Raw genomic sequence first — 72,089 nt, forward strand, 5'->3', positions numbered from 1 at the left:
GACCGTGGCGCAAACGGCATCATTTATAATGCTACCTCGCTTGAATGCTACAGCACAGATACCGCAACATCCACCCCAGACTAATTTACACTCCACGTGGATTGTTGGAGTGGTATTGGCAGGAGAAAAACACTTTCTCTGAATATCCATGCGTACGACGACTTTGGGGATCGAACCCCGGACACGTGGAAGGCCGGCATGTGAACCACTCGACCAGTCCATCCATATTATAACTCTTTCAAATCCAAGTTAGTTTTAAGATATGATATATTGTTCAGAACGACTTTAATAAAAATGGGCCGACATTGCATCTCTCCCAATATGGGGACATAAATTTTGAAATAAAATCAGGCGAGCAGTGTTTAAGGGAGGGACAGGGGATCAGGGATCAGGGCTGGTTTTTATCCAAGAAACGTCTATATTCATTTAGGTAAGTCATTGAAAAGCAAAACAAAGTATATACACGGAGGCACGGTAGTCAAGTAGTAGGACGCCGGGCTCGTGACTTTTCATAAAAAACTCCGCAAGGTATGTTTTCATTTTGAAAATGATTAATCAAAGTTATTGTCGTGTCTCAAAAACAGATCCTTGATATCACAGGTGAAAAACTCCATGTGTAAAAATGTCCTGCAGGTATACAGCAGAAAGGAAAAGATGTCTAAAATCAATTTACCAGCAACAGTATAATAAAGCATATTCTGCTTGGTCAAGAAATTCAGTTTTAAGACCCGAATAGTAAATCCAACAAAAGATGATCTTATGGTACTTCAGTCATAAAATTATCCAAGGAAAATGGAATCACGTGTTCAAAGTTCCATCTTGACTCTTCGACAATGTCGACTATTATAAAATACGAAAGGAATAATGACATTTTAACGTTGTTTGTACTTGAAATAGAAGAAAACAAATCAAATTTAATTTTATGAGATTTGTTTTATAAGTGCTCCTTTTTCGACAAGCTGTTAATCTGTGAAGCATTGTGATGATCGGTAAGGTATTTGGTTCACACTATTGAATCCTGCGTTAGTCTAGATATAATGTTCGTTTTATTACCAGGGTCTGGGGGGTAGACTAAATATATTGACCGCTGTGTGCACTACCTTTGAGAGGGTGAACTAAAAATAGTGTCCGTTATACAAGAGGCTTTTAGAAGGTTTGACTCGTACATATCTGTAGTTCAGTATGTGCCCTAGTTTTGATAGGCAAGACTAAAAATTGTCCGTAATGCCCCTAGACGTTTGACCATGTCACCCTGTCCGTGTTCACTCCGATGTTGATGTATACGTTATTTACTGCAGTGATATAAACCATTTACCAAGTGACTGTAGGCGACATGTACGCAAACCGGGTCAGCAGTAAAAGTTGGCAATTTACATTCCATTGTTGTTCGACTGACCGATAAATCCAAAGAGATATTAACAGCGTAGATTTAGAAAATGGACATTTTATTACCTCTACATACCCGAATTAACTCTCCATAAATACGTAAAATGTTATTGGTCGATTTCAATTTCTATTTTCGTGGAGTTTTAAATTTCTTGTGTAACCTTCATCCATGAATTCAGAGGTCCACGAAGTAATTACATATGTACATGTTTGATATAAATGCTGTTTTACCATGTAAAAATAATATGTACAGTTTGTATTTACTATGTATGGATTGTATTAAGGCTGCCTGTTGTCAGAACTAATTATGTACCACTATGGTAACCATAATACAAATATTGTGAATGCATGTAGCACCAGGACAACTCCGTCTTTGCGTATTGTAGAGTTATCTTCCCTTGTGAGCAGGTATTGATTGTTACGACATTGGTTTGTGTGAGAAAATTACGTCGTTTTCTCAAAAATTGATGATTCAACGAATCCATGTACCGATGGAAAGGTGTTTTGTCGGAAAACACAGAATTGGGGCCACATGGAAAGTATAACGCTATTGTGTTTTTGCTATATGTATGAGGTCTAGAGCTTGTGAAAGCATCATAACCCTTATGTAATGGTAGGGGTGAGTTCAACGTCCGCAAAACCGAAAGTCGAGCCCAGACCTACCAGTGTTCGACATTTGAAGAGAGCACTTTTTCAGGTTAACTTACTTTGGTTGATAACACACTTTGCCGTGTTACAATCAGCTTCATTTGTAGCATACATGTTCATTTTAAATCTTATGACATTTGCGACACATTTTTTTTATATTAAATCTATTGAAATTGATGGCAGACGTTTTTTTATGTTTAATCAGATTACATTTGCAGGAATCTTGTTTATGTTAAATCTGAAACAATGTGTCGCATACTTGTTCATATTTAATTGTAGATTAGATGTTTTCGGCATATTTGTTTTGTTAATCTAACGACAATTGTTGCTTATTTCTGTTAATTCAGTTTATGTCAAATAAAAATGTGCAGCCTACCTGTGTATGTTCAATCTAGTGACGTTTGCTTCATATGAGTAAAAACTCATATTACCGACTTTGTAAGTCTCAACATGTTATAACAATAGGCCGAAAACCAGTTAATGATGAGTTCATACTATCGTACGATATACAATCTCATGACACATGCTGGCTTTATGGCGCAAGGCCAACCTTTATTGATTGGATAATAGTCGTAGTGAAGTAAGTGGTAAACCCGTTCTTAGTAAACACATGCGCTGTATGTATAATAGTCCGATATAAACCAGTTCATCGTCATTACCAGTGTGGTGACAATTGAATGATTTAGTGGACCGACCTTCGTTGTTTTAATAGGGACTTAACAAGCTTTACGATTTAAACAAAAATAGTCCCATATTCTGTATTATATGATAGACAAATTAATATATATATATTCATTTTGACAATGAATGCCAACGGAAAGCAATTAAATGCATACATTTTCCATCCTTTGTATATAATTGTTTCCTAATGAAAATCAAACAAATTTATAACAAAATCTGCTGGTTCAAAGAACTGTTTTATCGTGTGTTTGTACAATGAAGAGTTCAGACATCTTTACAGGAAGGTCAGTGGCATCAAACTTAACAGCTATGACGTCATAATGATGGTGACATTATATAATTAATACATGTACGTAATTAGGTCTGCCATTTATAGCGAATGTTCTTACATTTGTCCTGTATCCTCCTTTCACAATGCACACACAATCCATCACGTATTGTGAGATTATAACATAATTTGGACAGGTGACCACTATTTTGACGTCAGCGATCTGGCTGTAATTAACGAACGCTAACTTTGCTTTCCATGACTTTCTCAAACTGATGATACAACTATGGTCTAACTCAACAAGATATCACTATTTAATTAAAATGTAAATATAAGTCATGAAAATTTTGACAAATGGTGTTATGATCCTTAATATATAATTTAAATTTTTACTTATGATTCTAATTCACTATATTCCACCCAACATAAAGCATTTAACATATAAAACTCAACACCTATGTATGGGAGTGGCCTTCGACGGTAACCATTTTCTTAAAGGAAGTACATGAAATATAAGGGCACGTGCCCGATCCTTCCTCCCTTCTCCCTTCTTTCGTCCTGAATCCGGATCCTGGCCGACGCTAGGAATTCCCTTTCCGGAATCATCCCTGGAGTTCGTGCCTGTCTCAAGGAAAACGGGGAAATATCATAATTCGATGATTTAACAAAAAGAAATATAATTTCTTGAAGTGCATAGATAAACCGTCAAGTATCGAATGACTATGTTACCCTCAAACTACCTTTCTAACTCGATCGACACCCGTGTCGCCCCTGCAACACGTGCAGCTACACGTTACCCGTCCCGCCTCACGCGGCTACCTGTGTCACCTTGGTCTCATATCCGGACACTAGTACACCTGTACTACTAGTCTCGTTCAACCAGACTCTTGTTGCTGCGCAAGCTACGCCGAATAGAGAGTCTGGTCAAACGCAGCGCTTCCGTTTTGTGACATCATAACGAGGCTTTCCGAGATTCTGGTAAAAAAAATCATTGGTCAAAGGTTGACACACCCTTTTAACTTTTGAAGTCAGAATTTGAGTGGCCCAAAATCATATTAAATATTTTAATTCATTAAAAAAATACCTGTATATGCATTCCTGACGTATCCATGTTTTCACTATTAACGAGAAAAATGTAAGGAAATGCTTCAAAAAGAATGATTTCATGTATTTTCATTGGATATTTTACAATAATTCGATAAAAGTGAATACACGGGTACTTCAGGAATGCATGTATAGGTAACCTTTTTCATTAATTTCATTATTCATTGAAATGTTTAATGGCGTTGACATAACGTCCGGAAACAAAAGTAGAAATACTGCGTTCTGGTGGTGATAATGTTAATGCACTGTGTTTGACCAGACTCTTGAATTACAAGTGATCAAGCGTCTGGTTGAACGAGACTACTGTACTACCTGCACTACATACGTTCAGTATACCATGACTATAATAAATACATTTATGATTCTAATTCACTATGTGCAACCGAACATAAAGCATTTATCATATAAAACTCAACACCTATGTATGGGAGTGGCCTTCGACTGTCAACCATTTTCGAAACATAAAGATGAGGGTGCGATATATTAATATTACCTGTTATATTCCAAGGCTCTGGCTGACAGTGGCTCTATCGAGAATGTCCTTCTTTACATACCCATCCTTTGCCTTGTCCGTCCGCCAACGTCCGTGCTTTTTGAAGAGTCGGTCAGGCACTCCGGCCTTCGCTGCCGCCGTCGCTCCTCCTGCCCTGAGAATATATGTAATCCGTATTTTTTAGAGTCCAATCCTAGTTTCCCGAACATTTCTAACACTACTTCCCGGGCCCTTGTGTACGACAGAGGTGTACTACCTCTCAATTTGAATGAATTATTTGATTTACAAAATGTCAGGCTCCGAAATATGAAATCCTCAGAATTATCAATAATCCCTACCTTTACAATATATCTCTTGAAGATACACACCGGACAAGTACATTTATTCGTTTTTGCGACTATGACATCTGCTCTTTCCCTATACAAATCCGTCTTCCCCTCACGAACGCGAATCTTCACGTATTATATGTATCACAAAAATCTACATCGGACCTCCTTATTTTACTTATCTCACTATATTTAAAAAAAACGTAAGTCTGCCAAACTAGCTTCAGGCCCTCCGAACTCGTTTACCAAAGACGCTAATACCTCTGGCGTCACAGGCTCCTTCTTAACGGTATGACTACCTATGATTCTATGTGAGCCTTCCTGTACGTTCTTAACCAACGTAGATTTACACGAATTGATATAGCCCGAAATATCGTGCACCCACCCTATAGAGTCAACAGCCTCGTCTATAATCGACACAGAACACTGTTTTTTTCAACAGCGAATTAAGATACAATGATACATACGAATCATCTGCTGGTAACGGACAAATGCTGTATAATTTACACCAATTACAAAACATGTTAAATCCCGAGCTGTATTTTTTACTTGCGTTGGATGCACGATATTTCATTACGACCTCGGCCGGTAACGACTTTGCTAGCTCTGCCAATGTACGGTTCACAATATTTCTCATTTCCTTCCAACATCCGGCCATAAACGCATCTGAAAATCGTAAACACGAAAACAAAAACCCAATTAAACATTCTAATTTTCTAAATTAAAATTCGTGTACATAATGACTCATTGAGCCCCAATTCAAATTCGTCTCATATTCGCTTCATCAGGGGAAGACATTCCATCAAAGGGAGCCAACACATAGTGTTCTGTCCTTAAAGTGGACCGATACCGCTTCATCAGGGGAAGCTACTCCATCAAGGGGAGCCAACACATGTAGTGTTCTGTCATTAACGCTTCATCAGAGGAAGCCACTCCATCAATCGGAGCCAACAACACATTCATGCTATTGTATACGTATACATCAACAATCGCCGTTTAGTTTTACGGCCAAAACGTATCCTGTCAAATCATTAGAACCAAATAACGAGTTCTTGTTATTACCGTGTATAAAAATACGGTCCATCTCCGAGAACTCCAACACGTCCTCTACACATGGCTTATACTCAAGATTTCCCCCAAAAATCATTGTCCAAAAGGGGGAAGACGGCCATTTTGGTACTCGCCACAACGTGCTTAATAACAGTCATTACTAAATATATGGGGGGTACTAACCAATTATTTTCTCCTCTCCAACTATGTGCCAAAGCATCCACAGACTCACATCCGGGATTCAAATACCTGGAATTAATTCTCTCCAACTTTTTATTGTTACAATCTGCAAACCTATCGATAGTATGTGGTCCCCGCATAGTATCTACGAACTCAAAAAACTTAGGACCGACACCCCAGTCATCAAAATCAACCATCTTACTTATGTAATCTGCCTGTTGATTTTTACCCCTCGGTACCCACTGTACCTCCAGTGAAATGTTACCGCTGGCACAAATATTAAAGATTCTATATGCCATATTATGTAATTACACATTCATGCTACCATTCCCTGCAATCAATGCACAACTCTGTCTATCCCCGAACCACTTTACCGTCTTCCCTTCCAATGCTATTTTATAACATTCCAGAGCTAACTCAATGGCTTTAAGCTCCCTCCACGTAGAACTTTTAGCTCGTTCTACCTGTGTAAATGTTTTATGGAAATTCAAACTACTACCCTCGATTTCGACCATAAAAGCCCCACAAGCTGAGCCACTAGCATCCGAATATACGATCGTACGAGGCACCTCATAATGTGCTAACTTCTTACAGTTTAATTCAGCTACGTGTTTTTTCCAACAGAATAGCTCTACGATGCACCTGTCGTCTGAATCAATCCGTTTAATACCGTCCCAACTCTGTCTATTAAGAACAAACCTTTACAAAAACCTCGTCATAAGTCTACAAACCGAGAACTACCCGGGAAAGGGAAATGACTCTACCAGTCACCTGGGCTATTTTCCTAACTCACCGTTAACTCACCGTTGTGGACGTAATACCATTAGTCTACGAGTACTAGTACTACTGACGCTTCTGGTACGGACTCCCGGTCTGCACCTCCCGCTCTGTAGCATGCGTTGCTGAATAAACTGCTAATCTAGGCAATTTCCCCGAGTACCGTCTCTATAGATTCGGATAAATCTCGCAACCTTCTGTCCGATACACTAACGGTAAAATCCACGGACGACCAGCATAATCCCCGACATTCAAGACTCTGCACAGGACTCCATACCGATTATTGAGCATTAACAAAAAACCAAGCTTTAGAAAGCCGAACTTCTCTCACACCTAACTAAAGTATCGCTACAAACCCACCCATCAGCAAGGTACACCACTATGTCTACGGCTTGTAATCTCCAATATTTTACTAAAGGTCTTAAACATTTTGTAAAAAATATATGGAGCAGAACTCAAACCGAATGGTTTAACAGTAAAACAATAGTACTTTTGTTCCCAACAAAAACCTAAGTAAGTCTGGTGAGCGGCTGCAATATCTACATGATGATACCCCGATTTGAGGTCAAATTTAAACATATAACCCCCGTCCGTAAACAATTGTAAAGCAACCTTCCAATCTTCAAATTTAATTTTCTCATGTAACACTACTTCATTGACTTTCCATAGGTCTAATATAAGCCGTTTCTTACCAGATTTATTTACCGACACGGTCAATGGATTCACTTTTACGGGGCAGAACGGTACTTGTATCACACACTGTTTTTTTTTTTACTAGATTTACTAGATCACCTACATCCTCCGTAACAAATTCTGCGTGATCCAGGGCAGACTTATTGTTACGTGTAAATGACCTGGAAGGTTCGCTCAAAAACGGGATCACGTTCCCATATTCAACGATACTCAAAATATGCTTATTAGCTTCAATTTCACGCCAAAAATCAATGTGACTTTTTAATCGTCCTTTTACAGACATTTCTGAACAACAAGTACGCTTTTCTTCTAGCTCAAAACATTGTTTTTGAAATATCAGGTCATTTACTGAACGGAGGTCCCTACCAAAATATGTAAAAAAAAAGTACTCATCACTGATATCGTGTCCCTGCTCATTTACTGCCTTTAATGTCTCCTGTTGTGTCCGACCTTGTCTTGCCACACTGCCACCTCCAGTGACCGAACTCTCCACACCGGTAACACATTTATCTGGAGTGATCCCTGAATCCTGGACAATTGGGATAATAAAACCAATTTATAAGAAAAAGGGTGACCCCAAAGACCCAGATAATTACCGGGGTATCACACTGATAAGTTGTATCGGGAAACTGTTTACACATATTTTGAACAACAGGCTTAATGACTACTCAGATAAACATAATATAATCTCTCCTAATCAAGCAGGTTTCCGTAAAGGTCACTCCACGGTTGACAATATTTTTGTATTGCACACGCTGTTATCTTTATATTTGGCCAGTAACAAAAAACTGTATACGACTTTTATCGATTTTAGAAAAGCGTTTGATACGGTTTGGAGAGAAGGACTTTTCAGAAAACTATATAAAAGCAAAATAAGAGGCAAATGCTTTACTATTATCAAAAACATGTATGAAAATATAAAACCATGTGTAGAATTAAAAACACCAAGTCTGAGTTATTTCCTTGTCTAGTTGGTGTAAGGCAGGGCGAAAATCTTTCCCCTTTTTAGTTTCTATCTACCTTAATGACATTGAAGACTTTTTTAGAGCAAAAAGTTCACTTCCCTTAGAACAATTGAAAGATAAATTTCAGACTGAGCTGAATATGTTTGTGGATCTTTTTGTCCTGTTATACGCTGACGATACAATTCTTCTTTCTGATTCTGCTGAAGGTTTGCAGAATGCTCTTAACGTTTTTTCAGAAATACTGTGATATATGGAAATTAGAAGTTGATGTGAAGAAAACAAAAATACTTATATTCTGTAAACGCAAATCTAATAATAACAATGTATTTAGAATTAACGGTAAAGTTTGCAGAAGTGGACAATTTCAGCTATCTGGGTGTGACATTTAATTACAATGGTAGCTTTTTGAAATGTAAACGAAAGCTTTGTGAGCAAGCACAAAATTCCATTATTTCTGTGTATCGTAATATAAAAAATCAACATCTTCCAATGGACTTGCAACTTAAATGGTTTCATACCCTAGTTAGTCCTATATTGTTATAAGGATCTGAAATATGGGGTTACGAAAATATCAAAATAGTAGAACAAACTCATTTGAAATTTTGCAGACGAATTTTGGGCCTGAGAACTTCGACTCCAAACTTTATGATAGAGTGTGAATTAGGTGAAATTTTGCTTGAGATAGCTGTTAAGTTGAGAATGATGACTTTTTATAACTCACTCTTAACGAATACCTCTAAACTTAGTTGCCATATGTATAGGTTAATGTTCAAACTTCAAGCCAATAATTTGTGTAAGCTTAAATGGTTAGAATATATAAAAATGTGTTTTGATGAAGTCGGACAAAGTTCTATTTTTATAAAACAGGAACCTATTAGTAAACATTATATTAAAAACACTGTCAAACAAATTTTTATTGATCAATTTTTATAAAGATGGCATGCAAACATTCAAAATTCATCACGAGGTGAACTCTATGGTAATTGTAAGAAGAAACATGTTCTTGAGCCTTATTTGACTCGCCTTTCTGAAAAAAACCCAGATCAATATAATGCAAATTTAGATGTTCTAATATGAAATTTCCCATTGAAACGGGTAGGAGGCATAATATCCAAAAACAAGACCGAAAATGCACTCTATGTAAAAATGAGATAGGCGACGAATTTCACTATTTATTCAAATGTACAAATTTAATAATTGTAGAGCTTAGAGAAAAATATATTCCTCTGTATTATAGAAAAAATCCGGCTCAAATTAAAATGAATGGTCTGTTGTCATTTTGTAACACGACAGTATTAAATGGAATTTGCCTTTTGTTGGAAAAAAATAACAAACCGCTGTAATATGTATCATGATTACTGTTTTGTGAACTTGCCATCCGTTTTGTCATCACATGTGTATTATTATACTCTGATACCTCATGTCAGGGATGTGTAGTACACATCCCTGCTCATGTTGTACATTTTAATGTATATGAGGAAAGCCAATAAACTTGTAAACATGAAGACACTGGTCTCCCGGTGTTGACACGAAAGGGCGCGTTCGATCCCCTCCCTTGAAAGGCGTTGTTTGTCGACGTCTGATTACTGCCGTTCCCGTTGATATGAAGTAATAATTACCTTCTGTCTTGGTCAATGCAAGCCGCCACGTGGTTGACCATATCACAGTGTCGCTGGACAGGTCAGGTCAAGTAATATAGCTCATAATACTAGTAAATATGTATCTGGCACGGTACCCAACAATATGCGAGGTCACCGAAAAACTGTCACTACTATAAGTAGAGCAAACTGTATGACTAATGGATTACAATGTCTACAATATGCAAAGCAGAGATAAGCCGTCCGTACAGTCTGGAATCCTGGAAGGAAGAGAGTTGGGATCAAGGAATATTTACTCAAGCAACACGGGGTCCTTGTCGTATTACTTCCGGTGGAAGCCCTGATGACGTAATGTAAACAGACCCTTGACACAACATATATATGACGTTCTCTCGCCGTCTCTCCCAGCCTGAGGACCAGTAACAGTACTGGTAGCAAAATTACGGCAACGTGCCGCACCATCATTTTTTCTCGTTTTCATGTTCTTTAAAGCGCGGAACTCTGCTTTCCTAATGCGCTTCTCATCGTCGAAGTCCGAGGCTAGCTCGTCAGACTCGTACTCCTTCACGATCTCCCACCCGGCAGGCGATTTATCGGCCAGACGAATAAGTTTATTACGTTTCTTAACAGTACAAGTAATATCCGAAACAATATCTCTGGCCCTGTCAGTATCCTTCTTGTGAATAGCCTTGTCCACAGCCTCCAGTGATTCCTGAGTTCCTTTGTTGAATTCAAATTGAACTTTGTTCCCGGCTTTCTAGAATTTCACTGTAGAATCTTCTTTAAGCTTTTTTGTAGCTTTCTCTGACGATATCTCATTAGCCTGAGTAATATCGCGTTTGAAATTCACCAACTGTGTACTGAGGTAATTATTGAATAAATCAAAAGTTTCTTTAACTGTATCGTGTGTATCGCCGCCTACAGCTTCGTAAGCTTCGAATGCATTACCGTCACCGGCTGGGACGTCGCTCTCGCTCGTTATCTGTGATATAATTTCTTTTGTTATATATACCTTCTGTTAAAATCTCGTAATATGATTGGTTGAGAAAGATGTGAACATTTTCTCTGTTACTTGCTCGTTTTACAAAGATAAAGAAGACAGGGTGACATTCCAAAAAATATCACATGCGCCAAACGTATGCGTGCACGGTTCGTCCCAGTGCCAGGGTGTTATTCCAAAAATTGTTACATGCGCCGAATGTATGCGCCCTTGGTTCATCCCAGTGAAAACCTTTCTGAAACATTTGTCGACTACTGGCGATGCGTTTGTTAAAGCGTCTTTTTAACTTTGATTGTTTATTTGTACCAGACGACAAATGGACGGGATGGCAACAGGAAGGTTTGCCGCTGTTAACGAGCAGGATCTGCAGCCACGCATATTTTCACCCCTCGGAAAGCATTGTTGACCTCGGCTTCGTCTCGGTGTTGTGTACACACAGGTATACTGGTCAGGTAGCTCTAATTTATCACTGTAATTCCGGAATACTGGTACGGAATCCGGCTTTGTTTTTAATTCCGGATCTCCTGTCCGGAGACCGGCTTCTTTTGTCAATTTTATTAGTTGCGAGGTTGTTGTTTCCGGTGAATAAAGTGGAGGGAAACACATGTTCTTGTCAGCGTACTCTTTGTATTATAAGCGTACGGATCAACGCCTCATTATCACTGCAGGCGAGTTCCCCAAACTCAAAACGTTGACCCAACATGGTGGAGAATCCTCAGCTGTATTTGGTATGATTATCCTGCATATAATTGATATTTTATGAACGACTCTCCCGAACTTACTAACACGAGTGAACATGAGTGCCAAAATTGCCCACCACGTGTTATATGGGAATCTGCGCATACTATATATAATTGTTATATCTTAACTCATGGATGACTTTTGGACATAATGTAGAGTGATATAACTTTGAGTGTGGTTTTGGGCCCGGCACTTGCCGGTTGAGTTGTATTTTTGTTTAATTAACGTGCGTCAGATGTCAGGCAGATATTTACCACGTTTTGTTTCTTGAATGACTTTCTGTCCCGTGTTGCATGTTTGGATCCGTGATGACTGATGTGACTTATTTATAAATTGATCAACTCACCACTATGATTCCGGATAAAGTGTTGCATATTTTGAAAACTTACGATTTGGAGCTCGCTAATTTAGACTGTTCTTTTGTTTTGAGTGAGAACACGGACAGTGTTTCCCTTACATTAAAATGGACAAAAGCAAGCATGCCATATCGTAAACTAAATGTCATTACTTCAAAAGCGAGTGACAGTGTGCAGGCACCTCCTGTTCAAGTTATCAGGAAGCACAAGTCGCCGTCCCAACTCCGATATGACAGGAAACGAAGGAGGGAGTGGAAGCAGAGGAAAAGGTCTTCCCATGAAAAGAAACCGATGTCTCCTGATCATTCACCATATCCACGAGGATCAACTGGTGAGCCGTTCATACAACATGAAGATAAACATATTTGTAATACTGTGAGTGTGGAACCAGTTTGTGAGAAACTTGATGCAAAACCCAAGGTTCAACATCAACAGCCAACTACTTTTGCCCCAGTGCTACATAATGCTATTGTTCATCATGTATCATCTCATTCTGTGCCGTCTCCGGGACCACGTTTGAAAGCTGCTAGGTCAGTACCGACATCAGTCCCTGAAGCATGTGTTTCTATTGACAGCAAGGACATGCTAGCATTTTTAACAGGAAAAAGAAGCGATCTTCCTCAGAAGCTTGTGTATAAGTAGACATTTATCAAATTGAACACTTATTAACATAATGATTTGTGAATCTTAGATCGTGACATTCTAGAGGATACTTATTCATTTTTGATGGACGTTGTTCCCCAATGAAGCCTATAGTTACCTTGATCAACCATTATTATTTTATTTTTTTCCTTCACAAAGAATGTGCTTAAAATGAGTATTACATATGGATATATTTCATTGAATGCAGGAAACATAATGTATTGATTGCCATCTTCCCAATGTGTCAAGCCATTACAGTATCACTGGTATATAATGCATGTTAAAGATATTTGATGCACTTGTTCTGAGAAATAGATAGCCAAAGACAGATTGCAGACTATTGAGTATTTGGATTCAAACATGAAATATTGTGGTTGACTGTATTATATATGTTACCAAGCGTGTATGTGAGTGTTTGTACCTAGTAGCGCTTATAGGTGATTATAAGAGGGGTATGTGGTTACATATAGATTTTTTTTGATTTTCTACTATTTCTATGGCTTGTATGTATATCTGTTCTACTCTGGTTTATGCTCTGATGTGATTGTAGGATACACATTAGATACATATATCTATATCAAACTGTGTTTTCAAACCATGCTTATTAGTTGATAATGCTTACACTTGTGCTACCAGTCTACTACAAACTGAAGATGGTCATTTCAAAATGCATGTTATTATGATACTATACATGTATATTTTTCATTACCTTGTAATTCGTAACATCATATTTCTAAACATATCATTAGTTTTTAATATGAAATTAGTACTAAATTGGCGCTTCCTGACTAGTTCAAAAAAATTACTGGTACGGAATCCGGCTTTGTTTTTAATTCCGGATCTCCTGTCCGGAGACCGGCTTCTTTTGTCAATTTTATTAGTTGCGAGGTTGTTGTTTCCGGTGAATAAAGTGGAGGGAAACACATGTTCTTGTCAGCGTACGTACTCTTTGTATTATAAACGTACGGATCAACGCCTCATTATCACTGCAGGCGAGTTCCCCAAACTCAAAACGTTGACCCAACATCGGTTAACAATGCTTCCTTGGGGTGAAAATATGCAATATCACCCTCTCATGAATGTGATATTTATATAGAAGTGCATAGATAAACCGTCAAGACTCGAATGACTATGTTACCCTCAAACTACCTTTCTAACTCGATAGACACCCGTGTCGCCCCTGCAACACGTGCCGCACGTCACACGTTAACCGTCCCGCCTCTAGCGGCTGTAGCTACCTGTGTGATCACCTTGGCCACATATCCGGATACTAGTACACCTGTACTACCTGCGCTACATACATGACGGTATACCGTGGATATAATAAATATACCATATACACTGCTATGGATGACAAGCTAAAACAGAAATATACACTACCGGAAAACAAATTAAAAGGTCGTTACATCTCCTGTAATATAAAGGTATATGCAAAAGTTGTGAAAAAAACCCTGCATGAATGAGATGAACTTTCATAGCCGTCTGTGTCATATACACATAACCACATTATAACCATATGTTATTGCCCTGATGTTACTTAACATTATGGAGAAGACAGGGGACACACTAGTGTTTTATGTGAATCACGAAAAGGTGGGTGAGGACAGGTATTGTCTCATTGGTTTGATGGATATATATCATCTATATTTGTAAAAAAGTCGATCACATTTATTTCCAGAAAGGCAAGTGTGTTTATATTGATTTCATTATTTTCGTTAATTTTCTAAGATCAGGTCATCTCGTTGCATTTTTCCAGACGTAAATTTGTATATATATATAATAGGGTTATCAAACCGGTCGAATTTTGGTAACCGGTTACTCGAACAATCTTTCGATCGAGTAACTGGTTAATCGGTCAATCTGGTAATCAAACACTTTACAATGATATTATGCTATATCTTTATTTAAAACGTATTTAACCAAAAATATACATGTATATATTAATTAGCATGACACTTTACTCGCATATTTCAAACTAAACTCAGAAATTAGGTTCATGTTACCTCATGTAAGTATATTTCATGGACGACCAGCTCCTACCATTCTGGAAGGGGAAACATACCTTAAGTTTAATAATAAAATAGAATATAAGGGTCTGTATGCCTATCACAACAAAAAGCAAGAAAAAATCAAATGCAAATAGATTTTTATCAATCATTTACTTACTTAACTAAGCTGACATTGTTAATATATTTTTGGGTAAAGCCTTTAGAGCCATATATTTCTGTCGGATAACTTCACGTCTAAATTTATTCAAAATAGAAATGATCTGTCTTATTTACAGATGCCATGGTACTATGTACTTGTTTTTAAAAAAACGTGAAATATACGATGGAAATATTTTCTAAATTAATATAAACTTTGTACATGCATGAGTAAACAGGTAGACTCATATATATATATATATATATATATACCGATTCTGATTGATATATAGTTGCAGAACGAAAATAGTTATATGAAACAATTGTAATGTGCGTGTAACTGTAGTAAAATGTGATTATGAAAAAAAGTTGAAATAATACAATTATAATATTTCATGGACAACAGATGTCAGAATTACAGTAAGCCGGGATTCAATTACAGTTATCTTTACTTGAAATCATACGCGGTTTATTTGTTCTTAAGAACAAAATTTGATCGACAAACGTTTTAATACATGTTTGTTCATTTGTTGGCGGCATCCCTTTGTCATTTTTTTTACAATATAGTGCGATAGTACTAAAACAACACTAGCATGTCAGCCTGAACACTGTATTACGAAAACTATCTGATTTTTGTCTGCAGGTCTAAGCCAGGGATGGGGCACCCCAAATGAGTTAATAAATGTCCCGACTATTCGGTAATTGATTTTGATAACCGTCTCGTGGTCTTCCGACCGAGTATATATAACCGGTTAACAGGCTAACCGTATTTATGCTGCTATGTTATTGTATGTTTTACTCGCTGATTATGTGCTAGCTTTCTGTGATAGTGTATATGAATTGTTGTTATCTGTTTGCTTTTTATCATGTTTGTCGCAAAAATAGCGCTACAGCGCTAATATTTCTCTGTTTGATATATGCGAGGTTAAATAAAGTTTCTTGTATCTTGTATCTTGTAACCTTAATATATAAGTCAAATATATATATATATATATAGAAGTAACCAATATGTATAAAAGAAACAAAAATGCATTTTGATCTTCGTCGAGTTGTCCATTAGTATCGAAATTATTAAAGATAACGGCGTTAAGTTTTCTTTGGATTAAAATATTGTAGTCCCTGAAACTATTGGCGTTGGAGAATTGGAAATGCCAAAAATATTTGAACGATAGTAATTGAAATACCTAACGGTATTCTACCAAGAATCAAAACTCAATGCAATGATTCACATATATAGCTGTATATTTCCCGACCTGTCAAACGATTTAATGACCTCATATCGAATCACATAGTCCTCAGACACATTTCAAGTTTTAACATCCACATTAAGTAAGATAATGCAGAAATATTAGCCCACGTCTGTATTATATTGCGATGGATATGCATTGTTAGGTTGACGCATAGACGATGCTGATCCAGTATGAACTGTTAGATTTTGTACACATATCTGTTTTAATAGCATTACTCTTGTTTTAGTATATTATGAAGTACATGCATACATTGTGCGTTTATATATCTGATAAACTGTATGGTGGCTTTAAAATTATTTGTTGCACGAGTCAAGGAAACTAATTTATAATTTGTTTGATATTTATCCTGGGTTTCAGTTGTTTATCCTTACTGAACCATTTAGGTAAATGATTGATCACTTTTTTTTTTAAATTGATGATATGACTAACCGAAAAAAACCAGGATACAAGTTTATTTTGACATTTAAAATAATTAATAATGCGAATGTGGTAATTGTGGTGTTGAGTTACTAAAAATAAATAAGATATTTACGTAAATTACACTAATTATTTTATGTTGTACTGCATTTAAGACTTTTAAAGAATATGTTTCTGCATTATATTTAAAATTTCAAAACTGTTTTTATGTCATTTGATGTACATATTGAGCCAATAATTGACCTTTGCAAAAAAAACAATATGAAATATGTCAAAATTCACCAACAACGTGTGTCGGTCCTTGACTATTATTCATGTAATTGCTTATTAATTACAGTCAGAAGTTCAAGTAACACAATGGCTACTTGTATTACTCTGGGAGGTCTGCACAGTGTGTGTTCAGGTTATACAGGGACTACGTGTATTACTCTGGGAGGTCTGTACAGTGTGTGGTCAGGTTTCACAGGGACTATGTGTATAACTCTGGGAGGTCTGTTCAGTGTGTGTTCAGGTTACACAGGGACTACGTGTATTTCTCTGGGAGGTCTGTACAGTGTGTGGTCAGGTTTCACAGGGACTATGTGTATAACTCTGGGAGGTCTGTTCAGTGTGTGTTCAGGTTACACAGGGACTACGTGTATTACTCAGGGAGGTCTGTACAGTGTGTGGTCAGGTTACACAGGGACTACGTGTATTACTCTGGGAAGTCTGTACAGTGTGTGGTCAGGTTATAAAGGGACTACGTGTATTACTCTGGGAGGTCTGTACAGTGTTTGGTCAGGTTACACAGGGACTATGTGTATAACTTTGTTAATTACAGTCAGAAGTTCAAGTAACACAATGGCTACTTGGATTACTCTGGGAGGTCTGCACAGTGTGTGTTCAGGTTACACAGGGACTACGTGTATTACTCTGGGAGGTCTGCACAGTGTGTGTTCAGGTTACACAGGGACTACGTGCATTACTCTGGGAGGTCTGTACAGTGTGTGGTCAGGTTACAAAGGGACTATGTGCATAACTCTGGGAGGTCTGTACAGTGTGTGTTCAGGTTACACAGGGACTATGTGTATAACTCTGGGAGGTCTGTGCAGTGTGTGTTCAGGTTACACAGGGACTACGTGTATTACTCTGGGAGGTCTGTACAGTGTGTGGTCAGGTTACATAGAGACTACGTGTATTACTCTGGGAGGTCTGTACAGTGTGTGGTCAGGTTACATAGAGACTACGTGTATTACTCTGAGAGGTCTGTACAGTGTGTGGTCAGGTTACACAGGGACTATGTGTATAACTCTGGGAGGTCTGTGCAGTGTGTGTTCAGGTTACACAGGGACTACTTGTATTACTCTGGGAAGTGTGTACAGTGTGTGTTCAGGTTACACAGGGACTACGTGTATTACTCTGGAGGTCTGTACAGTGTGTGTTCAGGTTACACATGGACTACTTGTATTACTCTGGGAGGTCTGTGCAGTGTGTGTTCAGGTTACGCAGGGACTACGTGTATTACTCTGGTGGGAAGTGTGTACAGTGTGTGTTCAGGTAACACAGGGACTAATAGAATTACTCTGGGAAGTGTGTACAGTGTGTGGTCAGGTTACACAGGAACTACGTGTATAACTCTGGTAGGTCTGTACAGTGTGTGTTCAGGTTGCACAGGGACTACTTGTATTACTCTGTGAGGTCTGTACAGTGTGTGGTCAGGTTATACAGGGACTACGTGTATTACTCTGGAGGTCTGTACAGTGTCTGTTCAGGTTACACATGGACTACTTGTATTGCTCTGGGAGGTCTGTGCAGTGTGTGTTCAGGCTACACAGGGACTACGTGTATTACTGTGGGAGGTCTGTACAGTTTGTGGTCATGTACAGTGTGTGGTCAGGTTACACAGGGACTATGTGTATAACTCTGGAAGGTCTGTACAGTGTGTGGTCAGTTTACACAGGGACTACGTGTATTACTGTGGGAGGTCTGTACAGTTTGTGGTCAGGTTATAAAGGGACTACGTGTATTGCTCTGGGAGGTCTGTACAGTGTGTGTTCAGGTTACACAGGGACTACTTGTATTACTCTGGGAGGTCTGTGCAGTGTGTGTTCAGGTTACACAGGGACTACGTGTATAACTCTGGGAGGTCTGTACAGTGTGTGTTCAGGTTACACAGGAACTACTTGTATTACTCTGAGAGGTCTGTACAGCGTGTGTTCAGGTTACACAGGGACTACGTGTATTACCCTGGGAGGTCTGTACAGTGTGTGGTCAGGTTACAAAGGGACTATGTGCATAACTCTGGGAGGTCTGTACAGTGTGTGTTCAGGTTACGCAGGGACTACGTGTATTACTCTGGGAGGTCTGTACAGTGTGTGGTCAGGTTACACAGGGACTACGTGTATTACTCTGGGAGGTCTGTACAGTGTGTGGTCAGGTTACACAGGGACTACGTGTATTACTCTGGGAGGTCTGTACAGTGTGTGGTCAGGTTACACAGGGACTACGTGTATTACTCTGGGAGGTCTGTACAGTGTGTGGTCAGGTTACACAGGGACTACGTGTATTACTCTGGGAGGTCTGTACAGTGTGTGGTCAGGTTACACAGGGACTACGTGTATTACTCTGGGAGGTCTGTACAGTGTGTGGTCAGGTTACACAGGGACTACGTGTATTACTCTGGGAGGTCTGTACAGTGTGTGGTCAGGTTACACAGGGACTACGTGTATTACTCTGGGAGGTCTGTACAGTGTGTGGTCAGGTTACACAGGGACTACGTGTATTACTCTGGGAGGTCTGTACAGTGTGTGGTCAGGTTACACAGGGACTACGTGTATTACTCTGGGAGGTCTGTACAGTGTGTGGTCAGGTTACACAGGGACTACGTGTATTACTCTGGGAGGTCTGTACAGTGTGTGGTCAGGTTACACAGGGACTACGTGTATTACTCTGGGAGGTCTGTACAGTGTGTGGTCAGGTTACACAGGGACTACGTGTATTACTCTGGGAGGTCTGTACAGTGTGTGGTCAGGTTACACAGGGACTACGTGTATTACTCTGGGAGGTCTGTACAGTGTGTGGTCAGGTTACACAGGGACTACGTGTATTACTCTGGGAGGTCTGTACAGTGTGTGGTCAGGTTACACAGGGACTACGTGTATTACTCTGGGAGGTCTGTACAGTGTGTGGTCAGGTTACACAGGGACTACGTGTATTACTCTGGGAGGTCTGTACAGTGTGTGGTCAGGTTACACAGGGACTACGTGTATTACTCTGGGAGGTCTGTACAGTGTGTGGTCAGGTTACACAGGGACTACGTGTATTACTCTGGGAGGTCTGTACAGTGTGTGGTCAGGTTACACAGGGACTACGTGTATTACTCTGGGAGGTCTGTACAGTGTGTGGTCAGGTTACACAGGGACTACGTGTATTACTCTGGGAGGTCTGTACAGTGTGTGGTCAGGTTACACAGGGACTACGTGTATTACTCTGGGAGGTCTGTACAGTGTGTGGTCAGGTTACACAGGGACTACGTGTATTACTCTGGGAGGTCTGTACAGTGTGTGGTCAGGTTACACAGGGACTACGTGTATTACTCTGGGAGGTCTGTACAGTGTGTGGTCAGGTTACACAGGGACTACGTGTATTACTCTGGGAGGTCTGTACAGTGTGTGGTCAGGTTACACAGGGACTACGTGTATTACTCTGGGAGGTCTGTACAGTGTGTGGTCAGGTTACACAGGGACTACGTGTATTACTCTGGGAGGTCTGTACAGTGTGTGGTCAGGTTACACAGGGACTACGTGTATTACTCTGGGAGGTCTGTACAGTGTGTGGTCAGGTTACACAGGGACTACGTGTATTACTCTGGGAGGTCTGTACAGTGTGTGGTCAGGTTACACAGGGACTACGTGTATTACTCTGGGAGGTCTGTACAGTGTGTGGTCAGGTTACACAGGGACTACGTGTATTACTCTGGGAGGTCTGTACAGTGTGTGGTCAGGTTACACAGGGACTACGTGTATTACTCTGGGAGGTCTGTACAGTGTGTGGTCAGGTTACACAGGGACTACGTGTATTACTCTGGGAGGTCTGTACAGTGTGTGGTCAGGTTACACAGGGACTACGTGTATTACTCTGGGAGGTCTGTACAGTGTGTGGTCAGGTTACACAGGGACTACGTGTATTACTCTGGGAGGTCTGTACAGTGTGTGGTCAGGTTACACAGGGACTACGTGTATTACTCTGGGAGGTCTGTACAGTGTGTGGTCAGGTTACACAGGGACTACGTGTATTACTCTGGGAGGTCTGTACAGTGTGTGGTCAGGTTACACAGGGACTACGTGTATTACTCTGGGAGGTCTGTACAGTGTGTGGTCAGGTTACACAGGGACTACGTGTATTACTCTGGGAGGTCTGTACAGTGTGTGGTCAGGTTACACAGGGACTACGTGTATTACTCTGGGAGGTCTGTACAGTGTGTGGTCAGGTTACACAGGGACTACGTGTATTACTCTGGGAGGTCTGTACAGTGTGTGGTCAGGTTACACAGGGACTACGTGTATTACTCTGGGAGGTCTGTACAGTGTGTGGTCAGGTTACACAGGGACTACGTGTATTACTCTGGGAGGTCTGTACAGTGTGTGGTCAGGTTACACAGGGACTACGTGTATAACTCTGGGAGGTCTGTACAGTGTGTGTTCAGGTTACACAGGGACTACTTGTATTACTCTGGGAGGTCTGTACAGTGTGTGTTCAGGTTACACAGGGACTACTTGTATTACTCTGAGAGGTCTGTACCGTGTGTGGTCAGGTTACAAAGGGACTACGTGTATAACTCTGGGAGGTTTGTACAGTGTGTGGTCAGGTTACACAGGGACTACGTGTATTACTCTGGGAGGTCTGTACAGTGTGTGGTCAGGTTACAAAGGGACTACGTGTATGACTCTGGGAGGTTTGTACAGTGTGTGGTCAGGTTACACAGGGACTACTTGTATTACTCTGGGAGGGCTGTACAGTGTGTGTTCAGGTTACACAGGGACTACTTGCATTACTCTGGGATGTCTGTACAGTGTATGATCAGGTTACACAGGGACTACTTGTATTACTCTGGGAGGTCTGTACAGTGTGTGATCAGGTTACACAGGGACTACTTGTATTACTCTGGAAGGTCTGTACAGTGTGTGTTCAGGTTACACAGGTACTACTTGCATTACTCTGGGATGTCTGTACAGTGTGTGATCAGGTTACACAGGGACTACTTGCATTACTCTGGGATGTCTGTACAGTGTATGATCAGGTTACACAGGGACTACTTGTATTACTCTGGGAGGTCTGTACAGTGTTTGGTCAGGTTACACAGGGACTACGTGTATTACTCTGGAAGGTCTGTATAGTGTATGGTCAGGTTACACAGGGACTACGTGTATTACTCTGGAAGGTCTGTATAGTGTATGGTCAGGTTACACAGGGACTACGTGTATTACTCTGGGAGGTCTGTACAGTGTGTGTTCAGGTTACACAAGGACTACTTGTATTACTCTGAATAACTCTGGGAGGTCTGTACAGTGTGTGGTCAGGTTATAAAGGGACTACGTGTATTACTCTGGGATGTCTGTACAGTGTATGATCAGGTTACACAGGGACTACTTGTATTACTCTGGGAGGTCTGTACAGTGTTTGGTCAGGTTACACAGGGACTACGTGTATTACTGTGGGAGGTCTGTACAGTTTGTGGTCAGGTTATAAAGGGACTACGTGTATTACTCTGGGATGTCTGTACAGTGTATGATCAGGTTACACAGGGACTACTTGTATTACTCTGAGAGGTCTGTACCGTGTGTGGTCAGGTTACAAAGGGACTACGTGTATAACTCTGGGAGGTTTGTACAGTGTGTGGTCAGGTTACACAGGGACTATGTGTATAACTCTGGGGGGTCTGTACAGTGTGTGTTCAGGTTACACAGGGACTATGTGTATAACTCTGGGAGGTCTGTACAGTGTGTGTTCAGGTTACACAAGGACTACTTGTATTACTCTGAGAGGTCTGCACAGTGTGTGTTCAGGTTACACAGGGACTACGTGTATTACTCTGGGAGGTCTGTACAGTGTGTGGTCAGGTTACACAGGGACTACTTGTATTACTCTGAGAGGTCTGTACAGTGTGTGGTCAGGTTACACAGGGACTACGTGTATTACTCTGGAAGGTCTGTATAGTGTGTGGTCAGGTTACACAGGGACTACGTGTATTACTCTGGAAGGTCTGTACAGTGTATGCTCGGGTTACACAGGGACTACGTGTATTACTCTGGAAGGTCTGTACAGTGTATGCTCGGGTTACACAGGGACTACGTGTATTACTCTGGAAGGTCTGTATAGTGCGTGGTCAGGTTACACAGGGACTACGTGTATTACGCTGGAAGGTCTGTACAGTGTGTGTTCAGGTTACACAGGGACAACTTGTATTACTCTGAGAGGTCTGTACAGTGTGTGGTCAGGTTACACATGGACTACGTGTATAACTCTGGGAGGTCTGTACAGTTAATGTTCTTTGTATCGATATAACCCGCACATGATCCATTTATCTGATATTCTGCTTCAGAACAATAAGTGTGCATATTATATAGTGTACATACTGTGTCGTTTCAAATCTATGGGGCTACATAAAATCGATGCTTATACCACACATACAAATATGTTTACTACAAATATATTTATGCATCTGCTCACTGTACCAAGAAACGATACAACACGGAATATGAATGAAAAAGAAACCCTCAATGAGGGTGTCGAAGTACAGTCACACATCATCTAGAGACCACATACATTATCTGGTGATCTCTATCAAATTAAACTGTGTTTAAGTGTCGAGAGCCTACTTTAAAATTCCCTATATCAGGTACTTAAATTTTAGTATGGAAGAAAGATCACTTGAAAATTCCTCATAAATTATTTATATTTTAATTGAGCATGTATTCGGAGACGATATGAGACCACTTCAGACATTTCCCGGATGCGGTCTCTGAATACATGTATGAATGTATACGTATTGACCACAAAGCTTAATAACAAACAATGACATAACACAAACAGCAGAATTAAGCTAATAAAGAAGGCGGGACAGGTAAAATGATGACAGGTAGTTGTGATTAGTTCTGATTTATACAATTTCTATTTACCCAATAATATGCTATGACAAATACAATTTGTTATTGAGATTCACAGATGACAGGCAATGATAAATTTGTTTGTTTCGACATTTACATAGCAAAGCTGTAACTGTACGTTTGCATAGTATACCTACACAACGTAATAACTATTGATGCGAAAGAACATATTAACATTGAGATTCATGTATCATATCAAACCATTACGATATAAACACTACATTTATGTACCTAATTGAAACGTATAACAAATTTGTAATAAACAGTGAGACAACACGTAATAAACGTGTACACGAATAACAATACCTCATAAAGATACTTATAATTTTCATTTATTTCTTTTTCTAGGATACTATATATAGGAAATTAAAAGTGCGAAACCTATGCTAATGTGAACCTGAAAAAAGTATGAATTATGAACATGTGAATTTCTAGTTTGCGATTCTCTCAATTATTTTCACGTTTACAGGCTGTCAAAAATGTGATATCACATTATATAAAATATTCACAGCTGTGTTGTTTTCGTAGATTCCTTTTAGAGTGAAATTCGTCAAAATATGTACATTCTGTACATCAGGCTTGTCTGTAAAACACTCTTCTATTTCCTCAACAGATTTTCGTTTTTACCGGTAAAATAACCAAGTATTACCAATAAAGATACTACTACTAAAATGACCTCGTATGACATGTACAATTAGCATGTATTACTAGCAAAACTACCAGGTATAACAGGTAAAATATTAATAATAATAGTTATAATTATTCGAGGTTTTTTATATTCTGTACCTCTTTATCACAACCGCGTTCGTAGGTTGCCTCTAAGAGGTTCACAAATAATTATTATCCGTGTTTATAGGGCCTTTGCAACCAGCCAATATCTTTCTCAACTCCCTGAGGAGCATACAGCCGTTGCTGCCATATCGGCGCTCACAGCTAGCAATCTACAATTATAGCACTTCTCAACCACGTATCCATTTACAGCTAAGTAGACTAGAACACGCGGAGTAAAATTTCTTGTTTTAAGACAAGACAGTGCTGTGACGTGACTCGAACCCGCAACACTTCGGTTACGAGCCCGGCGTCCTACCACTAGACTACACTGCCTCTAATGATTATCATAACCAAATTACACTATATAACAATGTATTACTAATACAATACCATGTATTCTCAGTAATTGTACATGTGCCATGTGTTACTGGTAACATTATGTTGTATGCTGTATCAAATTTTAAATTTTGAAGACGAATATCTCATATAACTTTCCTTATCGATTCATGTGTCATATACTTTTACTAATTTTAGGTCGTGGAAAATAAACCAGATCCAACAACAACCTTGCTCCATTACCTCCGACGGCACCGTATCCTTATCATTGATTGGCAGCATGTCACAGGGATATCAGACAGCATGGTCATATACCCACTGTAACAGAACTGATATAAAAAGGAGAAAACATTCCCAGATCTCAATTATATAAAGAGCTGTTTTATTTCTTTTTCCTTAATTATTCTCAGTTAAACTAACAGGGACGAAGAACGCTTGTAATCAGGGAGGATGTGGATCGTGTACCGTCATGCTGTCATGGTGGGACAAAACCGAACAGCAAGTCAAGTATCCTTAATGTGAACTGACAACGTTGTTGACTTCTCATGCTTAAGCCTATGGACCAACGCTACGATGCTTGCTAGCTATTGTGAAATGCTCCTTTCCTAAATATTTTTTTTTGACACAATACACTTCTAATTCTGCTTCGAACCACTTCTTTGCTTGAGTTAGAATTTATGAAATAAACCATAAATATATAAAATTGATTCATTTTAAAGCCAAAGTCATGGCCCACTTATTGCAGCATATATCCCCCTTCTTGTTAGACTTATATATTATTATTTTTTATTCCAAAGTGAAATTGTAATTCGTCCGTTTAAAGATTCACCCATTTAAATGGGGACAAAAGGGCCAGGAAATGGGAGGCTTGACTCTCTAGATGTTTTTTTTTAATATTTGATGAATTACTAATTGCTAATCACAACTCTCCTTTTAGTATAACATGTAGCGAACTATAAATGTTTCAACAGCATCACTATGTGGTTATACTGTTTATTCGATCATGTTTTGTTTACAAATATAAATGGTCTGTAAACTAGTAATATGCAGAATTAGAAAGGGATTGTTTGGGTGATTTTTCGTTAAAAGATGTATGTTTCAAAAGTTCATCTTAAAGTCTTAACCTTTCATTAGACATGCCAATGTAAATGCTTGCCTCGTTTTGGTATGTCATCTCCATGGCTACGCCGTAACGACGGTGGAAGGGGTGGGTAGCACGCAGAGGGGGCTCAATGGGATACAGGTAGGTCTGAAATTGATATGTTTATAGCAATGCCCAAAATACTATGTGGCTATTCAGTATTATATACAAGATATTTGTTGTGAACTACTGATGCATTGTACCAGTTAAGATATTGGTAACAGAGATTACAACAGCGATTACTTAAGTGATTAACATCCCTCGTACGATGACAGTTAAATGTGTTACATAAAACCTTTGAGAGCCTGTCAAAATCATAGGTTAAATATTGTTCTAACTATTTATATAGACGACAAATACATAGACTAGTGCTCACATAACTGATTGGCTTGATCGAGATTACTTAGACAGAACAATGACAAGATTCTGTTATATATTTTCTGAAGTAATTTGAGGAAATACATACATATGAATCATACTTATTAATGACACTTGTAAGTGTAATAGTCTGTACTAAATTTTACAGTCTCCAATGTTTATTGAGTATTAAGAGTTTAAGATCCTGTTATTGCAGACAAGTTTGATGGAGTCGTTTGGCCTCCAATGTGGCTTCTGTACTCCGGGTATGGTGATGACAATGCACACCCTGCTACAACAGAACACCAACCCTTCACAGGAATCACTGGAGAAGGTACTTGAAGGTACGTTTGTTTTGTAACTTTTATAGTTGTTCCCTGTTAAAATTCAATCGTAAGCAGATATTTCTATAGATGCCTATACATATGCAAGACCACACACTTGTGTTTTTCTAACGAATCAGAAAGCACGAGTTTATTGCGCGGACGAATATATTCACGAGTGCGTGGAGCGCATGAGTGAATATATATACGTCCGCGCAATAAATGAGTGCTTTATAATACGTTAGAAAAACACAAGTGTGTGGTCTTGCTTTTATCACATACCTTCCGTATTTGGTAGAGATCGATACAAAGATTTTATAAACTTTGATACTTTTTGCAAATACCGGGAACTTTTCAGTTTGCCATGACAAGATGGTTCCCATAAAAAGTATTTCCGGCTAGTAGGTAAATACAGCATTCCGTATTGCACATGTGCAATACAGAACGTTGTATTTCATGGTCTGAAAATTGCTTGTATTACTATAACAAGATTCAGATATGTGATAAAGTGTGATATCAGCCACTAAAATGCTTAATGTCGAAAATAAACATTATCCGATGTGATTGCCCAGATAATGCCTTAATTATGGCGAAGGATACCGACAAATTAAACTGTATTTTCCGTATTACCATGGCCACTATTGATAAATATTCGTGTATTTTTCTTCAAAACAAGTGGTTCATGCAAATAACATGGTTAAATAACCTTAAACTAAACAACTGATTAAAACTTCCGTTAACAGCTATCAAATAAAGGACAATATACGTTGTTTTTGATGTGATTTCTTCTTATTTACAGGGAACCTCTGCCGCTGCACAGGATATAGACCAATTGTTGACGCATTTCAAAGCCTTTGTAAAAAGGTAAAAAATAAAAATTAAGTCATATAATTATATTCGCAAAAAAGTCAAAAATGCTCTTTTCTCATTATTAGTATATTTTCAATCGAAATCAACAGGAGACAAAGAGGGATAGTATACGAACATGCTTGCTGATACATAATGTCTAAGTGCCAAATCCAATGAAATGCAATATTAATGCATATATAAAAAGCATAGGTGTTTCACCTTATACTACAATTCAAATGATATCCTACGATAAATATTTGCGAAGATAGTGATTCTCGCATGTGTATGTGAATATATACATATTCTTTAAAAGGCATGGGTTTCATTCTTTTAGTGAATTATGTTTGCCAGAATAGCAGGCTGTTTAAAGTTCAGTCACAAATATGAGTATTCATCACAAAATCAATCAGTAGCAAAATTGTACATGTGAGTTCAACTGAAAGTGTTTTTGTCCAAAGAAATGCGCACAGCGTAAGGAGTGCAGCAATGGTGACATCGAGGACCTTTGTCATTTGACCATTAATGGTGGCGCTAAATATGAGGTACATATATTATTTCTTATGTCTTAACAACGTATATCTAATTGATCACAGTGGCGTTAACATACATGCCTATGTCTCTTGCTCATTAATTTTTGAAATACTTTGTTTGTGTGATGGGTTACTGTATTTTATCACATACCTGTTGAATCTTGTTATAGTAATACAAGCAATTTTCAGACCATGAAATACAACGTTCTGTATTGCACATGTGCAATACGGAATGTTGTATTTACCTACTAGCCCGAACTACTTTTTATGGGAATTATCTTGTCATGGCGAACTGAAAAGTTCCCGGTATTTGCAACAAATATCAAAGTTTATAAAATCTTTGTATCAATCTCTACCAAATACGGAAGGTATGTGATAAAAGCAAGACCACACACTTGTATTTTTCTAACGAATCTGAAAGCACTCATTTATTGCGCGGACGTATATATTCACTCGATACGCTCTGCGCACTCGTGAATATATTCGTCCGCGCAATAAACTCGTGCTTTCTGATTCGTTAGAAAAACACAAGTGTGTGGTCTTGCATATGTATTTGTCTCCGATTCTTGAAAATAATATTTCTGTTAAAGACAGCTAGGAATATAACTGAAGTACAGAGGAATTGCTTAATAATTGAGACTTTAAGTTAACATACTTTCAAAGGTAGGGTGTTCAATAAATTTTAGGATATTGTTTTCTACTGCAACTAATGTTTTAAAGGGGATATGTTAATATGTATTGCGTATTGCAGAGTTATCTTCTCTTGGGATCAGGTTTTGATTGTTACGTCATTGGTTTGTGTGAGAAAATTACGTCGTTTTCTCAAAAATTGATGACGTTACTCTCACAAACAAGTGACGTAACAATCAATACCTGCTCCCAAGGGAAGATAACTCTGCAATACGCAAAGACGGAATAACTAAAGTAAAACAATAACAGTAACTATATGAATTATATTATGGTAGTATGGGTTTCTAGATTTACCTTATGTACTTTATTTGATTTCATCATTAACAGAATAACAGCGATGAGAAGAGCAAAGGGAACTTCAGTTTACCAAAAGAACTTAAGGTAACATTGACATGAAAATTATTCTATTAATATTTTCCATCTTGAATAGGATAATTCTATCTTTAAATTAAATTCACACACGGTATACCTATTGTAATATGACAATACAGTCGAATCTGCTCAAGCGACCATCTGTATTAAAAGACCATCTGTTTTATGCGACAACTTTTCATTCCTCCCGGCCGTTTTTACTATGTAATTTAACTGTATCAAGCGACCATCTGTCTAACGCGACCAGCGACCACCCAATATTGACCCCAAAAATACGTTAAACGACCATATTTGATACATTTTAGCGACCATGTTTGACGAAAATATATCAAACGGTCGTTGAAATAGTTGGTTAGCTCCAAATTTGCGACCGTCACCACATTTGTACAAATATTGATAACGCAGATACAAAAGTAATTTAATTGTTTACTTATGTGATGATATTATTCTGTACTTTGAAAGTTCCGATATGTTTGGTAGACTACAAGTGTATCTTTTAATCAGAATTATATCCTCGTGTGTTGTAAATATAGATTGATCAAGGTACTGAGAGCCTAGAATTCCGGAGTGGCGACTGGTGCTGGCTGAGGCCTGTGACCCTACCGGAAGTACTTACTCTGATGGACACCCTACCAGACAGTTACATCATTCTGGGCGGAACCAATCTAGGTATAGAAAGCATATGCACATTTTATCATTTATCGTTTCAATTGATTATTCCATTATATTGTTCTGTTATTTGTAATACATACAGTTTCTATAGTATATATATTTACGAAAAAAGTCTAAAATCCTGAGTATTGAAAAAAGGATTTTGTTTGGAAAACCTTTCATAAACGAAAATAAAACCCAAAATCCTAGTTTATTGTACTGCTGTGATTTTATATATATCATTACAATACTGACTTTACAACTTGGGATTTAATTTTTTTTAATACTCATAAACAAAATGCATAGCGTTAAAATCATGTGATAAATAATGTATTATTAAAAACACTTCGAGCTGTGGCATCACATGAAAGAAAGTAGATGTGACGTCATGACTATTTCGATGATGAAACTGTAATAATGACATTTCGTAGGCGTTATGGGTCATTTTCGTCTCATCGGGGATTGCTAATTAGTTATAATCGTAATCTAGGTTAAATGAAGTATGCAAATATAAATTTATCAAATCTGTTCGACAACTGGTTAAGGAGATATGGCATTACAAAGAGAGACAAAACCCCGCATTTTCATGATGAAATGCGTGAATATCATCTGTCGTGCGCTATTTGGTTTGAAATTGGCCATTTTGAAGGAAATTAACCAAAAAATTGAAAAAATTTGAAAGCCTCCGCATGCAACAAACAAGTTAATATTTGATATGCTTTGTCATACCAGTGTTCATTTGTAGAAAGGAATGTTTGTTTGTCACATGCAGAGGCTTTCATTTATGCATGCTTACTGTCCAAAAACAACATATTTTGACTAATCCTGCATAGCAACGCAATTTCGTTGCTATGGCTGGGCATTTACACATGCGTATTGGAAAAAAAATATGCACCAAGAAAGATCGTCCCAATTAACCAATATGATGTTTATAACAGAAATTAGTAAATAAATTCTAGTTGAAATTCTTACTTTTTACGAGGCCATACATGACCAATAACGCCTCAAGTCCTTTTGCAAAGCTAGTTTTCCAAATGTCTTGTTATCTATCAGTGTTACGTGATAAAATGTGTTTGTATTACTCAACAATATCATGGTGAATTTCCCATCTGACGGAGAATCACTGGATGAGTGGAATCGTTTGTAAGGCCTATATAAACATGTAGTTAACATTTTTGAAATAATTATTTCAGAATGCTTTTCCCTTTTATCTCTTTGATTCATACGTTCTAGTTTTATAAAACATAACTACTCTTCATGTGAAAATCGCACGTGATTTTCTTTATAGTTGGAAAACTAAAATCAAAGCAAATCACCAAAGGCACTTTGATCTCGTGTGCGCATGTGGAGGAAATGACAATATTTGAACAAAAGGAGGATGGTATTGAGATGGGTGCGGCTCTCACTCTTTCCAGTATCGAGGATCGTTTTAAGTCGTACGCGCTTTCACTTAATGGTTTGTATATACTGGCGGATGACGGGTTCAAGTTGTACATATATATATTTTTTGCAATTCATAACATTTTTATTTTGATATATTATTTTGTGATTGCAAATTTAGATCTTCACTGAAAAATAGTTAGGCACAGTTAAAAACGAAAATGCATGTAGAACAATCTCAACTTTTCCGCAGAGTTTGAATGCCAGATCTATTCATATTTCAGTACCAGTAGTATGTAATGTCCATAGTTTTTAATGAGCGAATGACCAGATCTATTCATATTTCAGTACCGGTAGTACATGTATGTAATGTCCACAGTTTATAATGAGCGAATGACCAGATCTATTCACATTTCAGTACCAGTAGTATGTAATGTCCACAGTTTATAATGAGCGAATGACCAGATCTATTCACATTTCAATACCAGTAGTATGTAATGTCCACAGTTTATAATGAGCGATTGACCAGATCTATTCATGTTTCAGCGCTAGTAGTATGTAATGTTCACAGTTTATTATGAACAGCGAATGATCATATCTATTCATATTTCAGTACCAGTAGTATGTAATGTCCACGAATCCGTCTAATTAATGTTTTGTTAACCTGTTCGTTAGGACGGGGCGTTCGTGGACATGCGGTCACTGCCATGCTGGACAGTCTGCAATGGCTGGCGTCTCTTCAGATCAGGAATCAGGCGGTAGGTATTGATATTACATTAATATTCAACTCTGGACCTATGCACATTTGATGAAGTATAAAGCAACTTTTTATAATTTATTTTTTAAGGTTAACATAAACATATCATTTATTTGTAAATGAACGCAACTATTTTATTCTATATATGAAGAGTATTAAACTTAACAACCATAATTATACGCGTTACTTATCAGTTTGCAACTACTTTAGCTCTATCCATAATTGATACTATACGTAGCTACAGTTTGCACAACCTTTTCTGGTATCGGTTGGCAAATATTATAGCTGCATTTACAAATAATAATATATGTAAGTCCTGTTAATACAATATTTCTTTTAATTCTTTCATTTTAGGGCATACAACTGAAGTACCATATTAACACATTTTACTTCTATAGTTCACGATGACTTTAACTGTACCGTTTAACGGTATTATATGTAACTATGATGATTAAATGCATGTATACACTCTACTTAATTCGGTTTGCAACTATCTTTTCTGTATCTGTTCATGGTCTTTTACCTTAATGACAAACACATACATATATATTTGCACTTTAATGGCGTATACATTTATCCAATTAGGGTATATGTAAATGTTATACATTTATATGTAAATGTTATACATTTATATGTAAATGTTATACATTTATATATGTGTTTTTCGTCTATAAATATAATGTAATGGGTATTTCGCCATTAAAGCAATTATATTATGTAATTTCGAAGTAAAATTTATAATGACAAAATTAGATAAGTTACATAATTATTTGAATGTTGGTTTGCATCGAGCAACAGTCATCGTAAGACTGGTAATTACAATGTATGTGATACACATGCAATTAGCATCATTATACACTTAGGTGTACCGCAATTGCTTTTAACTGAATTGGAGATTTTAATGTAGGTCTTATTAATTTCGTTTATTCCTGTGTACAGACTCTTGGAGGCCACGTGATGATTTCAGACCCTCGATCTGATTTGTGTGTTGTGCTAATGGCTGCAGGGGCGAGGGCTGTGGTGATTTCTAAAGGTAGGTTACATCTAGGAAAAAATTAAAATAAAGTTTATCGGTAGAATGAATCTATAAGTTCAAGTTCTATATATATATATATATATATATATTACTTTTCATATATGGTACATATATGAGATTTTTTAAAATTTATTCATAGTTGTTTGTACCACTGTCATTGTGATATAGAATGAAAAAGGAGTGTAAATATAGATATATTTTGACAATACAGACAACTGTGTCTATCTGATGAAATGCACTTTTAATACAAAGCTATCAAATATCACAAGGCAATAGGCATATACAACTGGTTCGTGTTAAAATGGACGCTTTCTAAATTTTCCTTCTGACATAAATGGAAACGCATATAATCTATTGTTTGTAACAGAGGCTCGTGCATGCAAGAAGAACAAGTGAAATACGTTTCCATTTTTGATGTTTTGTAAGCAGTGTCCTTGATTTGGAGATTAGAGCGGCGGGCTTTGGATGTTTCAAAGCCATTATTTCGGTTGCATTCATTTTTCTCAGTGTTATATAAAATGTTAAGGTTATGCATAAAACCGGCATATAGAAGATACTTATATATTTTTTATATGATTCAGATGGACGCAAAGAAGTAGCGATCGACAACAATTTTTTTACAAGTAATGGTTCCACATCACTTACCCGGAGAGAAGTTTTGGTATCGGTCAAGGTACCTTTTAACCCCGTGGTAAGTTTGACCAAGAAGCCGTCTCTGAAACAAAAGAATTTCTTTCAACATCTTGTCTATATATTTAGTCCTTCCCTCCAGTCATATTTTGGATTCTTTTATTAGTCTTTAATCTTTTCAGGTACCACACACAAGAAGTTTATACAATATTGCACAATGACCATCGATAATCATCGTGATGTGATATGGAAAAAGCAGTTTCGAAGATATATGTTATCTAAACAATTAATTATAGCAATGCATCTATATATTTTAAGAAATATTCGGGTTATGTACTGAAAACTCAAGATAAAGCTTTCGGATTGAAATTTCTTTGTTGTTTGATGTGTTTGTCAATTATTAATCTTCCTCCAGAACACATACATTGCGTACTTCAAGCAGGCTAATAGAAAGGGTTTCGACTACGCTCTAGTGAATGCATGCTTCTACGCCAGGTTTGGTGAAAGTGGATCCTTCAACACCCTTGACCTTTGTTTTGGAAGTGTGCTGGACACAACCAAAAAACTGGTCCAAGCCTCATCACTAGCTACATCAAGGTACGAAGATTTTACAATCATATATGGTAGTTGATGATGAATCGAGGTGTCCGTGAAAATACAAAGGTGTTGTATAATATATATATATACATTTGTGATAGAAGCAGTTTACAATGCTGTTTGAAAATATAAAAGAGTTGTAAATTATGTAAAATACCACAACTTAAAATGCTTTTTGAAATATGAGACTGATTGAATGCGTATAGTGTATTATTTTAAAAGTGTTTTCCCAAGAAGATTGCGCAAGTATCTACATGTATATGCATACATATAAGGCACTGTGTGGTCCAGATTATGAGAGTTTCGCCTCTCGACTCTATTCCTTGCTACCCTGTCCCACAACAAACACTAGTGATCTACAGCTGTTTGAGTTGAGACCTACTCTTTCTGTCGATATTCTTGTTTTTACCCATTATTATCTCGTTAAAAGTGATGTTGTTTAATTGTTTAACTTTGATTGGGTGTTCCAAACGGAAATGCTGTGCAGCTTTCTCGATGATATATACGCAGGATATATGCAATATTTTGTATTTCCTGAAGTTACCCTGACGACAGTACATTAGGAATGGTGTGTGATGAGATCAAACGTGAACTCGAAGTGGAATCTAAAGGCACTGTCAGCAAGTACAAACAGAAACTGGCCTGTGGCTTCCTGATCAAGTACTGGAGTGAGATACAAAACTCACTTAATCACGTGAGGAATATTTTTTAAAACATCGGCATTTTTGTTTTTGTCTCGATTTACGGGGTATTGGCAAACATTTAACATTCTGCTAAGTAATTAATCATTACAATAAGCATCATATACTTTCTATACATCTAAATGACAGTCATTTCACGAATTAGTTTACGGCTTTGGTAAATCGAAATAATTTAAGCAGTGATTAATCAATTTTTTTTGAACATTATCATTTCCTTGATTTTGTTGTTTTTGAAAACAGTTGTTTGAGAAAAATATGTGGTCAAAAGGCAATTGTATTAACCGACCTACTGTGAAATCAAACATTTTCGTGGTGCCAGAATTTCGCGATTTCCAGAAAATAACTACCGTTCGGTGGATACTTAAATCCATGGATTTACGACTATTCACACGCACGGAATTGTAATTAATTTTGGGACTTATGAATTCTCTATTGAACACTTCCCACGACATCAATAAAATTTAAAAGCCCACAAATTCGTGATTGCACAGAATTATCCATATGTTTTTTTATTATCAAAAGAGTAGATAGATATCTACAATTACCTATTTTTCTATTCAAATACAATAAGTTACACGGCAAAACTACAAACGGATATTTAAAATGACACTTAAGCAGTCGAGAAATATCTACAAATTAAGATCAAGCTGAGTATGCCCTTATTCATCCGAAAATATATGCTCCTCATTACAACAGAACAAAAAGGAAAATATCAATGATCTTCTTTGGATGCCTTGCGAAGGTCAGCAGGTGTATCAGGCGCCCTCGCCTGGACAACCGGCGCAAGATGCAGTAGGGCGACCCATTCCTTTGGTTGCTGCGCCTGCGCTTGTGACAGGACAAGCCATGTTTCTTGACGACATGCCACGGTTTGAAAGTAAGTGACACAATATCATAGGATATAGACAATGTATTCACACATTCTCCTATTGTTTCTTTCTGTGCCGTTAATAACGTATTGTTATCCTAGTAGCGTTTACTTTCGTTTTCTCTATATCCTGGTTTCACCTCTGCGTTTCTTTCCGATATTCATCCTATTTTCTCCTTTTTTGTTGATGTTCTGAAGTTTTCTTTCATTTATATCAACGCTGACTTTGAATTTTTGTGCAGTCTTTGCAGATATTTTTTGTGTAAATTATACTTTGATACGCAACGTTTTAGTACTATTGTTAAGAGACCATGCCCGGACCATAGAGACTCACCGCTATTGTCAGAATAATTTCGAAAGAATACTTATATGTATATATAAGAAGAGTCATAGACAATCTTACGATGTAAACACGTTTCAAAATCCTATTGAAGTCACGTTTTTTTTTATTAAAGTTATTTCTACATAAACAAAAGTGTCTGGATTACCGATGTTTGACTATTGTCGTGATGTCGGTTTGATACTGTTTGTAACATTGAATAATACTACTACTTCTTTTTTGTTCTTTTGTTCCGTTACATGTTTATGTATTATGATTATTGATGGCGAAAAAACCGTGTAACAACTTCCAGTATTTCCAGTACTTCTACCACTATGATGGTCTAATGCGAATAGTGGAAGATTTATTTTGTTTCCGATTTAATGGCCTCGCAACAACAAGGGTCATCTTGGGGCGGGTGCCTAAGAAACCACCGCCTGAAGTAGAAAGTAGATATTAAAGAAGTAAGACAGGAAAGTAAGTCTTGCAATGGGGTAAGCAGATCAATTTCAGTCTCTTCCTTGTCCTTTTCAAGACACAGAAGAACGAGGCAACGATGTAATTGTTGAGCTAACAGTCACAGGAGAGGATTAGTGTGGGTAAACATAATTTTCCATAGAATATAGAATAAATAACATTTACAGCAGGGTACTGTTTCTCCAGACCAAGATAAAACTTATAATTCTTATAAAGTATACAAACAGTTCCACTTGATAGTGAAGTCCCGACTATAACCAACCGAAATTCAGATTATCGTGTTCATCGAAAACAACAAGAGTGGAGTTCGATTGTAGTGTACTGGCTTTTTAAAAAATCTCTTCCCCTTTCATACAGATGAGCTATACGTCCAGCCGATATTGAGTACAAGAGCGCATGCGCGGATATTGAGTGTAGACAAAAGTGTTGCCATGGATACACCAGGCGTTGTAGATGTCTTAGAAGCGTCGTCAGTTCCAGGCGATAATAAGTGGGGGATCTTTGTCAACGATGAACCTTTATTTGCTGAAAACGAAGCAAGTTGATGCCTCTTTTTTTTCTTATAGTCATTTACTCAAAAATTAGTTTGTAAGATGTTTTTATGTTTCATGGCTAAATTATTCTACAGATGTTTCCAAATTCTAAATCATCGCCAAAAACATATCAAATCTTCATTTTTTGAATTCGCAAAATAAGTATCGCACTTATTTCACCTGTTAGAAATACCGATCTACCATAATATTATCGTTAATGCTGTTATATAAGAGCTTTACACGATCGAATTATGGGAACAGGTGGTGAGTTAATTTAAGTATAATGCAGACATTATTTTAACATATATTTTGATTATTGTGTTAGCATTATGTACAATTGGTGAAAATTGAAAAAAAGAAGATAATCTGATTCCAAGAATAAATTTCGATATATGTGGCTTGGGTTTCTGTCGCTACTTACGTTGAAGTCACATCTCGGTTGGAGGAACAATGTACATGTAGCAAAATAATCATGTTCCTATAATACTATGATTGCTGTTTAAGAGGTTTACCTCTCTATCCCGTTTCGCCTTGCAGTTACAATATGATATGATAGCTGAGGTATCCATAACCTTTTATTTATATATGTTTTTTTTCAGTATGTTTTATTTAAATAATACAGTTCTATCAGTAGTGTCCATGCCTCTTCTTTAACAGGTCTTTTGTGTTGGTCAAGCTATATGTGCCGTTGTAGCTACATCGGAACAATCTGCAAAGGCTGCGGCTGACCTTGTGAAGGTCACGTATCTTGATCTACCAAGCATAACAACAATGGAGGTAGCTATATATAGATATACACTTTTAAAATATGTATATACATTGTATATGTATTATAAAAATATTTGCGTCCAAACAACAGTGGGGTATCAATAAATAACGAATATTTAAATAATCGATTTATATAAAGAAAAGCTCCTTCGTTTTTTATGTTAATGTAAAATCATTTACGCTTGTTTCAAAGTATGATGAAATGTATTACTTGCAGGAGGCAATCGAAGCAGACTCTTATTTTGACTACACCTCACACCCGATCGTTTGCGGGGACCCTAACAAACATTTCCCACACTGTGATTTTGTGAACAAGGGCCAGGTTCGGTCTGGTTTCCAGGAACATTTCTATTTAGAGCCGAGCGGAGCACTTGTTGTACCAAAAAACGAATCTGGAGAAATTGAATTATTTACAACATCGCAAGCACCATCATTTTGTCAGGTAAACATTCTTATGTCACATTATCCGCATGTGTTTTTAAATTTAATGCTTTAAGTCAAACCATTGATAATGATTGCGATTATTCTTTTGGTATGCTATTATTGGATTTCGTTTTAGAATGGCAAAGCAAAGACCTTCTATGATCAGTATTGAATAAGAACTTTGTTCCAAAAAACTATCCAAGAGTCATTCAAATTTATGTGCATTTCATGCCTGGAATTTATCATCAGGCATCATATATTTTATCATTTTCTGTTTTTGTCTGTAAATGTTTCAAATTTTCTGCTACAAATACACAAAGTGTAATCATTTTGCAGGCAACAGCATCTCGGATACTTGGCATACCAAGGAACAGAATCATCGTCAGGCAGAAGAGACTTGGTATGAAAAACCTTTTGTGCGATGTCTCTGCGAGTCATGTGATATGTTAGCAATGACTTTCAAATTAAGATTTTGCCTTGTTTATTTAAATCTGTGGATGTATATCTTTCTCTGTCAAAGTGTCCTTTTTTATTAAATCATTTCAGTAACATTATTTTGAAAATATTTTAGCAATAATTATAACATCTATATAATACTGTTTTAAATGTGAAATTAACATTATTGAAACGATGTTTGGGTTTTGTCAAAAACACCATAATAATAACGTATAAGTTATGTATATAACATTTTCCAGGCGGTGGCTTTGGAGGAAGAGAATATCGTACTCCTCTGATGTTCGGCGCCGCTGCCATAGCAGCACATAAGTAACATATCATTTTTACTTTGTATATAAACATGCAAAAGAGAATATATGATATATCCCATAATACCTGTCTTGTATTGCTTATATTTTTCTAGTTATTATCCTATTCAGTCAGTCAGACGACAAAACTACATATTGTGTGTGATTAACACTACATAATTATTCATGTTCCTGAAAATACAATGTATCCTATGGAAATCCAAATAAACAAAACAATTACACTGTACAATGTATCAAACAATTAAAGGTTTAAGCTATGCTTTATGTGTCTTAATTGTGCCATGTCTAATGATATTATATTGAATATAATATAATATAATATAATAGTATTGAATGCACATTAAATATATAAGGATAGGTATAAGATTAGAACATCAAATAAAAAAGACAAATTACACATAATTTTATACTTGGACATTTATACAATATCTTTTGTAATGACTTAAATATGTTTTCCACTACGGGAATATTTAAATATCTACAGAACGTTCGTGCAACATGTTTGAAACATTTTAATTGATAAACACAAAGTTCATAACATTGACGTACAAAATGACGACTCACAGGAAGAAACGTCAGAAGGAATTGCGACGTGTATAATGGTGAAAAAACAAATGTTTGATATCGTTATATTGAGCGTAAATATTCAGACATGTACGTTATGATTTTGGTTTTTATCGTACTACCGCAGATGGGGAAAACCTGTTCGAATGATTATGGATAGATCTACAGATTTTAAGACTACTGGGAAGCGTCATCCTTTCTTGTCAAAATATAAGGTAAGACGTGTACAGAAAAATATTTTCTTAGCATCCTAAAGAAACAGAATACAAACATATACATGTATATCTTAGTATGCAATATTAATATTTGTTATGTAACATAAGGTATTTCACTTCTCAAAACGCCATACCCCTTACAGTAGTAGGAATGAATTGATAGTTTGGCAGGAAGTGGTTTAAAAAATCATGTTAAAAATACACTGTGTTTTATTAAATATTACTTATATTGCTACAAAAAGGAAGCGGCGTTTTTTTGTTTTGAATAATATTATTATTATTACACATTAGAACAATAATACATAGTTTTGGATGAGAATACAATGTAAATTTAGCTATGTCACACTACCATGTGCTGTGTAACCGTGAAAATGTAACGTGGATAAGTGTTAATGAGTACAGTTTTGCTGTGATAATGTAACGTGGATAAGTGTTAATGAGTACAGTTTTACTGTGATAATGTAACGTGGATTAGTGTTAATGTGCACAGTTTTACTGTGAAAATGTAACGTGGATTAGTATTAATGAGCACAGTGTTACTGTGATAATGTAACTTGGATTAGTGTTAATGTGCACAGTTTTACTGTGATAATGTAACGTGGATTAGTGTTAATGAGTACAGTTTTACTGTGATAATGTAACGTGGATTAGTGTTAATGTGCACAGTTTTACTGTGATAATGTAACGTGGATTAGTGTTAATGAGTACAGTGTTACTGTGATAATGTAACTTGGATTAGTGTTAATGAGCACAGTGTTACTGTGATAATGTAACGTAGATTAGTGTTAATGTGCACAGTTTTACTGTGAAAATGTAACGTGGATAAGTGTTAATGTGTACAGTTTAACTGTGATAATGTAACGTGGATCAGTGATAATATGCACAGTGTAACTGTGATATTGTAACGTGGATTAGTGTTAATGTGCACAGTGTTACTGTGATAATGTAACGTGGATTAGTGTTAATGTGCAGTTTTACTGTGATAATGGAACATGGATTAATGTTAATGAGTACAGTTTTACTGTGATAATGGAACATGGATTAGTGTTATTGTGCACAGTGTTACTGTGATAATGTAACTTGGAATAGTGGTAATGTGCACAGTGTAACTCTGATAATGTAACGTGGAATAGTGTCATTGCTGATAGATAAACAAACAAATGATGATAAATATGCATGTAACTCGCTTGGCCAAATTGTTCACCAATGCTTTAGAGAACTATGATGTTCACCCCTTCTATAACCTATGTAACATTAGAATAATGATACAACGTATTTTTATATACAATGCCACGTATATTAAAACAATACACAATGATTTGCTGTTTTTACAGAATATTATGTACAAGATATTGCTTTTTTCACTATGTAACGTTAAATTTTGTTGAGCGGTTAACTAATTTTATTATGTGATTTATTATGATAGTAATAATAATAATCAGTGCCATTATGTGTGTCAGTATTATGCGCAGTTCTAACTGTCCCTTTAACATAGAACCACTGCCATTTGACGTCCTCTGTTTAGTATCCCTAACGTGAAAGTTGTATGGCGAGAACACATGTGTCAATTCAATGGACAAAAGAATTAAATTTGCTCGACAAATTATATCGAACCGTAGATCAATTATTTTGGACAAAAATAAATTTTGAATTAACCAATCAAACACTATCGAACTGTAGGTTAATAAAGCCGAACCCAGTTGGCCATTGTGCTAGTGTCGAATGAAACAGTCTGTGCCCGTGTTATCGTATACATATAGTTACCATTCTATTTCTATTTTTTGTTATCCAGGCAGGTTTCCGGCGTGACGGGACACTCGAAGCTATATCAATACATTTCTACCTCAATGCCGGATACACACTGGATGTATCAACAGCGGTAAGGATATCCTACTTTTACAACCATAATGACTAACACCATCATACTGACCGATGTAACCAAACAATTTGATGTCAACGACCCAGTTACAAAATGCGGTGATCCAATATCAATTGATACTATATCATGAAATCCACTTTAAGAGGTCAATATATTGATTAATTTACCTGTTAGATAGTTGTATCATCCTTAATAAAGATAAATACTTTCTAAATTACATAACACGTTGACCTACAGCCATTTGGGGGTGGGGGTTACATATTAAACGTTTTGTCAGTTCATTCGTGTATGTGTGTGTGTGTGTGTGTGTGTGTGTGTGTGTGTGTGATCGTGTGTGCATCTGTCAGTCCGTAATAAGAAGATTGTGTACACACTTTTATCTCCTGAACTCTGTAAACACATATATGTAGTTCATATTTACACAAAAGTTAGTGATATCTATTTTCCACATTTGCTTAGATTTTCGTGGTCATCGGCCAAGGCTAAATGGTCAAATGTCACGTTCAAACACAACACGTTACCACTTTTGAAGCAAAAAGCATTTGTACATGATATGTCAAGATAAGTTGAAGAATGTTTTCACCATAGTATGGTAACATTAATCACAACACTGGATTCGAATTTTGTTGGTCATCTGTCAAGGTTAAAGGGGGAAAAGGTCATGGGCAAATTGGGATGGATGTGACATTTGGGTGGCGGTACATGTTACTCAAGTACTAATAATATAAACGTTCTGTTAAAGTTATCTGCTGTTCTGGTAAATGTGACATGCTATCGTTGGTATCTTGCTTAAGTTGTCCTTATTGATATCGTTAAACACTAACCAATTTCGATGTTGCAATTCTTTTATTAAATCGGTCAATACATTTAAAAGCTGACATATATTATAATCATAAGATTTAAGAAAAAATAGTTACTATAACAAAATATCTACATCTTTATGTTCGTTTCAACGCTTCAATAATAATATAATCCAGTACAAACAAGCCCAAACACTACTGTTGCATTTGCCACAACTGCCATAACAAAATCCACATTCCACGACACACATACAAAAAACGACACAAATACACACAACAACAAAAAATGAAATACAACATCATCAATCCAGGAATACAATATTTGCACACCATCCAGACTTGATGCTTGTTGGGAAATGATTGTTTCAATAAAATATATATTCATCAACGGTTTTTGTAATTAAACTCTAAATTGAGTTCGCACAAATGAACAACAGTTACCACTTTTTTCAGATTTTGGACAATGCATGTTTCAATGTAGACGCAGCATATAAAACGCCCGTGTTTTCAGTGTACGGACATGTTTGTAAGACCAACACACCCTCAAATACATCCATGAGGGCGTTCGGCGGGGCAGAGGCGGTCTTCGTCATGGAGGCAATACTGTGTTCTGTAGCGGACACTCTCGGTCTGGATCAAGAATATGTATGTTAAATTACTGAAAGTTTGTATGTTAAATTACTGAAAGTATGTATGTTAAATTACTGAAAGTTTGTATGTTAAATTACTGAAAGTCTGTATGTTAAATTACTGAAAGTTTGTATGTTAAATTACTGAAAGTATGTATGTTAAATTACTGAAAGTTTGTATGTTAAATTACTGAAAGTATGTATGTTAAATTACTGAAAGTTTGTATGTTAAATTACTGAAAGTTTATATGTTAAATTACTGAAAGTTTATATGTCAAAAGTATCATCCATGTGCGTTTCCTACTTACAACTGGTGTTAAACAAGACAATCCAATCATTATAATTAACACTATCCTTCTGTAACAGTTAATCTTATTGACAATAGATTAGCAACATCAAATTGCCGACAAATTAGTCATCTTACATGTATATAACTTGAAATGCAAATATAACAAAATCATTATACGAAAAATATCTTTTCCACAAAAAATCCCAAGAAGACAAAATAATAATAATAATAATAATAATAATAATAATTGTAAAGATAGTTGGATAAATGTGTTAACAATCCCCGTACCCCTACAAGCAATGCACTAAAGACTTCCACTGCAGCAGGTTTTAATATAAACAGTGACCTCCCTTTAATTCAATTTGGTTGCAAGTGTACATGTAGAGCAGCTTTGTCAGGATGATTCCGTGACAACGAAGCTCACTGGCTTAGAGCGATACATGTAGTAATAAGAGTTATAGGGATCAAATCATGGTCTAGTCCCATTGTGTTTTTACACTCGGAACACAAGTTGTTGAGTTTTCCCTTTGTTTTTCATCTTTAATATTGACATAAATGTCCCGAACGGTATTGCTTTCTTATCTCAACTAATTTCTCAAAGCTATAGTCATGGCTGAAAAACAGCAATTGATAGTTACAGTTTTATCAGTGGTATGGGGATCCTTAACATCACAGTGAACTGTTGAATCGGCAGCTATTCCGTATACAATCTAATTATCCATACGATTCTTCATGGTTTTGTTTTAGCATGATTACGTATCAGCACTTTATAATTACAGGTACGCCAACTTAACATGTACAGAGAAGGCAGCCTTACTCACTATAAACGGAAACTAGAAAACTGTATGCTACAACGTTGCTGGCGAGATTGTATGATACAAAGCAACTTTGAGGAAAGAAAAGAAACAGTAGCAGCATATAACAGGTACTTTCCATTTCTAGCATATGGACATATTGATTGTAAAAGATAAGTGTCTAAACATTTCCTTCAGATTCGTAATAATGGATTATGAAAAGATTTTTGTAACACAACCAATAAGTGTTTTTATGTGACGTTTCGATGGCTATGTACTCTTTCACCCTCATCAGACAAAAACCCAGCGAAGCATATGTTCACAAAGGTGTAAAATGTGTACGAGTTGTGCACAAATCGATGTCGATTCGGTAAATATATAACAGCTAATTGTACATACGCTTACAGCGTAGCCGAATCGACCTCGATTTATGGACAACTCGTACACATCTTACCATTTGTCTGATGAAGGTGACAGAGTACATAACGTGATGTAACGTCATCGCAACGTCACATAGAAACACTTATTGGTTGTGTTACAAGAATCTTTTCATAACGTTAAAGATATGGTTTACCGATGATAATTACAACATTAATTTAATATAAATATACTGCCTTACGCATTTACACTTAAAATGGGAATTGTGTCACAGCTACCTCTCCTGGTAGTTGAACTGTTTTGAAATTTCCATTGCCAAAACATTTTTAAGTAGCCGAGATAACATCACATGACACCTGTCTTGTTTCAAATGTGTAACTCAGATCAGAGAAATATTCATGCAGAGGTTTAAAATGTTTTAATATTCTACAGCGTGTTTTTTTAGCCAAGGAAATCATAATGTACAATTATCATACACCATTCGTCTGAGGAAAGTAGCGGAGAGTGCGTATTGATAATGAAATGAAACAAGATCCCAATAATGTTAAATGAAGGTTGCTTACGAAATTACTCAATGAAAAAGAACACATTCGTCATGACACATTATTCCCATTAATTAATCGCGCGATAGATAACGATATTAATGTGTTTGTATGTGTACGTTATACCAGTCAGAACAAGTACCAGAAGAAAGGCATAGCTGTAATGCCCCTAAAATTTGGTGTTGGATATCCAGTCAGGCACCTTAACCAGGTAAAATACGTATTGTCATTTCAATTGCTTACAAGACGTCGTTAAACTGCTCAAAAACACATTTACAGTCGACATAAGTCAGATTTACGAAAATATAATCTTTACTGTTAACTTTCTCTTATAATATTTAGTTATATTAATACGTATTTGCAGAGCTGTCATCTAGACGCCATCTTTGCTCTCATGAAGAGAGATTCTAGTTTTAGATATCTCTCACTCGCAAGTGCTTTTATAGACCCCGCTCTGCCGGGGTCTATATACATATAGAACCCGCTCTACCGGGGTCTATATAAATATAGAACCCGCTCTACCGGGGTCCATAGAAATATAGACCCAGGCAAGATATCCAATCGGAATGAGTGTTACACATTAGAAGGGTGACAAATTGTTATATTCATCATCCTCGTTGAAATACTTTAAGAAATGTTTTTTTTTTAAATTTTGTATTAGTCTGAAAAATATATGAACATATTTGGCTATAATAACAGGATACAGAACAGCAATACCAACTATATTGCGGTAATCATAAGATAAACGCCTCGGCCGAAATATTTATTACCAAACCTGGTATTTCAATTTGGGTATCTTAATACAGGTTCAGTTCACAATGTCACCACTGCAATGAAGAACATTTACGGTAATCTTTTAGCACATGTGGCCTCTTAAGACAGGAATTCAGTTTAGCACTATTGCCTGTAGTTTTACATAAGTGATATTTTGGTATACAGTAAAATGTACGCATTGTCATATTATCGTTAAACTTGAATTGGAAAACTAATCTTTATATTATTTATTTTCCGGATTTACTAGGTTTCATTTCAATCTGTATTTGATCGATCAAGCGTTTTATATCACGTGGTATAGGGCGCTGCTTTGGTAAACATCTACCTGGATGGTTCCATAACTATTGCACATGGAGGGGTGGAGATGGGACAGGGTCTTCACACAAAGATGATACAGGTATGATTCTGAAGTCTCCATTTTTACCGTAGTTATTATTTATTTTGTCTATTTTCTTGTATACTAGATTATTTATTCAAATATACGAATTATCGATCAAAAACGTGTCACTTGTGATACGTCCTTGTAAAAAATGATCAATTTGATAATAAAACAAATAATCGTATTTCCCTTTTGCAATGAGAGAAACTATGAAGGATTACACTACCCTGTGATCTTAGCATAGTGTTTTCACAATATTGGTTAAGTCAAAGATAATACAGACTTAGGATAGTGGATGACCTTTGACTTGTGTAGCGGAAAAAGTGATGTTGTAACATTTTGTCACTTTAACAACAATTCAAAATGTCATCACGTGATGTACGTAATGTCCAATAGGTAGCTTCCCGAGCTCTAGGTGTATCCATAGACAACATCTACATCAGTGAGACAGGTACCAACACCTGCCCAAACACTACCTCAACAGCGGCCAGCGTGTCATCAGACCTGCAAGGAGCGGCCATTCTGGTAGGTTTCAAGGGAAGTCAATCGCTCATTTGAGATTTACTGAACTCATTAATCCCGAAATAACATGATCATGTAACCAAAATCGTATGACATGAAATATGAAAATATTGCATACCTACATACATTGTATATCAATCAAGGTAATAAAGCAATACCTTATATCAATATCAACTAAAGCATATAACAGGCTTTTATGTTCGATTTAAAAATGATAAATATAGTCGGCGATGTTTGCTAATGAATATTGATATAAAACATTCAAAAAACATGTTTTATCGATCTCACGAACTTTCATTTCTTACTAGATCAAAAAAAGATTTGTAGAAATGTACATTTCTATTTGCACATCCAATTAATAAATTTATCTCAAAAATTAATACCACATGGAAGCGAATCGGTTTTCAAACAAAATACGTATTTTGTTCTCAGGATGCATGCAATACAATCAATGAAAGATTACGCCCATTTAAACAGCAGAAACCGACGGGGCAATGGACAGAATGGGTACGTAATAATTCATAAAATGTTTGAGTAAATATATTTTTAAACAGTGCATTTATCATTCTATTTACACATGATTATAATTAAGTGTTGTGGATATGCAGATGATTTTCATCTAACGAGTCATAACGCAAATTGCGCCTTTTATGACAGATATATTGAGTAATCAAGAATCACGTTCGAGATACATAAATGATTTTCGATGGGAACCCATTACATGATTTATGTTTTGCGTTGCTATATATTTTTAATAACGAAAACGGTGAAGTAACAAGCGGTGGGAATATTCGAAACATTACAATACCTATACCTATAAACCTATAAATGTTATGTGATTCTGTTCATAATTTCTGACTTTTATGACGTCACAGCAAATTTGGAAAAAAACGTGTTATTGCAGTGATAAATAATTATTTCAGTATTTTACTAGAAAAATCATGATATTGCATTAGTGAGCATTGTAATATATTCATATGTATTCAACGCATCTGTAATCATCCTTGCATACTTATTCTGTAGGAGAGATACTGTGACATTAATCATATGTTGTATTGAGATTCAGAGAGGTTTAGTGTATATATGAAATAGTAACGAACATGCAAGACAGAGATACTACTGTATAGATGTTTAATTTCGCGGTGCGAATATGTCGCGGTTATTTCAATCAAATTTCACGCAACGCGTGTAGGAATCGCGCTCACGTAGGAGAAATGATTTATGAGTAGTTTTGAGAAAAAAACCCCCGTAAAATGCAAGATTAAATCGTTGTTTTATTTTCGTTATTCGGCAGCAAACGGACGAACATATTTTTCTTTTGTGACTGTATATGTATTTTCACGGATAGCGTCATTAATGGTATAAATAATAGCTGGGTAGTTTATTTTGATAATTTTGGTGACCGCGAATAGAGTGAAATTAAATCCCTCGCTAATATTATTGACTATACAATATATATAGTTGTGTTATTTTTCGACATTACGTGCCATTAATTTAATAGGTCAATGCTGCCTACATGAACAGAGTGAGTCTCTCTGCTACAGGGATTGGCAGGTATGTGCTGCATCAAATTAATATAAGCATGTTATCTTAAGCTTCTAACATATACAAGAAATAATTTGAAAGAATATTAAATAATATTTTTTTTTTTTTTTTTTTTTTCCCCTTTAAATTTTTTTTTTTTTTTTTTTTTTTGCCACTGTAAATTATTTTTCTGTGGTAATAACATGTTGCTTTATTAGCTGCAAATTATTCCGTCCTTGCCATGCAATATGTGGTAAGCCCCTAAATCTTAAATCCGAAAGAAGTAGATCACACGAAATTGATTTTTTTAGCAAACCTGCGGAAACTATTAGAAAGTTCATTTACTCGGTTTAATATTGCTACTGTTTAATAACACTATAAGACAAAAAACCCATTAATCTTGGAAGCGGTATTTTCTCGTTATTTATGCAATCTCTCTTCTCATACTTGTTGGTTTTGATTCATAAGACCGGGAGATCAGGAGTGGGACTTTGAGAAAGGCGTGGGTAACCCTGTCCACTACTACACGTACGGGGCCGCATGTACGGAAGTGGAGATTGACTGTTTAACGGGAGAACACCAGGTAGTCATTGCGACGATATTATTACAAGATCACAGATACTTATACAGTCAAATAAACAGTAAACATTCGTGCTAGCGTACTAGACTACCATTTGTTGAAACGATATTATTACACGATCATATATTGATATAGAGTCAAATATACAATATCATTCGTGCTAGCGTACTAGACTACCATGTGTCGATTCGATGTTATTACACATATGTAGATATAGAGTCAAATATACAGTATCATTCATGCTAGCGTACTAGACTACCATGTGTCGATACGATATTATTACACATATGTGGATATAGAGTCAAATATACAGTATCATTCATGCTAGCGTACTAGACTACCATGTGTCGATACGATAGTATTACACATATGTAGATATAGAGTCAAATATACAGTATCATTCGTGCTAGCGTACTAGACTACCATGTGTCGATACGATATTATTACACATATGTAGATATACAGTCAAATATACAGTAAATATTTGTGCTAGCGTACTAGACTACCATTAATCTTTACAATGTACGATGTTTTATTAAAAAAATACTTGTGTCCTATGATTTTAAAGTTAAAATAAGGGTTTTTTCTAAGAGCAAATGCCACTTGCTATTTTAACAATAAACCAACTAATAAGAATTTAGTGTTTTAGGGTTGAGTGTGAAAACATTTAAGCGATAGACATTTATTTATTATGAATTTATAAAACCCTGACATTTAATGAAACCCCGCTAAAATAAAAATGTTATAAACGTGATAAACAAAATATTCTTTGTTCTCTTGATAAACAAACAGATTATTATATTTGTATTGGAACGCAAAACAATGCATATGTCACGTTTTACTTTTTTAAGAATGTTTGGACCAGTATTAATCTATTCAACTCTAAACTTTTATAATACTTATTTTTTGTGTCAAAATCATAAAACCCGTGCTGAATAGGCCTGCTGTATCGCACTGTATGATAATAAGAGGCGTCTTATGTCCAACCATCCTGTCATGCACAATCCGAAGTGGTTTCTTCTTTGTCCTCTGTCCTCGGTTTTGGGGACATTGAAGAAACCAAGAATCAAAGAAAAGACCTATCAGACTGCGTGTACTTTGAATGTGGCGACTTATGTGCAACCCCTCCTGCAAAGTCGATATTTGCAACAGACCAACATTGATCTGTTGCCTCCAGTGCAACACTTGGGAGGATCTTTTTCGTTTCCTATCCTTCCTTTGTACTTTCTCTGTCCGGTGTTGCCTCCCTAGATGGTATTGGCTGTTTCTAGGACGTTAAACCCCTAACGCACACACAAATTACCCACACCTAATATCTGAATGCTTAAATGTCGTACCCAAAATTGCAAATTTTCACTCGCCTCACCGCATTCATGAAATACAATTGCTATTAAAAAATAGCAATAAATAAGCAAGTACGTTCTGTAATATGCAATTAATAATGATCGCTAGATATTTTGCAGGTGTTGAGCACTGACATCGTCATGGATATTGGAAACAGTCTGAACCCAGCTCTTGACGTAGGGCAAATTGAGGGCGGTTTTGTTCAGGTAAGTATAAAATTAAACAGGCCGAACAAAAATGTTGACATTGGGCAAATTGAGTTCAGGTTTAGTCAGGAAAGTATAGAACAAAATAGTCTGAATCCAGCTCTGGATTTTGGGCAAATGGAGGACGGCTTTGTTAATATTAATATAAAATGAGAAGGGCTCAAAACAGCCTAGGACGTTGGGGAAATTGAGAGCGGCGTTGTTTAGGTAGGTACAAAAGTGGAAATAAGTTGGAACACGAGTCTTAACCTTTGCCATTTTGAAGACGTATTGATTTAGGTAAGTGTAAAATAAAAAAAAATCTGAACTTAGGTCTTTATGTTTGAAGATCGAGAGGGGGTTTCTTCAAGTTAGTATAAAAAGCTGCCGCCTAGGTTTATTGGGTAAGTAAAAAGGAGTCTGATTCAGAATTATGACGCATTCATTTCAGCGTTTAAACATTTAACAATTACGATAAACAATTGAGATAAACAATTAAGATACAAAAATTAAGATTGATTAAGATAAACAATTAAGTTGAATTTAAATAAACAATTAAGATTAAAAAATTAAGATTAATTAAGATATACAATTAGGATAAACAATTAAGATTAATTAAGATAAACAATTAAGATAATCAATTGAGATAAGCAATTAAGATTAATTCAGATAAACAGTTTAGATAAACACATGCGTTGCTTTCTACAGGGATACGGCTGGATCACATTGGAGGAATTAAAATTTTCATCTGATGGTCAAACCTTAGCTAGTGGGCCTGTCGATTACAAAATCCCGGGCATACGGAACATTCCACGTCGGATGAAAGTTTCCATACTCAAGGATTGTCCCAACAAGGGTACCGTATATTCCTCAAAGGTAAAATAGTCTTATTCTGAGCATTCTTTTCTTGGGGTTTTCGAATTGATTTTTGCAGTGCTTATTACGAGAAATAAGTTTAATTAGATTTATCAATTTTCTTGCCTTCCCACGCTACTTCAAAAAGTGGAGGTTAGCATTCTGATGTCTCTGTAAAATCATATGGAATCGTCAAATTAAAAATGTTTTAATCGCATTACCAGAAATAGACTATTTGCGAAAACGTTTTTCTCTAACAATCATCAAGATTCCATAATCGCCATTTTGTTTTTACGATATGTTTGTATGGCTATAGTATTAAAAAACAGATGTTCATGGAATGGATCAAGTACAGTTTGACTTAAAAATCTTCTCACAAATTTACAGGAAAACTCAATACCGAATTTACTATAAGAAAAATATATGTCATTATTAATTAACCGAAATATAATCACCGCATATAAATCGAACGATGTACCTTCGCGCGATTCAGTCTACTCAGTATGAGTTTCACAAAACCTGTGTTATTGATGATTTTGTTTAGTGTTCTTGAAGGTGTTGAAACTGATATACGCTATTCAAATACGTTATATTCTATTCCAAAACTTTGCATACGTTTTGACTCATAGTTGAATAGTTTTGATTCCCTTCTAGCAAGAGCTAGGGACATAGTTGAATAGTTTTGATTCCCTTCTAGCAAGAGTTAGGGACATAGTTGAATAGTTTCGATTCCCTTCTAGCAAGAGTTAGGGACATAGTTGAATGGTTTCGATTCCCTTTTAGCAAGAGTTAGGGATATAGTTGAATGGTTTAACAAGTATTTAAACAGCAATGCTCACCGGGAAACTTGTCTTCAGGAGTTATAGTCAACTGGTCCAATGCATAGGATACAATAAATAAGATGACAGATTGTCATCTTAAAATAATCAAAAATGCTAAAATGCGAAACTTTGACATAATTAAACTGCTAACGCGTAGGTTAACATTGCAATGTTACACACACTATTTACTATGTTACCTGATCTGTTACAGGGTGTAGGGGAGCCTCCTCTTCTCTTGGCAATATCAGTTTATATTGCGCTAAGGGAAGCCATCCGAGCTTGCCGAAAGGATGCGGGATTATCTGGTCATTTTGACCTCGATATTCCTTTGACTGCCGAAAACATTCGAATGGCTTGTCCAGTGGAAATTCCTACAGGCAAACCAGATGTGTAAACAATGGGATATTTAGGAATCGGACTCCAATAATATCATAAATTAATTGAAGAAATATTTGTGAAATTTGACATACGTTTTGAAATTGAAGTCTTCATGGGTCCTAATATCACCACGCAAAATTGTTCATGGAAGGATCCGTTTTATGTACTTATATTCAAAAGATGATAATTCTGGAAGTGTCCAGAAAGTGTGAAAATAAAGCATCGATCTTTCTTAAAATAATTGTATAATCCAATATATGTAGTTATACGGACAAGCAATTAACTAAACTTATTATTTCATTTATTATTATTATAAATTATATTTTCACATTGAAAATATCAAAAGGAAATGATTTCTGCAATAACCACCATAGGTTTGCCTCACTCCCGTCTTACTGGATAAACCAGCTAGGAGTTAGTAAACATTTTTGATTAACCACTAGTGGATACTATGTTATTAGTAAATCTTCTTATAATGACTGCTATGAGACGTCATCTTCCATTTTACGTCATACTTCATAGAAATTGTTCCCCAGATTGGTAACTGGAATGGTGTTTTCTGAAGAGATACATATGATTTTCTGGATATGCTAACTGATCGTTGTGGGAGCAAAAAGTTCCCAAACTCGTGAGGTTCGATTATCATATTTATCAAACTCTCGTTAGTTGATTTTCAAATTGTACAATTATAAAGCTCGTGTCTTTATACAATTCAAAAATTAACTAATTCGATTGAGATAAACATAGATAACCAACCATCACTCTTTGGGCAACATTTATATACAATGTAGTTGTTTCGTTATTTCCAATTATGGTCTTAACTAGTTCGTGATCATGTTAGCTTTTGATCATGCGATGAAATACAACGTAAAAGGATTGTGTCAATAACGAATACCTATTCTATTATGAGAAATTATAGATCATTAATAACTTGTCAAAAAAAAGCGTTAAAAATAATTGAGATCCAAATCAGATTTTTTTTTACATCAGAATCGAACGTCGTAACATTGCATGTATACAATCCGTATCTACTAATATTTAGTGAATTGCAGCAGTGTGCAAGTCAATCTCAGTAAAACTAACATATCTTCCATTAAAAAAATCCTTTTATTTAGTTGTTGAGTTCTCATTTATTTTAAATTCTAGCTTAAATAATGGTACTATAGTTATTCCTTGCCCTTATCGTGGCATGTTTTAGAATGACTGTTCCTTGAATTGTCATTCGGTTGCTGGCTCAAATTTATTAAAGGCACAAAAGCAGAGCCTTGCCGTACACTTCTGAAACAATTATCAAAATTCAAGATTCTGGTGGCATACCCACCCGTGATAAACGTGAAAACCATTCCAAAACGATCTTCAATGAGATTCATCAGCTCGGAAATATGTGGTATCAAAATCATTTTTACACAAACAATGTACGTATTAAACGTGTCGCAACGTTTCAAGACCGACTGGTACATTTGTCAAGCTATGACTGAGTGAGCGATTGATATTATTTACCTGTACAACGATGTGATAAAATTGTATATTGTTCATGTCACTCGACCCGAGACGTTTCGCCTATCGATAGGGAGCGTATACACACTACATCAGATATGTTACAGGTAGGGTGTAGATCTAGTAATGATAGCCTAACCAAAAGCAAAGGCTGAGCCACTATACCCTACGTGAAGGGGACATTTGAGGCGTTTGCACGGATGATGAGGAAACACCATTTCAGCACTCCGATTTGACCACTGACAACTCTCATAGAGTCACTGGTGCACCCCAAAGACAAGACTGACATTTTAGACGAAACAGGAGTTGTATATCGAATTCCATTCAAACATTGTCAGCAATCATTTTTAGGTGTTCATGCATTAACTGTTGCCCATTTAGCTAGTCTCCTTGGGTACAGTACACTGGACGGTTAACATACCGTCCAAGAAATGGACGTCCACGTGTAGCTTCGCAACGTTAGGACAGATCGGCAGGTCTGTCTCATCCCCGGAGCATGTTTTAAAAAGCGAGGTAAACTGCGAACAATGTCATTAGTAATCACTGAAGCCTATTGTCCGCGAACGGTTAGAAATAAGCTGTGCGACTTCAACTTAAAGTCATGGTAAAGTCGATGTCAACGCCGAATGCAATGGTGTCGTGCACATGCTCCAAATGTGTATCGCTTAGCTTAGCTGATCAGAGGCGTGTCCTATCTACTGACGTGTCTCATTTTACGCGTTCCTGTCCGATTTCCACCAATGTGTCTACCGATGTCGGTGTGAACGAGATGCAATGTATAATGCATGTAAGGAAAACACAGATTGAAGAACGAACTGTTGAGGTCTGGGAAGAATTTTATAATGACGTAAAACCATCGACCCCGCCGCCGCCTCGGTTGTCATCCATGATAATCTCACAGACGTTAGGTACCGGGATCAGGTTCTACAGGTCTATATCATTCCTCTTAAACACCAGTGGAATTACACCTCACAGCAGGACAATGCCGGACCACACATTGCAAGCGTACGTGGTTCTTTTCTAGTCCCAAATAATGTCAAATTACTTGATTGGCCACCATATAGTTCAGGTTTGTCCCGCATTTAAACTTGTGGAACAAACTGGAGAGGCGAATTGGAAAAAGCAGCCGATACATCTGGATGTATTGAATTGAACCGATCCGGGCCGGGGAGGACATATGTAGTTAGGAATAGGCACTGGAATAAGGTGGGGAAGCTCTGCTGTGACGTCGTTACTGACACCGCCGCTTGTGTTATAACATGAAACTGTGATAAAATATCTTTAATTTAAGTATGTGTTGTCACTATTTTGAATATGTCAAAAATATAAAATCCAACGTCTAAAGTATTTTGAAATATACAGACTGTAGCAACTTGGAAAAGTAGCTATAACACCCTACATGACGTTATTGGTTACTGTATGACTATCGATAGTTTATTTGTAAAGAAGAGTGGTCCGGCGCTCTGTGGTGTTTATTTAACAAAAAGGATTCCAACTTGATCGTTTTGTATCCTTTGCAATACCGATCAGAGTCCCTTTTATGTTGATATGGTCAACTGCTTTAACTCCCTAAAACGACATGTTTCATTTAATAAGCTATGTATCAGAATAGTTGTTAAATAACAAAAATTTAACAGAAAAGTATTTTTTCAGTCCTTGTCAACAGCAGTAAAGGTGTGAGACTCTCTCATTTCAAATATTAATATAAACATACTTAGAATGATTCGTCAATGCTCATTTGACGTGGTTAGATATTTGCCCTTTCATTGATAACTATTTCCGACATACTTGTCCGTAAATCAATATAATGTTTCACAAGTACGCCACTAAAGTAAATTGTGTATATTTATATGTATTTCTATCTGCTGTCTTTGTCAGCTTAACCAATGGCATAAATTGGTTTTGAAGGCATTCATAACACAAATATCAAATTTTAAGTACTTATATATCTGCTATTACTGCTGCTACTACTACTTCTACCTCTTCTGATTTTACTGTTTCTGATGCTGCTGCTATTTCTACTGCTACAAATGATCCATATGTCTGACACATAACACACATTTTTCTGTATTTCTCCTGCTATTATTTTTCCTTTTTTCTCTCCTGAAGAGTCGAATTGATAACATTTAGACGCTGCATTATCTCTAAGCAAATACATTTCTAGAACTTGGTTTGATTTAGTGAAAGGCCACATTAACACTTGTTTGTCGATCAATTAGACAATGTTTATGACGCCAGTGTAGCTTGTGCGCCTTAAATTTTATAATAATAGGCGTGTTGTCTTGTTTGTATAACTAATGACATAGATCAGTATGTGGATCGTTCACACCTATATTTCCCTGTAATCTATTTTCCCATTCAAAAGCAGCAGTTAATGTTATTTACATGAAAGTCGATTGTTATAATTTCCATTCAGTTCCCACAATTACACAGTCTAAAAAATACTTGTAATGGGATAGTGAATATAAATACAGGCGGGGTTCACCACGCCTCATGCATCTTGGCAACATCGTTTGTATAACAGTCTTACCTTAGTTGATACTATCTCAGTTGTGTTGTAACTCTTCCTCTATCGAAGTCCTTGACTACAAAATGACCAGTAACCTTCTTCATTTATTTGTCATGTTTGCATTCTGTTCCTGTGATATTGATAACACAAAGATGATTGAAATATCTGACATGAAAAACTTACGACTTGCCGCCAGTAGTGGGAATCTTTCTATAACAACATCCAGCGCCTTACATTGCGCGGTAAACTGCATCAGCAACTCCTCGTGTGTGGCGTTATCGTACCAAATTGGCGAAAGAAGCTGCCTGATCTATGATTTCGTGTTCAGCAGTAGTACGGCAGGAACGGTTTCAAAGAATGGATGGATTTCATACAGGAAACACACCGGTAAGTTTCCTTGATATACTGTGAAATCAGATATTTTCTTCGGTCCCAAATTTCGTGGTTTCCGGACGAAACACGATATCGGGGGTACATACATTCGTGTATTACGAGCACCTATTGAAACGAAGAACTGCTTTATGTCAAACTTGTAATTACTTCGTGGACCTATGCATTTGTGGATAATGATTACCCACGAAATCAACGAATTTAAAAGACACACGAAAATTAGTAATATCATAGTATGTGACCATTGATATGTAACATAGAAAATACTTATTGTCCCCCTTATTTACACTGGGATTTCAAATCAATTTTCGAATTGAAGTCATTGAATTATCATAGGTGGAATTGATACCATGCTGCCGACCGTGAAATTCAACATAAACCAAAGCGTTTCGAGTAAAAAATCATAGCTACGATCGGCGTTGGTTTAAATAATAATTACCATATTCACAATGTTATTATGAAAAAGATATAATAAATACAAAATGTACTGATATTAATCTTCTCTAAGGATCCCACCTTACTCATTTTAAATAGTAACTCTATATTTTAAAGACCTGCGTCGTTTTAAATAAAAAATTTTATTGCCATCCACATCTGTTAATAGTAATTATTTTTTATAAATGCTATCAGTTTTGATATAAATGTTTTTTAATTCCATGCTGGTAACTGTAGTTGGAGTAAATGCTCACTGTATAGTTGTTTAATAAGGCGGTGCTTACATTCGCTCGATCAGAACTAGTTTGCGGAAATGAAATCTCACGCTTCATAATGGTTCTTTCTATATTTGGATGATAGGATTTATTTTAAAGGTGACTTGTAAAATAAACGGAAATGCGATATTGAATTGTTGTTTTATCTCCATTATTAGGGTAAACGAGTAAAAATATGTTTTCTTTAGTGTATGTAAACACATATTAACCAAAATTATAATGCATGGTATTGATATTCTCTGGGTACTCCGCCTTATTCCATTTCAATGTTTAAGATACGTCATTATTCTTCCATTCTAAACAGCTAACTGTCCAGCTGATCGCGGCTACACTTACAGCCCAACCCTTGACAGGTGTTACAAGCTATTTACAGGACTAAAAAAATCCGTTCAGTCTGCGAGTAGCTACTGTAACCAAGATGGCGCACGTCTGCTCAGAATCAACTCAGTGGAGAGGCAGCAACACATGACTGACTTTCTAAGTAAGTTGAACACATCTATAAGAGACATATTGGAATCATAAACAACCGAATGGTTTTGTAATAATTCGTTCGTATAAGTATTGCACAGCCCTACTGATATTAACTCATATATAATTCTGTTCTTTGACGTACATATATCTGGAAAAAAATCAATAAATTAAATTATGGGTTTAATTAGGAGAACTATAGAATATATGGATAATAATACATTCAAAGCTCTATACAAAGGAGTCGTAAGACCTAATCTTGAATATGCTATCCCAGTGTGGAGCCCGCACCTGATAAAACATATAGAAGCCATTGAAAACGTCCATATAAGAGCTACTATGTTGATACCGGGTATGACAGACCTGTCCTTCCCAGAGAGACTTGAGGTATTGCAGCTCCAAACATTAGCTTACAGACGCGTCAGGGGAGACATAATTTAACTTTTTTAAATCATGACAGGGGAATATGATCCCAAAGTGTCCAAGTTCATGTCACAAAAGAAAAACAATACTGTTACAAGGGGTCATGAGTATAAACTATGCAAGGATAGAACGCGCCTAAATATGAGAAAGAATTCATTTTGTCACAGAACTGTTGATATCTGGAACGGCAGCCTGTCACCAGAGATGATGTTATCAAGAACTATCAAATCTTTCGAGTCTTGACTAGACTATCACTGGAGAAACCAACCGATACTCTATAATTATAGGGAACCAGTTTTATTATCCATCCGTAGTTAAACATATGAACTGAGTATACTTTCTGATAACTAATTATCAGATTTATATTGTGAACACTAATTACTCTAATTGGGAATTTATGTACAATTTTCTTTTGTTCACCACAGTCATTAATCATTAATGTTATTCAAATGTCCATGCTCTTGTCAGAATTTGTTCAAACCGTAAGTCCTACAGTCAAAATTAAATCTGTTTATCTGTGTAATTGTACCCCCTTATTATATGTATTCGAATACAAACCTAATCGATACAAATAATAACACAATCCATTCATGGGATCATAGCGTGTTACTTTTTTATTTATTACAATTTGCAATCAATCGCAAAACACACCTATCATTTATATTTTTCTTTCCCTGGCCAATATTTAGAGGATCTTACATGAGTGTCCATGCCATACTGAATTTATAGAACAAGTTAAATTCAATATGACATGGGCACTCATGTAAGATTCTATTTATCACATAAACATTTTAAACATAAGTGTGTGTCATCACCTGCCTTTATATTGGTCAAAACCAAAGTACTCCAATCATAGTATTGTCGTTCCGCGCAGCGCAAAGTAGCTCCAGGTTTTAAAACAAAAATAATGAACGTTTTTTAATGTAATGAAAATAACAATGACAAGACAAAAATTTCAAATTCATTTAATAGCAATACCATTAAAAGTTCTCTGATTTTTTTTAACTTAATAGAGTTAACAACAGAGACCAATCGCAGGGCCTTTAGGTTTTAATACATGTGCGTGTTACAATGATTATGACATGGCCGTATGGTCTAGTTACACGTGTCAGTTATGTGATTAATTTTTATATTTGATTACACATGCACATACCGAAACATTCTCCCTCAGTGAAAATCGTAAGTATACATGTAGCTACGGTGTTGAGGAAACGAACTCGGATGAACACACCTAGCGAGTGCGTCCTATACCACAACACCACATGACTGCATACCATTTACGTCACTCGAGGACTCACCCGAACACTTACGGACAAAACCTTAGATCATTTCACATGTTAAACGTATATGGAATACATCTTCTTTTTCAAACACGAAAGTCAAACCTTTATAAATCGATGACATTGTGCTATGGATGTTTTTTTTTTTTTATCTTTTCAGTTTCCAATGTAGTAAATTCCATATACATAGCGGGTCGTTCCGAGAACATGGATTTTAACTACATTTATGAGGACGGTATACCTTTATCTTACTTCAACTGGGATACAAGGCAACCCACTCGGCAAACAAGCATCAGTATGAAGTTAGAGGGCTCTAGTTATCTATGGAGTTGTGGACAAGGGACACTTGCTCGTAATTTCATGTGTGAAATATAAAAAGAGATGTTCTTCAGGAAGCTGAACTGACAATTTAAACCGTTCGATTTTCATATCGATACAAAAAAAAAATCAAATAAGTTTTGTTTTGAATCATAAAATCACCAACGTGTTTAATTATCACCAATACGATAGTTAATCCAGCAACAAAAATTGTCAAAATAGCATGGATTGAATATAAACTTTATATCTTAGGTATATCTTTAAAAAAAAATAAAAAATGGAACGATCTCAAATTTACATTTCGAAAGTCTGGGGTCTGTATTATTATTCTAAACTGTACTTAAAAACCTGTCTTACTGCATACCAAACATGCATGCAGTTTTTCTCACTTCTCTGTGTGTAAGATATAACTATCCAGGGTAAGAAAGGGGTGTAGGAAATTTCTATCTCACACACCATTTCACGTGACGTGATGTCCCAATGGCTCGACAATGACGTGACGTCAGGAATTTGGAACTCTCCGATGTTGCAATGCGGAAAAGGCGACGTGATGAAATTAAAAACCTTTTACGATATATTTACCGTACATGTTAGAAAAACGTGATTAATTTTCCTGCGCAAACACTGTTTGCCAATATGGGATATGCTAAATCCAGCTGGCTGTTTCGTTTTCGTCTAAAAAGCTCTGGAGGAAAATTTATATTTTCAAAATGGTGGCCAGTCAAAACGCACTTTCATGGTTCCTGACCTTATCCTGGCTGGAATGAGCGAAAAATATTATTGCATGGCCAAGGGTGTAGGAAAGGGAAATTCCACCCTCGGGATTTTTTAATTTGGCAAAACCCTCGACAAAGCCTCGTGTTTTACCAAATTTGAAAACCCCTTGGGTGGAAATTCCCTATCCTACACCCCTGAGCATGAAAGAGTCTTAAAATCTCCCCTATATTTCGGATTACGTATTTATGGTGTGTGACGTAGTTAATGAAGAACAAAGGAGTACTGTCGGTCAGGGAGCCGAGTTAAGACCAACCGTATTCTGATAGGAGGTCCAAGGCTTGAATACCAGTCTGGCTCCGTTTCAATTACACTCAAAACAATGTTGTTGATTTATCATTTTATTTTTATTGTTTTTAAGTCCCGCAAGATAATGGTTTCTTTTCAAAAGTGGTTTATTGAAGCTAATTTCATGCAGGTAAAAGTTAATTTTAATTTTGATTTTATTTGTTTGTAGCAAGGGGTGTGACACAGTAGCCGTAAACGCACGTAGGCCATAGGCACCCGAGCGGAGCTCTTTACCGGTAACATGTGCGTGTAAATAGATCTGATCCAACCAAACTGATTCCATCACTGAATCGTACAGCTACAGGCTAGAAACTTTTTTTACTTCCGGTGACCTCTTCCGGTTCATTGAGCCCGTAAATATGCGTAATCGAATAATAGAGCGACATGTAACGTAGCAGGACAATTATGTAATATTGACCATATTTAATATATTGGATGTGTTTATTTTCGCGATTTCTTTCCTTTTTTATCGAAAATAGAAATGATTGAATGGGTCATCAAAAAGCTTACATGAATGTCACAAGCAAATGGCGTCGAAGAGTGCGTAAGAATGTGATTACTTGATAAACTGTATAATCGTCGATTAAATTAGATTTAATTTAGGAAAGAAATAGATAATTTGATACTAACAACTTTCTAAACATACACATTTTCCATCTAAATATTGATAATCGATCGTAACACACGAGGGTCATTCCCACTAGGACGGAAATACCCGAGTATGGACGAAGCAGGGTTAATTATAAGGCCAAAGTTCACGGGTCGTCTGCTCCAGTGATACACATGATGAAACAGAATTGTCACCGACAGCTTTCCAAGGGAAAACGTAAGGTGTTTTAAAAGGGGTCAAATTGTGGATTTTTCAGTATCTCTACTCTTGTTTTTGCATTTACTGTAGAACGTCAACTTGTGGAATTTCAATGCTAGATCTGCTTGTACTCTACAATAGATGGAATCTAGTTTCATCTAGTGCAACAAAATTAACAATTTACTTAAAAAAGACATACATTACCTCTACAGTTTTGTGCAGTAAAATATCTTGATTGATACTTAGATAAATACAAACTTTAAACGCTTGACAATTTGTACATGTACTTACGTTAATCTGTGTAAATCATTACAGCATTTTGTTTCGACATTGAAGTGAACACATTAGTTTGCTCTGCTTTATGAATATCAGTTAAGAAGATAATTAGAAACATTATATTTTCACCACTTTCATTTTTGTTAACAGCTTGCATAATATGCGACCGTCAAGCAACCATTTCTAATCGAAATCAAAACTATTCCGCATATGATGTAACTGGTGATGGCAATTGTTTTTATTTAACCACATTTGACACCAATATTGACTCCAGAATTACAAGTCCATCATGAAACTAACATCAACTCCATCAAGTTAACACAATCATCACAGAACACAACACAACACACAATCTTTGACCCTCAAATTTGACAATGACATAATAAGGGTATCAATCAAACATCGAGGAAAACATGATCAAAATCAAAAAAAAAAAATCACTCAAAGTATGATTACTCAAAGTAATACGATGGTGTCCATCCAGAAACTTCACTTAAAAACAAATGGTTTTAGCTGATATGCCAATCTATCTCTAGGTATCTACAAACACTTTATAACAACAGCGAAGAGGAGGAATCTCCTGATGTATATACCTATGAATTTCTAAGGTATATAATCAGTACAAACATTAAATTTCATCATTTCACGTGGATTATCTAAATTATTAAAAAGAAAAATTTAAAATCTGTTTTTTATACTTATAGTGGTAGGAGACGTGACAGTCTCTAACCTGCTGTGTCTAACATGCTAACATATTTAATTTAAATACAGATACATCCTTCATGGATTGGCATATCAGCTCATACAAATTGTTTAAACATTCTGCTTACAACTCACATTATCATTTTTACTCTATGATTTTTTATAATAATACATGTACACAACTAGCTGGGGAAACACATACGGGCTTCTCTAATGTCTAATTTAAATTCAGTATTTTTTTACCCATGAAACCTTTTAATATCTATACTTCCTAGTATAGCCCATTGACAGGTCTGTAACTAATTAACCAAAATGTGTGTATCAATTCTAAATAGTAAAACAACTCTCTATTTTATTTTGAGAGTTGTGATCTATACAGGCCTGTCAGTCCTATTGTATAACTGAATACCCTTATTTTGTATAAATCAGGATGCAACTTTTGTTACCACCCACTGCACATCTACATAACTTTCACTAGTTGTTGAGAAATAAAGTCCTCTTCAAATGCCTCAAAATGCAACCGGAAGTGAAGTGGACAGTATTAAGAAGCACCTCAAGAAGCGACTAGACGCTTACAACGGTGTCACCTGCAATGAACTAATGAACCAATATCATCATGAACAGCCATGAGTAGAGTATATACTTTTATTCTTGGATAAACAAGAACCAAATGAGGATATTATTACTATCAATATAGTTTAGCTATATCGTAGTACCGTATAATACAAATCAGTCAACTTCAAACTAACATGTGATGCGTCATACATGTATTAGTGTAGTGTGAATGTGGATCATTCTAAAACAGAGCACACATAAGTACAAGGATGAATGATTTTGTCCAGCAACAGATTCAAGTATATCATAAAGAAACAAGTACAGGTACATTTTGTATGTATTAAAATGGGTAATGTTATAATTCAATAATATTATACTATACTATTGAAACAAATGTAAAATACGAGCTTCGCTCTCTCCAGGCCATGCCTGAGTCATATTATAACCTCGTAATTTCTGCGTTGTGTCTCAAATCTTTAGGCGAATGGATCAGATATTCCAGCTAGATAGTGTAAGCTGTATCAAACCCTTATCTCTCTAGCTTCTTAGTCATGGGCACTCTCTCTCTGGCATCTAAGACCTGCTCCTTCTGCTGGCAAAAAACATACCCTCCTCCCTCACTCCGTCTCTCTCTGCCCTGTCGTACCGTACTGCGTCGTATGTATTCCTAATGTCCATGTAACCCATGTTCCAATTAAGCCGAGGTGTATATCTCTGTTATGGTCAATATCAAACACGCCAGTCAACTTGTAGCTATCTCTAATTACCGGTTTGTGAAGATGTAGGCAGTTTTGTTTCTGTATCCAACATCCACCTGACCCCTTACACTAATAATAACTGAGAGATTGATTTCTGTNGGGGGGGGCAGTGTCCGTGGGTTATTTACCCAGTAGCCAGGCCAAAACTACCGAACTAATTTACTCAGATAGCAAGTATCCCATCAACACACATCTTCGATACTCCAGGGGTAACGCTCACTTACGCTCTCTACACCCCTGGGATATGTCATAGCAAAATTGAAATTGAGTGTGGATCACCATGTTGATGAGACAAGAATGAGACTAGCGATTGTTTTTTTCGTACATGAAACCAATCCAACAGCTATCTTTGTGCCTTCAATGTGCTATAACACATGGTCAGCACATCACCTTCGGTATTCCTTCTTTGCATAATGCAGAGATATCTTCTCTTGTGAGCAGGTATTGATTGTTACGTCATTTGTTTGTGAGAGTAACGTCATCAATTTTTGTGAAAACGACGCAATTCTCTCACACAGACTAATGACGTAACAATCAATACCTGCTCACAAGAGAAGGTAACTCTGCAATACGCAAAGACGGAATACCCCCCTGCTGGTAAGCCTACCGTGCCGCATTCGTCCCCATATTATATCAACATGTTTTGTTTAAGTTTGGTAGAGCTCACGTTGTCACAGGGGATTCTTAAGTTTTTAAAATTTTGTGTTTTATATATGTATGACATAGTAAGGTTTATTATATGATACAAAACATTCTTTAAATCCTTCCAATTGTGGCTTTTATATTTTGTTTTAAAGTATAAAACGAATCATTTATAGAACTCATCTGAGATTTATTTATTATACAGTAAAGTCAGTAAGACAGAAGATTTGCTTTAATTTGATAACATTTTTAGTGAAGTCGATTGGTTTGATTTCATTTTGGCAATCTTGTCTGTTTTTCAATATTTGAGAATAACGTTGACATGCGAAGCTAGGAAACATGGGATAGATTATTTGATAATTTTATCTGTGGTCTGTTTTGTATAATCTGACGTACATGTAAGATAAAAGTTGTAAATAAATTTATATCGTATTGATTGTAGATATTTATATAATAAAATCATGCATTATTAATGCGGCACATGTCTTATTTTAAGTTTTGACAGTGGTTTATAACTATCATTAAATATTCATCAGTGCTATTTGACAACGTGTGTCCTATATTACCAATCAATGGTATAATATAAGGAGAAAAAGTGATCATTGAATGTTAATATAAAGGCTATGTTTTGCGTTTTAATGAAAACGATACAGACATCGGGTGACAGAGATTTCTTCCGGCAACCGCGGAGTGGTTTAACTTGTAAGAGTTATCGTCCTTTTCCTATGAATACCACACATTAAGGACTGTTCAATACTCATTATTTATATATTTAGGCGACAAATTACAACATTTAGAATTGTTGCAACAATTGATTTATTCTGGTGGACAAGGTCAAAATACTAGGTCTTTCTAAAAAAAAACACATTAAAACATCAAATGGGGGCGGTATATATTGTTTATTTGTTTAGGACGCAGTGTTTAAAGAATTCAATAACGTGCCTACGATATACGCTATGTTCAGAATGGATGGTGTCAATGTTAATCCGAAGTGGGTGACACCAGTAACTAGCGATGGGTTACCAAGTGTGTTTCACTGGTCCCTGGATGTTGGGTTACGAAGTGGGTGACACCAGTAACTAGTGATGGGTTACGAAGTGGGTGTCACTGGTCCCTGTTACAGCAGAACACACTCCCTACACAAGAATCATGGGAAAAGTCTTTTGCTATCTCACTTTCACAATTATCTGCGTGTAATCGCTCAATCGTTACTTCATATTTCTACAGCTCCTCCAATATATACAATAAATACAATATATACACGGTTATAACAGCCTCAAAAATCCTTAATGTTGTTAAATTAAAATTTCCTTCATATAGTTGAATTCCTCAAGAGGATGCTTCAATTACGATAAATGGCAACACCACAAACTATCCTAATACCGTTGCCACTATTGTGAAATATTTGTCCCATAAAAAACACAGTTAGCGATGTGATGCAGTTTACACAATTATAGTTTTGCGATATTTTTATGCTTGAAAATAGAGAAAATAATGCATGAGTAGAACTCAGGATCTTTATGAAAAACGCTTATGCCTTATCAGTATCGCCATCTAATGACTAAAACTTCATATACCAGGCAGCAAAGCTTGACGGGGAAGTTACTTAACTCAAAATGGATGCTGCATCTTTTTATTACGTATGAAACCCCGCGAGATAACTAGATTTTTTTATACATTTTGTGGTAAGGTAGACAGATCTATTTAGTATTTAAAATACATTGCTGAGTGTTTTGACATATTTTGCTTTATCATAATGTGATTTGTTTTAGAAAAGCTGTTCTCTTTCACTTTGCAATGCGGTATCCGGTATCAATTGCTTTCATGCATAATCTTGTTTCAACGAAAGGAGGTATACTTATTATCCAAAAACCTTTATCAAACTTCCCTGATCAACGATAGAACGTATAATTGACATCGATCCAAATCTTCAGAGCTTTTCCATATCCTTACCCGTATCAAACCGAGACTATCAGGCCGAAGGGCCGAAAAGCCGATGGCTGATATGGATTGATGACTGATACGGAAATGGACATCTATAACATCATACTTATAACCATTAACACATATGATATACAGTATATATATACATACGCTGATGTAAATCTTTAGGGAGGTACATATAGTAATTCGTCTGATTATACCTCTAGTTATACTCCTGTAATCTGATTGATCAGGTGACAGTGCTTAGAGTCAAACAATATACAGTAGTACATGTACAGGTTTTTGATATAATACACAATGTGTTACAAAGCGCTGTACAATAAGTGTGTTCCGAAAGGTTGACATGATTTTCAGAACAAAAATACGTAAAGCAGCTAGTTATAGGATCGAATGACTAAGACATGCGGAACTATAGTTAACTACAGGTTTACCTGAAGGACACATGTACAGAGGACTTGCTAACACCTTTGAGAATCAGGTTTACATGGAAGATACAGTTAGAGAGGACTGGATCATACCTGGGGAAATCAAGTGAACTACAGGTGTACCTGGAGGACACAGGTACTGAGGACTACAATTCATCACCAGCTAGGGGAATATAGTAAACTACAGGTGTACCTGGAGGACACAGGTACTGAGGACTAAGAACCACCTGGGGAATATAGTAAACCATATGTTTACCTGGAGGATACAGGAAGAGAGAACTGTCTTACAGCTAGGGGAATATAGTAAACTACATGTTTACCTGGAGGATACAGATAGAGAAAACTGTCTTACACCTGTGGGAATAACCAAATCTTGTTACGTTACAGGTGAAGGTGAGGTCACAGTTACTTTCTTCTTGCACTCTGCTATCCCAAGATATCCTTGTGCACCAAATATGGTTGCTCTAGATGAAATAGTATAGAAAATATGTCCCTGACAAACTTCTCAGAAGGACGGACGAAGTGAAAACCTATAGTCCTCCCCGGGAACAGGTGAGGAACTAAAAACCACAGACCTATGGCCAACTGGCGACTGCTCAACGTTGGCCTCAAACCAGCGACCCAGGGGTGGAGGATATCAGGTGCCTTAATTGGCCTCTTGATAAAAACTAGCTGTATAAATGCATACAACCTATCGGGATTGACCTTCACTTTGAATATGTTCCCTGCCAACTGCATTCAAACTACCATTTATGCCGTCAAAATAATAATAATAGTAATAATAATTCGAGATTCTTATATACCGCTTTATCACAACCTAGTACGTAGGTCATCTCCGGGCAGTTCACAAATTATAATCCATAGTTATAGGGCCTTTGCAACCAGCCAATATCTTTGTCAACTTCCTTGGGATCATACAGCCGGTACTGCCATTTCAGCGCTCACATCTAGCATTCAACAATTCTAGCACTGCCCAACCATGTATTAATTTACAGCTGAGTAGACTGTAATATGCGGAGTAAAGTATCTTTCTCAAAGATACAACACGGTGACGAGCCGTGACTCGAACTCGCAACCCTTCGGTCACGAGCTCAGTGCCCTACCGCTAGACTACTGGCCTCCTTAAAATGAATCTATTTTTACATCATACTCTTTATGTAAAGAATCGCCATTACCACGTGTGCACTATTTCTTGAAATAACAGTAATGATGTCTATTATTGAGGCTCATTCTTTTGCTTGTCTTATTATTCTGCGGGTCATATTCTCGTGATCACATTATTGAAATGCGAAATTACAAAAACATCATAATTTTGTAAAACTTACCATTCTCTTAGCACTCAATTATTTGCAAAATATTTCCTTACAACAGCTTAAAAAAACTTACCATATTACCATATTTATTAGAAATAGAACCAATCAAAGTATCAATATATAAGATATCCATACACAATTAATATATTTTTTGTATTTTAAATTCTATCTTGTGGGTGTAACAGATGTCAATTGGACCGAAAATAAAGCGTCCGTAATACGAAATCTTAAATACTAAATGATAATTTCCAACAACAAATCTTTAATAAGGTCAACCAAATTAATGCTGCTTTTCTGATTTTTTATGCTATTTTATTTCAGGTTCAAAATGTGACATGGATACATGTGTCACAAAACACCCTAAACTTCTGTACAATTATTTTTCATTTTTTCTTCCATTTCATGTCCATATCATTTTCTGAAATGATAGTTTCTGGTAAAAGTCCCTGAGGGCCTGTATTAATCACCTGTATATTTATGCCCAGCAATTATAAAAATGTCTATATGGGTTGGGTATCTTAACAATTTCAAAGATATGACCAAAGAATTAAGTCATTAGGGGTGGAGCCAAACCCCAGGGTCTATTCTTATATAAATACCGTTGTATGACATTGCCACTATATAACCCTACCACATTCGCTTGGCATTCATATTAGCTATACATGTCATGGACCAATTGTTGACGTCATCATTATTATATATATATATATATATTATATGATGTCATAATGGTTACGTTGAATACCACTGACTCTCCCTGGGTGAGGGCTGTTCTTTTCATCGAACAAGTATATATGATACACACATTTTTTGAAATATGAAAGCCAATTGAAAGCAGTTCAAAACATGAATGCCTTTCAAACATGTAGGTATATTGCTAAGGGTTTGGGATCGCAACCGTTTCAAAGTCATGGCCCAGGAATTAGCTCCTTTGGTTGTCTGTCGGCCATCTTGGTTAACTAATAAGACCCGGAATTTGATATGCATATGTCATTATTTTTTCATTGCATCTGCTAGGAGTAGAACCAATGACCTCTTGCCTACTAGTCTTACGCTTTACCAAATGAGCTAAAGAGAAATTGTCCCTAGCCAAGTAGATAGGTATACTATTACATGGATATATATACAGGACTTTTTATGGCCAAATATGGGCCAGTTTCCCTCCCCAATTTTGGCATTATTTTCCCCTTTTCAGCCTTATTTTCCCCATTTCAGTTACAAAATATCCTCACATGTAACTAAAATACTATCACATGATTATCTGGCTTCTTACCATTTTGTTTTCCATCAGTTCCACAACTGAGAGTTTTTTTTCATTTCCCCTGTATTGTTGTTCTATTGTACTCTGGTCTATAGCCGTCGGGCGACGGGTCATGCACCTACAGTGCATACTTTCCCATATTTCCAAAAAGGGTACGAATTTTCTATCCATGCATTTATCCCTGTATGCAATTAAGTGGCTTGTATTTTACGAAGTGACAATATTCCCCCTTAAGGAAAGAACTTATTCAGAGTTTTCCAGCGGTCATAGCCATTCCTTTTAAAGTATGATGAAGCATTGCCGATATTTTTTGTCATATTTCCTGAGTCCCTAAGTGGCGGCAATGTAACAGAGGTCATTATTTTGTTTATGTTTCCGCTAGGAGTAGAACCCGGGACATCTAGCATTAGAGTCAACAGCGCTCCCTAGTCAAGTCAGTAGAAAGCGGCTAGTATTTTACCAAAGTGACACATAGCTAGGAACCATGGGGAACCTTCACGTGAAATCCTAGAAAGATCCCTCAGGTGCTCTTTAATTGGTTGAACTAGCGCTAAACTGTTAACTCCTAAAAATTCAATCTAGTTCTTCTAGTTCTCGTTCTACCAAATAGTGACCACCTTCAACTAATTGACGATTTTGTCACGAAGTTGTCCTAGCCTAGATTGAATATCAATAGGATATTAATTTTAATGAAACAAATTACACATAAGTGTGGACAGATCCATATAGTCTAACATACAGACCCATTCTAGCCTCACGTCAGTGAATACTTTTATAACCCATGATATTTTGTTTACTTACATTCCGTGGCGGTCACACTAAAATACGTCATAGGGGAATTTACGCCATAGATACGTCATAGGAGTTTTTGCACGCCATAGCAAAATGTAAGTATTATATACACGAAATAGTTCGATTTTTCCATTGGTATACTCATTTAACACGTTTTAGAAAATCGATCTTAATTACGAAGCACTTTACACTAACATACGCAATACGTGATTTTTCACGCCATATAGCAAAATACAGGAATTATTTTCAGCAAATAACTGGTTTATTCCTGTGTTATATGTCTTAAACAGGTAATTCTGATGTTGGCCCAACGTTCTGTTAACGTATGTATTACAACGTTGGGCGGACGTCAGTACGTCGGTGGTCTACGTCAGGTTCCGACGTCAGTACGTCGGTGGTCTACGTCAGGTTCCGACGTCAGTACAACAGTGCTCATAAGTCGGTACTATATATCGTGTAGGAAATGTGACACTGGCTACGATAAACAAATGTCAGAATGATGTTATTACCATTTTCGTCTAGTCGTTTTTCCCTGCATGTACCTTTCGTCACTCTGTTCGTCCTCAATTGTTCATCATTATAGGATAAAACACAAGAGACAGGTTTTTCGTTATGACACCCTCATTTTCAATTCACAAGTTAAATTCATTCAATGAGAATAGAATGATGTTGCATGAGGCGAATCCATATTTGAGTTTTTTGCTGTAACGAAATGCTTCCTTAATGTCAACAATTCAAACAATAATAGTAAAGTAACAGAACTGTCTTCTTTTGAATAAGTATTTATTTAGTCACTGTTGCATGAGAAACGTGGGCTCCCGGCTGTCATCTCCTTTTAAGCAACTTCATGTGCACCTGAAATATACAAATGATAAAACTGACGAGTATTACGTTGAACTGTGTTACTCCAATATTCTACAGTTTAAACAACAATTGAAGACTTGTGATAATGATTTATCAAACAGGAGGATCATTATCACATATCCTACATAGTATAACTATGATATGCACTTCAATTTCAAAAGAATTTCACAATCAAGGAACAAATTTAACTAATTTGGATGAACAATGAGGTCCATTTCTACATACATTTTATTAGTTAATTGACAGTGATGAACGTAAACAAGAATGATATACAGATTGACTAAAATCAATAGAAAAATCAGTATGGTACATGTAGCATATTGTTTACAGCAATGTTTGAATATCAAATTTATTTTTTCGATAGTTTGTATTTTATATATATAAGAGCTATACTCACAAGGAGACATTTTATAGGATTTATAGACATTATACCACATACATGTTTTTTCTCCTGCCCACACAACTCCAACAGACCAGGTGGAGTATAAATTGGTCTGGGTTGG

At 36.4% G+C, this 72,089-nt stretch overlaps 1 protein-coding gene across 2 annotated transcripts; it reads left to right on the top strand.

The window, feature by feature from the left end:
• Window positions 1-12,376: 12,376 nt before the first annotated feature.
• Window positions 12,377-53,687, top strand: LOC110445033 (xanthine dehydrogenase/oxidase-like). Of its 2 annotated transcripts, none has more exons than XM_021489394.1 (34): window positions 12,377-14,501; window positions 25,170-25,227; window positions 25,382-25,478; window positions 26,106-26,214; window positions 26,687-26,813; window positions 27,592-27,656; window positions 28,100-28,183; window positions 29,189-29,242; window positions 29,767-29,902; window positions 31,173-31,340; window positions 31,940-32,022; window positions 32,961-33,054; window positions 33,639-33,748; window positions 34,103-34,284; window positions 34,825-34,978; window positions 35,682-35,862; window positions 37,007-37,185; window positions 37,840-37,959; window positions 38,168-38,392; window positions 38,710-38,773; window positions 39,069-39,138; window positions 39,829-39,916; window positions 41,709-41,795; window positions 43,049-43,240; window positions 44,293-44,438; window positions 45,357-45,438; window positions 46,303-46,398; window positions 46,777-46,905; window positions 47,335-47,409; window positions 48,404-48,456; window positions 48,895-49,009; window positions 50,470-50,556; window positions 51,244-51,411; window positions 52,423-53,687. In XM_021489394.1, exons 1-34 carry the CDS (start codon window positions 14,439-14,441, stop codon window positions 52,603-52,605), a joined length of 3,924 nt encoding a protein of 1,307 aa, XP_021345069.1. In that variant the 5' UTR covers window positions 12,377-14,438; the 3' UTR covers window positions 52,606-53,687. The 2 variants fall into 2 exon arrangements, with proteins under 2 accessions (XP_021345069.1, XP_021345076.1); XM_021489401.1 differs by lacking the exon at window positions 12,377-14,501 and adding an exon at window positions 15,400-15,750.
• Window positions 53,688-72,089: the final 18,402 nt, after the last annotated feature.

The sequence above is a fragment of the Mizuhopecten yessoensis genome, unplaced genomic scaffold (assembly GCF_002113885.1).
Source record: "Mizuhopecten yessoensis strain PY_sf001 unplaced genomic scaffold, ASM211388v2 scaffold2073, whole genome shotgun sequence".
NCBI lineage: Eukaryota > Metazoa > Mollusca > Bivalvia > Pectinida > Pectinidae > Mizuhopecten > Mizuhopecten yessoensis.

Bases quoted from the DNA above. Each gene is read 5' to 3' on its own strand.
- LOC110445033 (XM_021489394.1), top strand. From the start codon at position 14,439: ATGTTACTTAACATTATGGAGAAGACAGGGGACACACTAGTGTTTTAT. The intron at 29,903-31,172 runs GTATAGAAAGCA...TTTTCTTTATAG, and splicing joins TCTGGGCGGAACCAATCTAG to TTGGAAAACTAAAATCAAAG. The intron at 50,557-51,243 runs GTAAGTATAAAA...TGCTTTCTACAG, and splicing joins TTGAGGGCGGTTTTGTTCAG to GGATACGGCTGGATCACATT.